The 71,611-nt window shown below is 44.3% G+C and overlaps 2 protein-coding genes across 10 annotated transcripts in view; one reads left to right on the top strand and one right to left on the bottom strand.

Moving 5' to 3' along the window:
- The window catches only part of DIO1 (iodothyronine deiodinase 1), a 16,369-nt gene extending 6,491 nt beyond the window's left edge, over window positions 1-9,878 (bottom strand). For both annotated transcript variants that reach the window (XM_058551989.1, XM_058551988.1), the window contains exons 1-2: window positions 9,557-9,878; window positions 1,750-1,893 (exon numbers count right to left, since the gene is read on the bottom strand). In XM_058551989.1, coding sequence (XP_058407972.1) covers window positions 1,750-1,893; window positions 9,557-9,878 — 466 coding nt within the window. The remainder of the gene's footprint in view (window positions 1-1,749; window positions 1,894-9,556) is intronic.
- Window positions 9,879-38,961: 29,083 nt separating this feature from the next.
- On the top strand, window positions 38,962-70,328 carry YIPF1 (Yip1 domain family member 1). Of its 8 annotated transcripts, none has more exons than XM_058552468.1 (11): window positions 38,970-39,058; window positions 39,367-39,424; window positions 39,811-39,890; window positions 44,092-44,255; window positions 47,625-47,705; window positions 47,950-48,037; window positions 51,156-51,272; window positions 54,495-54,661; window positions 55,020-55,229; window positions 59,889-59,977; window positions 69,792-70,328. In XM_058552468.1, the coding sequence occupies exons 3-10, from the start codon at window positions 39,860-39,862 to the stop codon at window positions 59,967-59,969; spliced, it is 939 nt and encodes a 312-aa protein (XP_058408451.1). In that variant the 5' UTR covers window positions 38,970-39,058; window positions 39,367-39,424; window positions 39,811-39,859; the 3' UTR covers window positions 59,970-59,977; window positions 69,792-70,328. The 8 variants fall into 8 exon arrangements, 7 of the variants coding, with proteins under 7 accessions (XP_058408450.1, XP_058408451.1, XP_058408449.1 ...); XM_058552466.1 differs by having other exon boundaries at window positions 39,367-39,438; XM_058552467.1 differs by lacking the exon at window positions 39,367-39,424 and having other exon boundaries at window positions 38,962-39,058.
- Window positions 70,329-71,611: the final 1,283 nt, after the last annotated feature.

The raw sequence follows: 71,611 nt of genomic DNA, 5'->3' as shown, positions 1-71,611 counted from the left end.
TCTCCTAGTGTGGTCCCTGGACCAGCAGCCTCAACACACCTGGGGAGCTGGTTGAAAACGCCAAATCTTAGGCCCGTTTGCAGCCCTGCTGAGCCAGACTCTGCAGCTTAATAGGATCCCCAGGTGATCGAAGTTCACAGTAAAGTTTGACAGGTGCTGCCCAAGACAGTTAAATCAGCTGTGACTGAGCTTCAGCTGTCAGCTGTGCTGACATCAAGGCATGGTTTCTTCTCAGCCGTGGAGACCACAGACACCTGTATGTACGCGAGTTCTCTTTCTTTAACTGATGGCTGCTGCTCTCCCAAAGTTGTATATAACAAAGTGATACATTGTGCTTGCATTTGCTCTCCTGTTACCTATGTTGCTTGTTTTAAATTTTATTATGGGAATTTTCAAATATACATAAAGGTAGGGAGAACAGTATAATGAACCTCTGTGTTCCTATTACCCTATGCTAATATTTTAAATTGTCCCAAAGTCTTAATGAGGACAGAAGTTTCCAGTTAAATGAACACAGTATTAAGTTGAAAGCAGTTCTCAGACCTCTGGGTGCATAAATCAAGATGCTCTGGGCCTGGGTGGGGCCCTGGAACACGCATGTCAACAAGCACTGACTTGAGGGATCGAGGGACCACACTGCGAAAAGCACTGCTGGACCAACTTTGCTGGTAATTCATTAATAGCACTCTCTACAATTACAACACGTGGATAAGCCAGCAAGGGTAACACTAGCCTGAACAATCCCTTATTCACCCAATTTTACTGCGTTCTGACTCTGTGACATGGACTCTGCCAGGTGCGGGGTGACAGAGATGAATCTTGTGGGGAGATGGATGAGTAAATGATACGCCTTCCACTCAGCCACACGAGCCTTCTTCAGTCTCTGGGTTGAAAGTTGGGCCAAACTCATGAGTTCAATCCCCATGAAAATCAGGGCGATAGGGTGTCTGACCATTTTGTAAAGTCTGAGGGGCTTCAACCCAGCTGGGAAAGTTTCAGGGAGGGATATGTCTGTCCATTGTAAGGAAGGCCTTTCTCCCAAACAACAAAGGAACAAGATTTCCCGTGAAGTAATGAAGATGGGTGACCACCTGTTGGGGCTGAAGAAAGGACCGTGGCCCCAGGTAAAAGCTGCCTAGAGCAGCGGTTCTCAAAGTGTTGTCCCAGACCAATCAGCGTCAGGATCACAATCACAGAGCTTGTTAGAAATGCAAATTCTCAGGCCCCGTCCTAGGTTGAACTCAAGAACTCTGGGACGGGGTCCAGCAGTCCGTTTTAACAAGCACTCCAGGCGCTTCCGATGCTCACTAAAGCTTGGGAACCACTGACTGAGATGAGCCGCAATGTTCCTTTGAGCTTGGCGAGTCTTAGGGTGGATTTCACCAATAGCTACATAGCAGTCATTTCACTTGTGACATTTCAGGCCTAAATTCCTTGTAGTTGTGCTCATATCAGCTCCTCTCCCTTAACTTCCCTATTTGTCTACTCACAATGTTAGATGCTCTCCCAGCCAGACCCGGTCACTCCAGGCTACCTGCTGTGGGTGCCTGGCTGACAAGCACAGCTGGTGGAGTTAGTGAGTGGTGGGGAAACCTCACAGGGACTGGGAGATGGTAGGTGCTCCGAGAATAGTGACTCTTTCCCTCTCTCCTCCCCTTCCTCCCCCACTCCCACCTTGAGATGGGCTTGGAGGAGAGGGGAGAGAAGGGAGAGGGCCGGAAGAGATAGAGGCAGGGCATCCTTCTTTACCTGACGCGTGTGCTTCTTCTATGTAGATGATGAGAAAATCTGCGATGGAAGTAAAGTCTTCAATGAGTCTCTTGAATTGGTCAAATTTGAAAAGAAATGAAGGTCAGGTACAACTTCCGAAATTCAGCACCAATGGCCTGTTGCCTAAAACAGAAATGGAACCACCATCAACCAATAATCTACACACAGCATTTTCAAGCACCATCTCCACTCCTGCATTCAATTCGATTACCTTTATTTCTCCTCTAAGATGGATCCAGGCACAGGGTGGGGCTGAAGCCTAGGGAGCATGGCTTAGCAGAGGCTGGAGCTGGTTTACTCGAAAATGAGGAGATTTAATCAGGTGGTTTCAGTGGACCACTTGCAGTGGCTGGATGGTAGTTAAAACAATAATAAGGAGAGTCCCTTTCACCCAGTTTATAAGGTAGGCAGGCCTCCATTCTCTCACGTGATGTGGTTAGTATGTTGCAAAGTAGGTCATTTTTCTCCTGGTTTATAGACTTGCTCCAGGTCACACAGCAGGTCAGTGGTGGGGTTCAAATTAACACTCTAGCTTCTCGACTCTCAATTCAGTGCTCTCAGGAGCCTGAAGTGCTTCCTCATCCACAAATGGACATAATAATAACACTTACTTTATAGGATTGTTACAAGGATTGAAGAAGATAGTACAGATAAGGGCTTCGAATGGTGCCTGGCCTGTGGTAGGTGCTCGATAAATGTCAGCTGTTGTTATCAGCTCTTCTCTCCTCCCTGAGCTACGAGGTGGGGGCAGTGGAGGGGACTCCACAAAGGGGACTGAAGTGGGGAGCAGGACTGGCTGCATAGTTTGCTGGGCCCAGTACAAAATGAAAATGCAGGGCCCCTTGTTCAAAAAGTGGGAAAAAAATTGCCATTAAATATCTGAAAATACAAAGATTTTTCTTCTGCAGTCTCTCTCTTGTCCTGGCATGGTGCTTTTTAGTTGCTGTTTAATGTCACCCACCCCTGGGCAAGGGGATATTCATCTGCTGAACACAGACCATTACAGTCACCCAGGAGCAGCAAAACTCAGTGCCCATGTGTATGCGTGCCTGTGGCCGCTGGCTACCCGCTGTCCTCTCCCTCCAGCCACCAGACCAGCACACCATGCCCCGGCCAGGAGCACCAAAACTGAGCCAGACACTTCCCCTTCCCGCCTGTCCACCACCCCAACCCACAGGATATTACAGCCTCCATGCACGGATGTGCTAGTCTCCTTGATGGGGTGGGGGGTGCGCAAGCGGCTTCTCCCACAAAGTCACCCCCAGTCGCTTGCCGAATTGCCCCGTGGTGCTGTCAGCCCAGGATGGGGACGGCCGCCTTCACGCCCTGTCATGAAACGCTGCAGGATGCCCACACCTGACCCCGACCTTTCCCGCGTCTGTGTCCAGGCCCTCTCCGGGGTCAGAAGGTGGCAGCGGTCACTGGCGGGAGCAGGAAGGAGGCTGGACGAGCCCAGCATGAAGGGTGGAAGAACCAGCCTTGGAGGACTTGTCCCAGGGGAGCAGGGAGGTTGTGGGAGGCAGGATCCTGTGTGAGCCAAGGCTCCAAGTCCCCGGGGCATGTTCCATTGTCTCATCAGGCTTTGCTTACAAAATGCAAATCCAAAGGTGAAATTATTAAAGATTCCAAGACAGCAGAGCATTAAACCCCAAGAAAGGGTCCTTCTGAATGTGGGGCTGCCAGCACCATGTGGTTACCTACGGCCAGAGCTGACACCGTTGAGCCCTTCCCTCACATCTGTTAGAGCACGGCAGGCCCTGCACCGTGACATGGCCTGTTAAGTGTCTGTATCTCCCAGGCTGCTCACTGCCCCTTGAGGGCAGGGCCTGTTCCTCCATCCTCATAGCCTCAACCTTGAGCACACTCTCATTCCATCTACAAACATTTACTCAGCACTTAGAATGTGCAAGGCTCTCTGCCCCACACTGCGGATTCAGCAGAGAGCAAGACCAGTAGGTCTCTGCCTGCATGCAGTTTGAGGTCTTTTTAATGGGGAGACAGGCAAAAAACAAGTAAACACCTGAATGAGGTAATTTCAAGTTGTGAGAAGTGTTATGAAAGAGACTATCAAGGAGTGCCCTCGTGTAAACTGGTGGGTCAAGGAAGGCCTCTGAGGGGGTGCCATTGAACCTGAGAAGTGAAGGGTAGGGATGAGCCAGCCATGGGCAAAGGGAGGAGAAGGCATTCCAGACAAAGGGAATGGATGTACAAAGGCCCTGAGAGGGACAGAACTTGGTGTGTTCAAGGACATGAAGGCCACCATGACTGGAGCCATTATATAGTAATGTAACGTACCGAGAGCTGTGGTTAGAGAGGTGGGCGTGGGCTACTTATGAGAGCGGGTAGGTTCTCCCACGCCTTGGAAAGGAATCTGAATTTTATTCTAGGAACAATGGGATGTCGTGGAGATATAAAGCAAGGATAGTGGATACTTGTTGCAATTTTGGCTCCTCGGCTCTTAATCCTCCTTCCTACTTGGAATTCCCTGTTCTGTGTACTATTCATGGGAGACTGTGCCCAGCCTTGCTCTATGAAAGACAGAGGGGTCACATCTGTTCTCTGCCCCCAGTAGCTAGGGCACAAGCAGTGACTCAGGCTGAGCTGATTGGACCCTCCCACATAGATCTTTGATTCTGCAGTCACTGAGATGGTAGAATTCACCCACAGCCCAGTGGTAGTGCCCCGGTCAGGGATGGTGGAGTCCTACAGTGGTGAGGGGTTTCCATGATAACCACCGTAACAGCAGCATCCAGGCCCAACTGTTGATGCTAAAAGACGGTTCATGCACAGTGATTTAGCTGCAATTGATTCTGGGGAGCCTACAACGTCTTTCCAATATGTTCCTTGCTATATGTATGTGTGTGTGTGACTAAGAAAACCAGAGTGAGTTTCTGTTGCTTGCAAGCCAGAACCCTGACTGCTACAGCAGCCTGTGAAATGAAAAATGATCAGATTTACACTTGAAGATGACTCTGGCTACTCTATGAAGAAAGGACTGAAGGTGAGGATGGAAGTGGGGGAGGAGCAGTTAGGGGGTGTTGGGGAAATCCACGTGAGAGAGAACGGGAGCCTGGGCTGGTGTGGAGCAGTGGAGAAGGGGAAACGGTGGAATTGGCAGGACTTGACGGATGGGGAGCAGAGGGCATCTTAACTTGCTTGTGGTTTATTTGGTTAGTTATTTCCTCATCTTGTTCTGCAAAGGATTTGAAGCAGCTTACACGTGTAGTCATGCATCGCTTTACAATGGGGATACGGTCTGAGAAATGCGTTGTTAGGTGATTTCGTCGTCGTGTGAACATCACAGAGTGTACTTACACAAACCTAGATGGTATAAGCCTACTACACACCCAGGCTACAGGGTACTAATTTTACGGGACCACTGTTGTATATGCGGTCCATTGTTGATTGAAACGTCCTTATGTGGCACATGACTGTAATAAAATATTAAACAGAAATTTTAAAAAAATCTTGCCCCTCTAGGAGGCATAGAACAGGAGGGAAAAATGGAACACAAATAAACAGCCCTTAAGCTTCCATGCATTTGGTATAACTGAGCTAATATTTGGCTCTGAGTTTCCAGGTGGCCAAGTAAAAGGAAAAACATAAATTGGATATAAATTCCTGAGTTTTCAGTAGGTGAGGAAAAGTAGGCCAGGTTCTCTGGAGACACAAAGCTCTCCTTGTCCTTGGCTCACAGATCTCCTCACAGGAGACCCTAGGAGGCATTGGCTGGGCCTCCGTCACTGCTGGTTCACTGCACAGTGAGTCCTTACCCATGCAACAGGGTTGCCCAGGCCTCAGCAGGGAAGGATCAGAGGCCAGCCATGGCGAACTGGCCAGCCATTGGCCTCCAATGACCCCAGGGAGTCTCCCTTCAGATAAGAACCCAAGAGACTTAAGGTCAGGACCAGCACTAAATATTAGCTGTTTGGAGTTTTGTTTTTAATTGGATAAAAAATGTCAATGCCCACTGATTAGGACCCTGGAAAAAACAGAGCCATTTGTTTACATAATTATTTGTAGTGTGGCTGGGCGCAGTGGTCAGTATTGAGGGCAAAGTTTAAACTTAGTTCCCTGCTTTGTTGGTAGCAGAGAGAGGAAGGATGGGTGCAAATGAGGTGACTGTGCTGAGGATTGGCACCCTGCCCGTGTCCACAGACCATGGTGCAGAGAACACCGTTTCCAGAATGTCAGGTGAGGACGGTGAAGTCCAACTTGTCTGTATAAATGGGAAAACGGCTCTGTCGTAGTGCTGGACTCGAACCCACCGTCGTGACCCCCAAGCCAGTAAATTGCCCCCCATTCCAGGCTCTCTCAGCAGAGAAAGCCCGTTTATAGTTACTAGATGACACCTCTTAAATACACTTGCAGCGATTTTAGAAGATTTAAATAGGTGCTGAAATAAAGTCAGTTTCAAATTAACTGCCAGGTACCCAGAAAATAAATCATCCAGACTTGCCTTCTGCTGCGATGTGCCAGTTAATCAATGTTTTGCTCTGCATGTTTGTCCAAGAGTGTGTGTATGTTGTGTGTATACATTTATATGCACATGCAGAGGGTAGGAGGTGGCTGAGAATTTCTCTGAGCCCCTATTGTCTAATCCAACAACAGAAGGTACACTATGTGAGAGTCAGAAGCCTCGAGGTCTAGTTCTGACTCTACAAAAACTCTGTGTGACTCTGAGCCAGTCATTTATCTGTCTGGGCCTTTGCATCTGAAAAATGAAAGAGTTGCTTTAGATTATCTGTAAAGAGTCTGTCAAACCTTCCAGTCTGTGGCTCTAAAGTGAGTCCAGATAGATACCTAAAGCATAAACAGAGCTTTTTAGTGGTCTGGTGGGTTTCCAAAACAGTTACAGGAAGTCTTTCTAATAAGCAGAACTGATCATGTTAACTCCCTGCCTAAATCCTTCTGGAACTCACCCATACCTTAAGGATAAAGTCTACCCTCTTCGGTAAAATACATGAGGTCCCCCAAGCTCTGGCCCCTGACGGTATCTCCAGCCTCATCCTCACCCCTTCATGCCTCCCACAGCCCACTTCTGCCAAACTAACTGATGCTCCTCTGTGTCTCGGACCTCTGCTACTCCTCCCCTCTGCCCTGCTCTGCTCCCCACTCCCCTCCTCCTCACCCACCCCAAGGCTTCAGTCCCTAGACAATCAGCTCACCATCCTCTTCTCCAGGAAGACGTCCGCTGACCACCTCCCTGCCCCAGCCCACTTCTTCCAGAACCCTCTAGTTCCCTCTCCCACTACTTCATCTCCCTCTCTGAGTTATGAGATCTTCCAGGGCAGAGGCCAGTTGTGTTGATTGCTGGATCACCTATACCTATTATTTCAGGGACTCTGGGTCCATGTGCTGAAAGCCAACTCTGTTTTATAAACAGAGTTTTCTTTTGTCTCAGTCTTTTTGTCTCTCTCAGTCTCCTTCCCTCGCCAATCTCTCTCAGGTACAACAGCAGGGAGCAGAGACAAATAGAACATCGTTAAAATGTAAACTGGCCCACTGAAAGTAAACAGTTAAAAGAAGCAAGTAAATTCTGTGAATTGCCCATGAAGCAAGTTGGCTTTCATGGAACTGATCGCCGGATGATTGATGGTCAGCAAAGTGGCCTGGTTCCATCACAGTGCTTGGCTCGTAGTAGAAGCACAATAAAACAGAGCTGTTATTCTCATTGATCTTCTATCAGTGGTCACTTAGTGAATGTTTTTTGAGCAAACAGAGGTCATTTGTGCACTGTGGTTTAAAATCATGAGCAAAAACCTCTTACCTTTCCCTCCATTTGAAGTACTTTTCCCTTTTCTCTTCTCAAGCTACAAAAAGTCTTAACTCATTCCTCAAGGCCTCGTTCCAAAGCCACCTCCTCCAGGAAACTTTCCAAGCCCTGTGGGTAGAGGCATCCCTTTCCAGCCTTCCCCACCTCACGGAACTATACGGATTGTTTATTACATCAGTCTGTTGTGTAGAAGCATAAGCTGCTTGAGTGAAGGAGCAAGCTCTTCCCTAACCCTGAGTCCTGGCATCTTGCTGAGGGCCTGGCACACAGCAGGTGCTCATGGCATTGTTGAGGTGCATTGGAAAAGCAAGAAGCCCTGATTCTGGGTCTGCCTTGGTCCCTCACCGGCTCTGTTACCTTGGCTCTCAGTGTTCTCCATTTCCCTTCTAAAATGAGAGGATTGGATTAGGTCAACGTTTCCCAAAGGGAACCAATAAGATGATGATAGGCATTTCCTTGAGTGGAGAGTGGGGAGTTGTGTGTGTGTGTGTTAGGAAAACTCATCAGTGCTGTGTTGAAGTCTTTTCAAGTTTTGTTTGTTTGTTTTTAAGCTTCAGGACTTCTGGGAGACTTCTATATGTTCACATGCACTATGAATTTCCAGGAGGGTGTAGTGTGCAGGGTTTTCCAAACTACTTTGAGCAGGGAACTCTATGTACTAAAGCATATCTATGGGATTTGGGTTCCAAAGAACACACTTTGAAAAATGCTCAATTAGCCGACTGCCTCAGGGACCTCCTCTACTCCAGCTGCTTGTCTAGACCCTGGGAATTCAGAGATGAATCAGGCAGCCCTGTCGTGAGGCTCCCCACCAGGCAGGAGGAAAACACTTGTGCTTAGCCAGCCAGATGCTAGATAGGAAGAATCAGGGTCCTGGGAGAGGTGCAGACAGAGAGGCACGAGTCCAGAAGGGAGAGAAAGCGTGCCTAGCTGTAGGGATCTGAGATGGCTTCATGGAGGGGGAGGCAGGAGAGCAGGAATCTGATGAGGAGGGCTATTTTCAGTGTCGGCAATGGAGGGGAAGGGCCAACAACACCAGCGAAGGCAGAGAAGGGAAAGTACGAGGGACAGACAAGGCCCAACCGTTCGTCTGGAGGCAATGAGCCTGAGGGGAAGCTTGCAGGTGAAATTGGGAAGAAAAGCTGGAATCTGCCCGGGGAGGATCTTGAGCTCCAGACCGAGCCCAGGCTTCATCCCGAATGCAGACAGAGGCTGCCAAAGGTTGGTGAGCTGGGGTGTCGATTGGCCAGGGATGTGCATGTGGGAGGGGAATCTGGCAGCCATTCACCAGGTGGGTGGGAAGAGAGGGCAACAGGGGGAGGAGGAAGTCCTGGCAGGAAGAACAGCTGTGAGGACAGAAAGAGAAAACTGATCTGACAGGTCTTTAGACCCTAAATCTCTAGAACTCATTTGCCTGGAATAGAGAGATGTCAACCCATATTTACTGAGCAACTACCCTGAGCCAGCAGCAGCCACGGGGGCCCAGCAGTGGGCTAGAGCGATGGTCTCCACCTGCGCAGAGCTGCAGGCCAGTGACAGCGACAGACGTTAATCAAACGCCCGGACATAACCACAAACCAGGACAGATTTAATAAAGAAAAGTTGAGGGTGTTAAGTGTACAAGAGGGAGTAACGCAGTCTGGGGGAGTTGGGGTTGGCTTGTCGCAGGAAGCATCACTGAGCAGAATTCTGAAGGAGGATCAGGGGTTGACCAGGCAGAGAGGGGATGGAGCGCGTCCCAGGCAGAGCGACTGCGCAGTAGGAGCCGTGCTGAAGGAGTCGAGGCCAATGTGGCTGGCTGGTGGTTTGAGTGCTGGGAAGGCAGTGATCCCTCTCAGAAAAACAGAATCCAGGAGAAGCCCTAATTTCAGGAAGTGGGAAGAGGACAAGAAGCCAAAAACGGAGCAGCTGGAGCAGCAGAAGAATAATTCAGGACTTCCAGCCCACCTCCCTATTCCCTTGGGGCACCCCCTTTCCAAGCACCCCTCAAGCTGGCCTCAGCCTCCTGACCTTGCATGAAGTCCCAGATGTTGCACCTCTGTCCTGAGAGGTGGACCACGGGGCTGTTTGGGGCCAGACCCCCTCGCTTAGTCGTGTCCTCTAGTCGCTGCCAGTGGACCTTCAGGATGAACCGGAAATACTGGGTGCTGTAGAGGGTCGGGGCCCAGTTGTCATAGGAGAAGTGGGGGTTCTTCTGGTTCATGGCCACGATGTGCTTCTTGACTCTCTCAGGAAAGAATATCAGTAGCACTTTGCCCACGGCCACTTGCAGAGCCACCTGCAGGAGCACCCAGAGCCTCCTCAGCCACAGCCCGGCCCGGGGCAGCCCCATGTTGCACAGCCAGAGCTGTTCTGAGGCGGACGGGCAGAGAGGTCACAGCCAGGTGACACTGGGCGGAGCTGAACAAAGGTGCAGGGTGGGAGTAGCCACTCCGGGTCAGGAGGAAGGGGCCAGGACAGAAGGTGTTTGCCTTCCTGTCAATGGGATGGAAAATTCCAAACCAGGTGCTCAAAGGTCTGTTCTAATTATTATTGTTTCTGATTCTTTGCCTTAACCTTTGAGAGATTCTTAGACTGGGAGAACTCAGATCTTAAATTCTCCCTCTGATAAATTTTTAAAAACAAATACTCAAAACGATTACACTTACAGGGATTCTGTGGCCCTTAAGAAAGTCTCTGTTGCAAGTGAGTAAGCTCTAATGTTAATCATTCTTTTAATAATGTAAATTGTTCTTTTACTAATGAAAGACGTGTCATCCCCCCCCCCCCCACACACACACAGCTTCTAGCTCATGGTTGAGTGTTTCTGGAGGCACAGCCCTCCCCAGAGGACTTGGCTCTGGAGGTTCCCCAGGCAGAGACAGAGCTGGGGCCATCCCCAAGGAAATCTGGGCCTGCGACTCCCCTTAGCACTAGACTATCACACTCTCTCTGCTCTCAGCGGGGTGGTGGTCTAGAGTGGGGTAGAACAAGTAGACAGAAAATTATCCTTCAATGTGTAAGGGCAGAGATGGAGGATGGGTGGGGCACCTGGAGAAGGGACAGCTCGATGGCTCATTGTGCTCAGAGAGGTCAAGAGGACTTCCTCACGGAAGTGATGTCTGTGCTGAAACCAGAAAGACAGAACAGCAAGCAATAAACCAGGCACGTGCTGGTGGAAGGAATCCCATGTCCAAAGGCCTACAAGCCCGACTGAAGGGCCTACAAGCCGAAACTGAAAAAAGAGTCACAGAAGCGCAGAGCTGGGAAGGGTTTCAGAAAACATCTGAAACCACTTTCTTTTTCAAGCAAGGAAACTGAGACCCAGAGAGGGGAAGTGGCCTGAGGCCAGTCCTGATGTTAACTAATCTCTAAGGAGTTCATTCACAAAGCTTTCAGTTTGCCCTCCCTGAGGCATTTACACACCCGTCTGTTAGGGCAGAGGGAAGGATGACTTGAAAGCTGGCTGTCACCTCCAAAAAGCTTTCAACGTTAACCTCTAGCTCACTAACTTTATATAGAGAAGACAAAAACAGCTCCAAAAGGGCTGGCCGGTGGTATAGTGGTTACATTTGTGCTCTGTGCTTCAGTGGCCCAGGGTTTGCAGGTTCGGATCCTAGCACAGACCTACACACTGCTTATCAAGCCATGCTGTGGTGGGCATCCCACGTATAAAGTACAGGAAGATGGGCACGGATGTTAGCCCAGGGCCAATCTTCCTCAGCCAAAAAAAAAAGAGGATTGGCAACAGATGTTAGCTCAGGGCTAATCTTCCTCACCAAAAAAAACCCAGAAAAACACAGCTCCAAGATATTCTGTTTCTGAACATCTTACTGTAAATGCCACGTGCTGTGCCCACCAAGTCCAGCACGTGCCTCTTCAAGCAGTGATAACCCCGTGTACAGAGCATTTTGCCGTGTACAAAGCAATCCTACATCCCTGGTATCACTTGTTTTTGTTGTTGTTGTTGTTGGTTTGTTTCAAATAGACTTTTTTTTTTTTTTTGAGCAGTTTTAGGTTCACAGCAAAATTACGGAGAAAGTACAGGGAGTTCCCATATACCCCCTGCCCCCACACATGCACAGCCTCCCCCAGTATTCACATCCCACAGAGTGGTACGTTTGTTACAAGTGATGAACCTATATTAACAAATCATTATCACTCGACATCCACAGCTTACATTAGAGTTCACTCTTGGTGTTGTACTGTCTATGGGTTTTGAAAAATCTATAATAATATATATCCACCATTATAGTATCATTAAGAAAAGTTTTGCTGCCTTAAGATCCTCTGTGATCCTCCAATTCATCCCTCCCTCTCCCCTAACCCCTGGCAGCCATTAATTTTTTTACTATCTCCATGATTTTGCCTTTCCCAGAATGTCATATAGATGGAATCATACAGTATGTAGCCTTTTCAGTTGGGCTTCTTTCACTTAGTAATATGCATCTAAGAAACCTCCATATCTTTTCATGACTTGATAGTTCATTTCTTTTTAGCACTGAATAATATGCTGTTGTCTGGATATACCACAGTTTATTAATCTGTTCATCTACTGAAGGACATCTTGGTTGCTTCCAAGTTTTGGCAATTATGAATAAAGCTGCTGCTACAGACTGAATGTGTCCCCCCAGAATTCGTATGTTCAAACTTAATTCCCAGTGTGATGGTATTTGGAGGTGGGGCCTTTGTGAGGTGATTAGGTAACTAGGGTGTAGCCCTCATGAATGGGATTAGTGCCCTTATGAGAGAGACACCAGAGAGCTCCCTTGCCCCTTCTACCATGTGAGGACACAACAAGAAGAAGATGGCTGTCTGGAACCAGAAAGTAGGCCCTCACTAGACACCGAATCTGCTGGCACCTTGATCTTGGACTTCCCAGCCTTCAAAACCGTGAGAGTGCCAGCCCTGATGGCCTAGTGGTTAAAGTTCAGTGTGCTCTGCTTCGGAAGCCTGGGTTCGGTTCCCGGTCATGGAAACACACCACCCATCTGTCAGTTGCCATCCTGTGGCAGCAGCTCACATAGAAGAACTAGAATAACTAACAACTAGGATATACAACCATGCACTGGGGCTTTGGGGAGGACAAACAAAAAGAGGAAGATTGGCAACAGATTTTAGCTCACGGCAAATCTTTCCCTGAAAAAAACAGACAGTGATCGGGGGTCACATTTCAAAGGTCATGATATGCAAGACTGGGCAAAAGAACATGATGTTGAATCGAGGATCCATCTCCCCCATAACCCATAAGCAACAGGTTTAATGGAAAACAGAAATGGAATATTAAGGCAGCAGATCAAATTTCTAACAGGTAAAACCATTTTGGCCGGGTGGACTAAAGTACTGTCCCAGGCTTTAATACATTTGAATGATCAACCAGTAGGACCTATTGCCCCATATGCCAGCTTGGGGACCCCTCCCGAGACACCCAACACCACAAAGGTATGGAAGTCTCGGGAAATAGCCACTGCCCCGACTCTGACCATGGATCAACATGCTATACTGCTGAGAACACCAAGCCTCAGCACGCCTGAAAAGGAATTATCTCCTGGAACTTGCGATGGGACTTCCCCCCAGGATGAGTGAGTTACTTTGCACCCCTGGGTGGTGGGGACTGCTCAGTCTCCACTGGGATCCCATTGTCCTGCTGCAAGGTGGACCTGTTGAAATGCACTATATCTGGAATGGAATACACCATTGAAAGAGGGTAGAAGGTGAGGGTCCTGGTCTGGCATTTCCCATCCCCAGTCCATCTCCTCATGGCCGACAGTGATGCCTTCCCTGGCCAACATGTCTAGTATGCACAACCAGGTCAAATACCTAAAGCAGCAGCCAAATTAACATCAAAGGACCAGGCCACAAGTGTAATTCTTATAGAAGGAGATGACCTTCCCATACAAGTTCCCATTAAATATTTGTCTTTTCGACCTTAGACATCTGCTTCTCCTGTGCTGTCTGGTCACGGGATGGGCACCTGATGGAATGCCTTTCTATATAGGCCCACTCGTATGCCCAACAACAAAATCAACCCAACTGTTGGGTACGTGGGCAGCTGCCCCTCTCTAGCTCGTCAGGATTGCACTGGTGGGTGCAATCCAGGGAGGGGATTGGAAGGCCATAAAGCGGTACATTAAGGAAGAGCAAGGTAGGACTAGTACTCTTAATTCATCTGATATTACCAATACTGATTCAGAAACCTGGCCTGTGGCACACTCTGTCAATAACACTGGGCATGGGATTCATTTTCTGTCAAACTACATAGACAGCCCATAAAACTGCTGACCAGAAGGGTCCTAAAAATACCACCATTGGAGCCACAGGTGGCTATGCTTAGATTTGGATTTATGTGGCTTATCCTGGGGTTATAGACATTTGAGTACCTGGGCACTCCCATGGTAGGAATAGAAAAATCATTCTCAACAAAACCAACCCAACTGCGCTGGGAATAGGGGATGGATATCACTGGAACTGTGCAGGCATTCTGTCACATTAAAGGATAGTGACTGGGGACGGCCCCATGGCATAGCGGTTAAGTGTGCGTGCTCTGCTGCTGGCAGCCCGGGTTCGGATCCCAGGCATGCACTGAGGCGCCACTTGTCAGGCCATGCTGTGGCGGTGTACCATATAAAGTGGAGGAAGATGGGCACAGATGTTAGCCCAGGGGCAGTCTTCCTCAGCAAAAAGAGGAGGATTGGCATGGATGTTAGCTCAGGGCTGATCTTCCTCACAAAAAATTAAAAAAAAAAAAAAAAAAGGATAGTGACTGGTTTGGTACTGACTGGTCATGCCACACAGATATTTATTGGGTGCCTCTGAATGGGACCCAGTGGTGTGTAGCACAAATCTTTGGCCATGGCTTCCACCTGGGTGGTTGGGCAACTGTACCCTGGGTTTTCCCTGGGCACAGAAGAGAATCTGCCCCATGGCAATAATTGCCAACCTTTCTTTCCTCAAGGCCAGGTGGGCATGTTCTGTTTTCCACTGTTTGATCATTTGGCTGCCATCTTTGTTCCCTCTGTTGGCCTGGAGAACATCATACCGCACATAGAAGCTCTTACTAAACTCACCCAGCAAGCCTTAAATGATAGCCAACAAAGCCTATCCTTACTGAACCCTGAAATGTCTCTAATGAGGAAAGCTGTCCTCCAAAGTAGGATGGCCTTGGACATTATTACTGCCTTGCAAGGAGGCACTGGTGCCATTATCCAAATAGAATCCTGCGTATTAGTACCTGATGAGTCTGTTAATGTATCATCTTATTAAGTCACATGAGGACACGAGTGAATTCCCTGAGTGATTTGACCTCCAGCCTAGGGGAGTTAATAAATCAGTGGTTCAGACCATGGGCCTCTTGGTGAAAAAAATTGTCACTGATTTTGGGAATCATTGTCTTAATCTGTATTTTTTCTTGCATGTGCCTATACTGTTGCTGTGGCATCTGCCTACAGTGCAGCCAGATAGCCACCAAAGAACCACCATTATGCTGGTGAAACCCCTTGCTGACTGCTTAGGGCATATTGTGGAAGAGGGGGCATATGAGATTGTAAGAGACAGTCACGAGGGGTGGAATGTTGGAGGAGGTCATTGGGAGGGCATGACTGCCAGTTGACCCACGAACTGGACCTGGGCAATCAGAGGCTCCTCGCCCTCTCCCCTGTCCTTGGAATGTGCATTCCACTTGTCTTTCCTGTGTTAGAAGCTGCCCAAAGATGCAGCCTTGAGATAGTAATATGTTATTGACGCTTATCTGGATGGTATACATGACTGAACCTAGCTAGGGCCTCTATATAAACTTTTAAGATTCTGTTGGGCGGGTGCAGAGATCTACTTGCCTTATAGCCACCCAAGACAAGCCTCGTAAGTTCTCTTGCTTATTAAAACTGTCACCTACCAATCTAGAATGGCTTGCCTCTTTCTTTGGTCTTTCCTTGCCCTCCATGTAAGGGGGCCAGTCTGCAAACCAACAGGGGGTATCTTTGCCTTGTTCTTGATCTTAGCAAGAGAGTTTCTAGTTTCTCACCATTGAGTATGATGTAGGCTGTAAGTCTTTTGTAGATGTTCTTTATCAAGTTGAGGAAGTTCCCCCTCTGTTCCTAGTTTGCTGAAAGTTTTTTTTTTTAATAATTTTATTTATTTATTTTTCCCCCAAAGCCCCAGTAGATAGTTGTATGTCATAGCTGCACATCCTAGTTGCCGTATGTGGGACATGGCCTCAGCATGGCCGGAGAAGCGGTGCGTCGGTGTGCGCCCGGGATCCGAACCCCGGCCGCCAGCAGCGGAGTGCACGCGCTTAACCGCTAAGCCAGGGGGCCGGCCCTGCTGAAAGTTTTTTATCATTAATGTGTGTTGGATTTTATCAAAGGCTTTTTCTGCACATATTGATATGATCATGTGATTTTTCTTCTTTAGCCTGTTGATGTAATAGATTACATTAATTGATTTTTGAGTGTTGAACTAGCCTTATATATCTGGAAAAAATTCCACTTGATTTATGGTGTATCATTCTTTTTATACATCATGGATTCAATCTGCTAATATTTTGTTGAGGATTTTTTCATTTATATTCATGGGAGATATTGGTTTGTAATTTTCTTTTCTTGTATTATCTTTGTCTGGTTTTGGTATTGAGGTAATGCTAGCTTCATAAAATAAGTTAGGAAGTATTCCCTCTGCTTCAAATTTCTGAACAAGATTGTAGAGAATTGGTATAATTTCTTCCTTAAATGTTTGGAAGAATTCACCAGTGAATCCATCTGGACCTGGTGCTTTTTCTATTTCAGAAGGTTATTAATTATTGATTCAATTTCTTTAATAAATATAGGCCTATTCAGATTATTTATTTCTTCTGGTATGAGTTTTCACAGATTGTGTTTTTCAAAGAATTGGTCTATTTCATCTAGGTTATCACATGTGTGGGTATATAGCTGTTTATAGTATACCTATATTATCCTTTTTATGTCCATGGGAACTGTAGTGATAGCCCCTATTTCATTTCTGACACTAGAAATTTGTGTCTTCTCTCTTTTTTTCTTAGCCTGGCTAGAGGTTTATCAATTTTATTGATCTTTTCAAAGAACCAGCTTTCAGTTTCATTGATTTTCTCTATTGATTTCCTGTTTTCGATTTCATTGATTTCTACTCTAATTTTTATTATTTATGTTCTTTTGCTTACTTTGGATTTATTTTTTCTTCTTTTTCTAGTTTCCTAAGGTGGATTCTTAGACTATTTATTTTATTTTATTTTATTATTATTTTTGTGTGTGAGGAAGATTAGCCCTGAGCTAACATCCATGCCAATCCTCCTCTTTTTTTGCTGAGGAAGAGTGGCCCTGAGCTAACATCAGTGCCCATCTTCCTCCACTTTATGTGGGATGCCGCCACAGCATGGCCTGACAAGCGGTGCGTTGGTGCGCGCCTGGGATCTGAATCGTGGCCGCCAGCAGCGGAGCTCGCACACTTAACCGCTATGCCATGGGGCCGGCCCCTTAGACTATTGATTTTAGATCTTTCTTCTTTGCTAATATAAACATTCAATGCTATTAATTTCCCTATAAGTACTACTTTTGCTGCATTTCACAAATTTTGTTAAGTTGTATTTTCATTTTCATTTAGTTCAAAATATTTCTTAATTTCTCTTCAGGATTCTTATTTGGCCCTGTGTTATTTAGAAGTATTTTGTTTAATCTATAAGTTTTGGGGGATTTTCCAGGTATTTTTCTGTTATTGATTTCTAGTTTGATTCCATTGTGGTCTGAGAGCATATATTGTATGATTTCTGTACTTTTAAATTTGTTAAGATATGTTTTATGGCCCAGAATGTGGTCTATCTTGGTGAATGTTCCATGTGAACTTGAGAAGAATGTGTATTCCACTGTTGTTGAATGAAGTAGTCTATAGATGCCAATTATATCCAGCTGACTGACGGTGCTGTTGAGTTCTACTATGTCCTTACTGATTTTCTGCCTGCTGGATCTGTCCATTTCTGATTGGGGGGGTGTTAAAGTCTCCAATTATCATAGTTGATTCATTTATTTCTCCTTTCAGTTCTATCAGGTTTTTTAATCTGATTTATTTCATCAAAATCCTCATGTATTTTGATGTTCTATTGTTAGACACATACACATTAAAGATTGTTATGTCTTCTTGGAGAATTGATCTCTTTATTGTTATGTAATGTCCCTCTTTATCCCTGGTAATTTTCCCTGCTCTGAAATTTACTCCGTATAAAATTAATATAGCCATTCCAGCTTTCTTTTGATTAGTGTTAGCATAGTGTATCTTTCTCCAACCCTTTACTTTTTTTTGAAGTAGAATTGTGATGTAAACTGTTACTAGAACCATATGATCTATATCAATAACCACCGCTCCCATTACCTTGTATATTTTTTATTTTTTTATTGTGATAAAATACACATAACATAAAATTTACCATCATAATCATTTTTAAGTGTATAATTCAGTGGTATTAAGAACATTCACATAGTTATGCAAACATCATCACCATCCATCCCCATAACTCTTTGTGTGTGTGTGAGGAAGATCAGCCCTGAGCTAACATCCAATGCCAATCCTCCTCTTTTTTTTTTTTTTTTGCTGAGGAAGATTGGCCCTGAGCTAACATCCATGCCCATCTTCCTCTACTTTATATGGGACGCCACCACAGCATGGCTTGACAAGTGGTACGTCAGTGTGCACCCGAGATCCGAACCTGTGAACCCCGGGCCACCGAAGCAGAGTGTGCACACTTAACCGCTTGCGCCACCAGGCTGGCCCATCCCTATAACTCTTCATCTTGTAAAACTGAAACTATACCCATTAAACAATAACTCTCTATTTCCTCCAGCTCCTGGCAACCACCATTATATTTTCTGTCTTTATGAATTTGACTACTCTAAGTACCTCGTATAAGTGGAATCGTACAATATTTGTCTTTTTGTGACTGGCTTGTTTCACTTAGCATAATGTCCTTAAGCTTCATCCATGTTGTAGCATGTTGCAGAATTTCCTTCCTTTTAAAGGCTGAATAATACTCCATTGTATGTATATAACACATTTTGTTTATCCATTCATCCATCTATGGACACTTGCGTTCCTTCCATATTTTAGCTATTGTGAATAGTGCTGCTATGAACACGAGCGTACAAACATCTGAGACCTTGCTTTCAATTCTTTTGGGTATATACCCAGAAGTGGAAGTGCTGGATCCCATGGTAATTCCATTTTTAATTTTTTTAGGAACTGCCATACTGTTTTCCACAGAGGCTGCAACATTTTACATTCCTCTCAACAGTGCACAAGAGTTTCAATTTCTCCACATCCTCACCAACACTTTGTTATTTTCTGGCTTTTTTTTGTGAAGAAGATCAGCCCTGAGCTAACATCCATGCCAATCCTCCTCTTTTTTTTTTGCGGAGGAAGACTGGTCCTGAGCTAACATCTGTGCCCATCTTCCTCCACTTTATGTGGGACGCCGCCACAGCATGGCCTGACAAGCGGTGCGTCAGTGCGCGCCTGGGATAGGAACCTGGGCCGCCAGCAGTGGAGCACACGCACTTAACCGGTACGCCACTGGGCGCCCCCTCGCCCTTTTTTTTTTCCTATAGTAGCCATCCCTATGAGTATAAGATGGTGCACATATTAACTTTTAAAATTTTAATAGTTATATATTTATTTCAATTTGTGTTGCATATAAAAAGCAAACCAGAACTACGATTTCATAGATATTATCACTTAGGATAAGACCAAAGCAGATAGTCTAGTGGTGAGCTGTCTGCAGAGCAGAGTTGACGCAGCAAGCCCGAGACCACTATCCTTAGACAGGCCTGCTAGTGAGGTTGGCCCTTGGCTAGTGCCTGGGAACTTGGATTTTGGAAGGGTTTCCACCATGAATAAGAGGGTGCACTGTGCCTGAATTGTTGGTGAAAATAATGTTGTTTATGCTGAACACCTGTTTTCCTTCTGGGACTCTGGAATTTAGGTGTGTGCTGGACAGAGGATGACTATGTGACCAGCCCCCAATAAAAACCTTGAGCAGGGGCCGGCCTGGTGGTGTAGTGGTTAAGTTCGTGCGCTCCACTTCTGGCAGCCTGGGGTTTGCAGGTTCAGATCCCAGGCACAGACCTACGCACTGCTCATCAAGCCACACTGTGCCAGGCGTCCCACATATAAAGTAGAGGAAGATGGGCGTGGATGTTAGCCTAGGACCAATCTCCCTTACCAAAAAAGAGGAAGACTGGCAACAGGTGTTAGGTCAGGGCTAATCTTCCTCACACACAAAAAAAACCTTGAGTAGTCTCTGAGGGGCTTCTCTGGTAAACAATATTTCACAAATGTTGTCACAACTCATCTCTAGAAGAGTTAAGTGTGTTCTGTGTGACTCCACTGGGAGACAACTCTTGGAAGCTTGTGCCTGGTTTTCTCTGGCCCCATGGGCCTTTTCCCTCTGCCGATTCTGTTTTTTATCCTTCCAGTGTTAAAGCACAGCCATAAGTATAACTAATTATACTGCTAAGTTATATGTGACATTCTCTGAGTCCTCCTACAAATCACTGAACCTTGGGGTGGATCTCTGATACACCATCTTACACGGGTCTGCCTATAAGTGTTTCAAACCTCCAGTAGTTCTGTTATTCTCAGCAATACATCAACCATCACTTCAGAAGCTGACAATTGTTTAGAATGCAAAGTAGGTACAAATATGTATAATTAAAACCCAGAAAGTGGTTAAATATGTTTTGCCCTTCCTTTCCAATTGCAAATATGTGTCGGGAGTTGGGATTCTTGGTGCTACAATATCAAAACCAAAATATAGAATCATTTTATTATTCTAGAAACCAAACCTTATCTTAAATGAAGAGACAATGAGTTTAACATGTCTTCATTACTGATTGATCATGAACTGTTCCATTGTTCTCATTGAAAAACTTTTGGGGTATATATTTGTATAAATCAATTAGTTATTACTTTTATATTTTATTGTTTATTTTCTTAATTTTTAACACTTTGATTTTCATTGTATTTATTATTATAACTACATTCCATCAATGGCAAGAGATCATGGTTTTCCGTTACATGGAGTTGATAATAAAGTTTCTCTTTAAAATAAATATATTTAAGTTTAAAAGTGAGCTCACAAAACCATAAAAAGAAAAAAGGAAAACGGGGATAGTTGGCAAAATTGCGATACGTGAATATGGGTGATGGTATACAGGATTTCATTATATTGTCATTTATTTTTTGTGCATGCTTGGAATTTTGAATAATAGAAAAGTTAGTTGAAAATTTCATTTCTGGCAATATGTCAGACTTTTGCTCACAAAACAATTCATTTTTCAATGAAATAAATCTTTTAATGTACTACTTTCATAAGAGATATGGAAAAATCTCCAAACATCCACACATAGGTGTACACACACATATAAATCATATCATTGGGTAAAACCAAAATAGGGAACTGGGCAAGCACAAGAGATAGAGCAGCCTTGAGGGAAAATGCCAATATCAGCTCTGTGATTGTGACAGTAAGCCCTGAACAAGCTGTAGAGTAGGGGCGCTGATTCTGAGGTTCCTGCATTAAGACAGAGATTCCAGGACGGACATGAAAGTGGTCCCATATCAGCAGTGACTCCTGGCTTCTGAAGAGGCAATAGTAACTCCTCTCTGAAAAGGTATTCCCTGTATCTTGGCATCAAAAATGACCATGTACATTTGAAAAAAGAGCCAAATAGAACTTTTAGAAAATAAATCCATAATTGTTGAATTAAAGACTCAGGGAATAAGTTAAATAGCAGATTAGGAACCACTGAAAAAAGAATTAATAGACTAGAAAGATATATGAAGAAATTACCTAGAATGCCACACAAATCAAAGATTCTGAAAAATATGAAAAAATGTTATTTGAAAACATGATAGAGGGCCGGCCCCGTGGCTTAGCGGTTAAGTTTGCACGCTCCGCTACTGGTGGCCCGGGTTCGGATCGTGGGCGCACACTGACGCACCGCTTCTCCGGCCATGCTGAGGCCGCGTCCCACATACAGCAACTAGAAGGATGTGCAACTATGACATACAACTATCTACTGGGGCTTTGGGGAGAAAAAGGGAGAAAAAAAAAAAGGAAGAGGATTGGCAATAGATGTTAGCTCAGAGCTGGTCTTCCTCAGCAAAAAGAGGAGGAGTAGCATGGATGTTAGCTCAGGGCTGATCTTCCTCACACACACACACAAAAAACATGATAGAGAAGTTAAGCAATTCAGAGCTAGATTTTGAAAAAAGAAATTAGTAGACGGTTTTAGTGAAGCTGTAGAACACAAAAAACAAGATTTTTAAATTTTTTTGCAAGCATTTTATTGGAAGGAGCAAGGGACATTGGATGGGAGACAGGAGAAGTAAACACAGGGACAAAGAAGATCTTAAAAGAAGCAGGCGTGAGGGGATGGAAAATGGGTGAAAGCAAGCAAGAAAGAAAAAAAGAAGTTAGAGGAAAGAAACAATTGCCTACAAAGAAATGACAAATATATTGACAGCAACCTTGAGTCAGGTTTCCTAGAAGCAGAGCCTGAGACATGATCCTTCTGCAAGTGATTTATTGAGGGAGTGCTCTCAGGAGGGACCAGTAAGGAAGGGAGGAAAGCAGGACAGAGCAAGGGAAGAAGCTAAGTAAAATGTGGTTTCAGGTGACATCTGGTCTTGCCCTGATCCTATGAGGAAGCTCTGGATCATGAATGGAACCACTGAGTTCTACCAATTTAAGGCAAAGTGGGGTCAACCATTTGTATACCTTTAACAGTCGGTTATTGGCTGCAGGTATAACCACCAGGCATTTCCAGGCAAAGCAGCATTCTTCTGCTGAGGGTAATTCTCCAGAGAAAGAGAGGGCTCTGAGCCATTAGTAGCCAACACTACCCACAACACCAGTGGTAACAAAAATCTGGGTGGGGAACCAACAACACCTACAACAGCAGAGTTCTTTTTTTTTTTTTTTTTTTGTGAGGAAGGTCAGCCCTGAGCTAACATCCATGCCAATCCTCCTCTTTTTTTTGCTGAGGAAGACCGGCTCTGGGCTAACATCCGTGCCCATCTTCCTCCACTTTATGTGGGATGCCGCCACAGCATGGCCTGGTAAGCGGCGCGTTGGTGCTCGCCCAGGATCCGAACCCGAGCCGCCAGCAGCGGAGCGCGCACTTAACCGCTAAGCCATGGGGCCGGCCCCAACGGCAGAGTTCTCAGCAGCAACAATGGAAATCAGAAGGCAGTAGAATAATATCTTCAAAATATCAAGGAAAAAAATAACTGGCAATCTAGAACTGTTTGCCAAGCCCAATTGCCTTTCAAGAATGGGGGTAAAATAAAGTATTTCTGAATAAACAAAAACTGAGTTTACTATCACGGACCTCATTAAAATTATTTCTGAAGTTTTCAGGAAGAAGGAAAATGCTCCCAGGAGAAATGTCTAAAATGCAAGCAGAAATGGTAGCAATGAAACTGGTAAATACATAGGTAAATCTAAATAAATATTGTCTGAATAGAATAATAATGAGGGTCGAAATAAGCTGTTGGACATCATCCCCCCAATAGTGAGTGATTTAGAGAAAAATATTATAGTTCCCAACAGGAGGGAGACGCCTGAAAACACCTCAGAAGCCAATGTGGTTGATCAGTCTGTCAAATTAGTGTAAATATTGTGATAACTTCCTGGGCAACAGAAGCTGAGCAGGTCTTGGAGTGGGGGTAGGATAGGGTGGACAAGAGGAGAGGACGGTTGGGCACTGGGGGCTGGAGAGAGTGGACTACCATGTTTTCTGTGTGTCCTTCTCTGTCCTCTACATTTCACTGGGAGACCATTTCACTCCCTCTTATCACTAAAAAAACCCCATTAGCCAGCCCATCACTACTTCTTGAACCCACTCAGAGTGGGGCATGGTTAACTCAGATTCAGGCAGAGGAGCCAGCCTTAAGTGGTCCCACTTCCCCCATCTCCCTCCATCCCTCCAAGGACTAGGTGGTTACAGCTAAAGAAAACAGGGTTTTGAAAATAAGCAGTGCCAGGATGGTGATCTAGAGCATAATACCAGCAGCTCCCTCCACTCCTGGGTAGCTCTCCACGCCTTTCTCTCCCAGTTCTTCACATAGAACAGGGTTTTAGGTTCTCCTCTCAGTTATTCACCATTTATTCATACTAGGACATGGAATAAAACCCCCAGAGGGTAAGAGTTCATTCAGAAAAATGAGACCTGGGGCCAGCCCCGGTGGCACAGTGGTTAAGTTCGGGCACTCTGCTTCCGCTGCCCGGGCTTCACAGGTTCGGATTGTGGGCGTGGACCTACTCACTGCTCATCAAGCCGTGCTGAGGCGGCATCCCACAGAGAAGAACTAGAAGGACCTATAACTAGGATATACAACTATGTACTGGGGGCTTTGGGGAGGAAAAAGGAAAAAAGATGAAGATTGGCAACAGATGTTAGCTCAGGGCCAATCTTCCTCAAAAAAAAAAAGAAGGAAAAATGAGACTGTCTTAAGAGTGCAGCTACAATAAGAGAAAAGCATTCAAGTGAACAACATATATCAAATGAAGCAGAATTCCAGATAGAACAAGAATTTTAAATTATCATATTAGATATTCCTCAAAGAAATGAAGAGAAAACCAAAATGAGATACTAGTATATGCCCAGTAGAATAGCTACAATAAAAAGACTGACAATACCAAGTGTTGGTGAAGATATGGACAAACTGGAACCCTGTACATTGCTGGTGGGAAAGTATAATGCTAAGACCACTTTGGAAAACAGTTTGGCAGTTTCTTAAAAAGTTAAATATATATTTACCATGTGACCCAGCAATCCACTGCCAAGTATCTTTCCAAAAGAAATGAAAATACATGTCTACACAAAGTCTTCACATGAATGTTCACAGAAGTGTTATTGATAATAGCCAAAAAAATGGAAACAATCCAAATGCCCATCAACTGGTGAATGGATAAACAAAATGTGGTCTATCCATATAACAAAATACTATTTGGCAATAAAAAAGAATGAAGTACTGATACATGCTATAACATGGACAAATCTCAAAATCATTGAGGTAATTGAACGATGCAAGACATAAAATGGTACGTATTCTATAGAGACAGAAAGCAGATCCATAGTTGCCTGGGTCAGGAGGATTCAGTGCAAACGGGCATGAGAGAACTTTTTAGGGTGGTGGGAATATTCTAAAACTGGATTGTTATGGTGGTTGCACAACTATATAAGTTTACTAAAAATCATTGAACCATATACTTACAATGGGTGAATTTTATAGTATGTAAATCATACCTGAATAAAGCTGTTGGAAAGAAAAGCAGAGAGGATGCTACAAAGGGAAGCAGAAACAAGAAGTCATGCAAAAGAATCAGCTGGAGGTATTTGGTATGAAAAATACAACTGTTGAAATAAAGAATTTAATAGATAAGGTGAGCAGAAAAAATACAGATAAGAATAAATAAGTGGGTGGAAAATCAGGTCATGGTATTATCCAGAAGGCACCAGGAAGTGATGAAGCTATAGGTATATCACATAAATATATATATGAAAGATGGTAGATAAAGAAGTATGAACAGCAGTCTATGGTAAATTGTATTTCTCTGCTAAATATCCCATTTCTCTTCCTGTGGTGCTCCTCCCTGCAGGAGGATTATACATCCCCACCATGTTGATCTCAGGAGTGCCCATGTGACCTATTTTGACCAAAAATAAGTAGACAAAAGTGATGTGCCTCACATCAGAGCAGAAGCTTTAAGAGCCAGCACAGGGGTCACCATGTCTCTTTTTCTCTCCCACATTTCCCTCTGCCATGTTCCCTCAGCCATATTTTAGATAGAGGCTGCTCCATTAGCCTGGGTCCTTATGGTGGCGTGAAAATGCACCACTCAGGTCTCCTGCTGCAGAGAGCATAATTAACTGATGGCTCCAGCTGCTACCCCTCTGGATCCACCAGTATGTTTGTGCTGAGGCCATGCTTTCCGTGGGCTGCTCTCAACCAATGACTGAGCTTGGCAGGGCACTAATTCAGGCCCATTCTGGTGCAACACAGGACTCCGCTAATGGGTGACTTTGGCTGAAGGACTCATCAACAGCCTGGCAGCTCTGGTAGGCAGAGACTCTTCCTCTCCAATCCTCCTTCCTTCCCTCTCTCCTTCCACGTGTCAGACCTGCATCATGGTTGAAGGTTCTTCCCACCTTCTCCAGCCCTCTCCTCTAATAAATCTCAAATATAGTCCTGTCTTGGTGGCTGTTTTTGGCCAATCCAAACTAATTCAGTCCTGGAGTGAAGACAATGTGGGGCAGAGCAGCAGCCAGCTAGGATGGAGTCATAGTATGAGTGAGATATAACCTTTGTTAATGTAAGTCACTGAGATTTGGGGTGGGGAGGAATATTCTGCTATTGCAGCATGACCCAGCCTATCCTGAGTGACTCACAGTCCCAGGAGGAAAACAAATATAAAGAAAAAATATTTTGATGAACTAATGACTAAAAACCTCTATAACTAGAGAAATATGTAAGACCTCAGATTGAAAGAAAGATTAAAAAAAAAAACACCTAATCACATTATAGTGAGATTTAAGAACATCGGTGACAAACAGAAATTTCTATAAATGTCCAGAGAGAAAAAGCAGATATCACATAATATTGAAGGAAAGGAACAAAGTTGGAGGACTGACACTACCCAACTTCAGGACTTACTATAAAGCTATAGTAACCAAGACATTGTGGTACCGGCAAAGGAATAGACAAATACATCAATGGAACCGAATAGAGAGCCCAGAAATAGACCCACACAAATATAGTCAACTGATCTTTGACAAAAGAGCAAAGGCAATACAAAGGAGACAAGACAGTGTCTTCAACAAATGGTGCTGGAACAACTGTACATCTACATGCAAAAAAATGAAGCTAGGCACAGACCTTACACCTTTCATAAAAGTTAAAGTGGATTACAGACCTAAACGTAAAACACAAAACTATAAAACTCCCAGAAGATAACAAAGGAGAAAACCTAGATGACTGTGTTTGGTGACGACTTTTTAGATACGACACCGAAGGTACGATCCATGAAAGAAAGAATTGATAAGCTACATTTCATTAAAATTAAAAACTTCTGCCCTGCAAAAGACACTGTCAAGAGAATGAGAAGACAAGCCACAAACTGGAAGAAGATATTTGCAAAAGACACATCTGAGGAAGGACCAAAATATACAAAAAACTCAAAACTCAAGAAGAAAACAAACTACCTGATTATAAAATAGGCTGAAAACCTTAACAGACACCTTAACAAAGAAGACATATGGGTGGCAGATAAGTATATAAAACGATGTTCCACATCGTATTTCATTAGAGAATTGCTAATTAAAACAACGAGATACCACTACACATCTATTAGAGTGGCCAAAATCCAGAACACTGACAATCCCAAAAGCTGGTGAGGATGTGGCCTAATAGGAACTCGCATTCTTTGCTGGCGGAAATGTAAAACGGTACAGCCACTTTGGAAGACAGTGTGGCAATTTCTTAAAAAAGCAAAATATACTCTTACCATACGATCCAGCAATCATGCTCCTTGGACGACCAAAGGAATTGAAAATTCATGTCCACACAAAAACCTGCAGATGGATGCTTATACAGTAGCTGCTTTATTCACAATTACTAAAACTTGGAAGCAACCAAGATGTCCTTCAGTAGGTGAATGAATAAATAAACTGTGGTACATCCAGGCAATGGAATATTATTCAGTGTTAAAAAGAAATGAGCTGGCAAGCCATGAAAAGACATGAAAGAACCTTAAGTGCATATTACTAAGTGAAAGAAGCCAATCTGAGAAGGCTACACATTGTATGATTCCAACTATCTGTATTCTGGAAAAGGCAAAACTATAGAGATAGTAAAAACATCAACAATTTCCCAGGGGTTGGCAGGGGGAGGGATGAATAGGAGGAATACAGATTTGTGTGTGTGTGTGTGTGTGTGAGAGGAAGATCAGCCCTGAGCTAACACCGTTGCCAATCCTCCTCTTTTTGCTGAGGAAGATTGGCTCTGGGCTAACCTCCGTGCCCATCTTCCTCTACTTTATATGGGACGCTGCCACAGCATGGCTTGATGAGCAGTGTGTAGGTCTGAACCTGGGATCCTAACCTGTGAACCCCAGGCCACCAAAGCAGAGCGTGCAAACTTAACTGCTATGCGACTGGGCCGGCCCCGGGAACACAGATTTTTGAGGCACTGAAAGTACTCTGTATGATACTATAATGGTAGATACATGTCTTTATACATTTCTCCAAACCCATAGAATATACAACACCAAGAGTGAACCCTAATGTAAACTAGGGACTTTAGGTGATTATGATGTGTCAATGTGGGTTTATTAATTGTAACAAATGAACCATTCTAGTGGATGTTGATAATGGAGGAGGCTATGCATGTGTGGGGCCAGAGGGCACATGGGAAATCTTTGTACCTTCCCCTCAATTTTGCTATGAACCTAAAACTTTTCTAAAAAATAAAGTCTTAAAAAATAAAATATAATAAAACAAACAGGTCCCACCTAGAAAAAGAAAAGCAGATGTCTACAAAAGAATTTTAAAAATGACAAGAAACATTGAAGCCAAGAAGAAAATGGAATAATATTTTTAAAGTGTCAAAGGAAAATATCTTCCTTCAAGGAAAATGAGTGAATTTCATGTTCAGTTAAATTAATATTTAAATATGAGGGTAAAATAAATTTGAGATATTATGAGGCACGTATAGCATCAGGAGGCTTACCACACAGAGACCCATTTTGAAAATATTATTGGAAGGAGTTCTTCAGCAAGAAGAGAAATGAAACCAGGAAAATGCCATGAGATATGGGAGGTAAGAGTGAATAAATATGTTTGTAAAGTTTACCATTGTCTAAATAAGCAAGTACCAGAACAAACAATGTATATAATAAAAATATAGAATTAAAATTCTAGGGGCCGGCCCTGTGGCTTAGCGGTTAAGTGCGCGCACTCCACTGCTGGCGGCCCGGGTTCGGATCCCGGGCGCGCACTGATGCGCTGCTTCTCCGGCCATGCTGAGGCCGCGTCCCACATACAGCAACTAGAAGGATGTGCAGCTATGACATACATCTATCTACTGGGGCTTTGGGGGAAAAAAAAATTATAAAAAAAAAAAAATTCTAGACAATTCTGACCTGGTACAGATAGGCAGTGGAGAGGAAGAACAGACTGAGGTGAGAATGCACTAAGGTATTTTCTTCTTCAATGGGGCAGTGTGTGTGTGTGTGTGTGTGTGTATATATATATATAATAAGCTTAAGAAGCTGATAGGAAAAAAGAAATAAGATTAGTTAAAAGCAACAACCAAAAAAAATAATAAAATGGATATATAACTTTGAACTAGCAGGTAAAAAGATTAATCTAGCTAATGAAAAATAGGTAAGGAGATATAAAGAAGTCATGGAATATAATTAAGGAGAAAGGATGACTGAAGTGTCTAAGTATGAAAGTAATTGCATTAAATATAAATGAGTTAGAACCACTTCTAGAATGGTAGAGAATCTCTGAAAATCCACTCCTTCATAAAAGCAGTGAAAACACTGGCAAAAATCATCAAATTGAACGTTTTCAGAATTTTGTAAATTAACCAAAGAAAGGTTTACAACAATCTGAGAAGTGTCTATTCAAGAGAAAGCTGAAATCTTGGTAAGAACAGTGAGCTTTGTGGTGTTTTAATTCACTCTACTCCCATTCCCCTCTCCCAGCTCTGCAGTAGCCTCAAAAAACAACAGCCCGGCCACCATGGTTACTGTGAAAATTAGCAATCTAGTAGACACTGGAGGAGGCAGAATGGGTTTGGAGCTCTTCAAAAAATCCCATTCCCCAGAGAACTGTCCTCATTTGACTTGTCTAACATCTCCCTCTGAAAGCTCCCTTCCCAGGTCTTGGTTTCATTTGACCTGACTCAGAGCTCACTCTACAGAAACAGGGCATTTGTTAAACAGTTAGTGGCAACTGTTTAACACTGCAGTTGCCTGAGATGGTGTTGCAAGTTTGGGGTAACAAGAGGCTGACCAAAAAATTGAAAAAGAAAAAACTGCGGAATGAGATGTCCATTGGAGGCTTTAAAAACTTCAACATATTCCTGGGACTCTAAAGGCTGTGTGCATGTGTGGAGCTGTAGGCATACACAGGAGAGACCCAGGAAGGCCCTGATCTCTAACCTCCGACTGACCTTGAGGCTCTGCACAAGCAAGAAGTGAAGGCTAAGATAGACTTGTCAGCTGCCTGGCTGAGTGTTGGAGGCATGAGCCAACATTCACACAGAGCCCCTCAGCAAAGTCTGAGGGACTTATTAGTTCCAGGCAGTTAAGGGACTCTGTCCAATTGTTAGCTGACCACTAAACAACAAAGCAGAGACTTAAGTAGCCACACACGACAAAGAATACAGATTTTACAGTATTAGTTCAGAAAAGTCACCATATGATCCAGCGGTTCTAGTCCTGTGTATACCCAAAAGACATTAAAACATACGTTCAAAAAAACTTGTACATAAATGTTCATAGCAGTATTATTCACAATAGCCAGTCGATAAGGGCAAACAACCTAAATTCCATCAACTGGTGTATGGATAAACAAATTGTAGTATATCCACACAATGGAAAACTATTAAGCAATAAAAAGGAATCAGTACTGATACATGCTATGATGTGGTTAAATCTTGAAAACATTATGCTAGGTGAAAAAAGCTAGTCTTAAAAAGCTACATATTGTATGATTCCATTTATATGAAATGTCCAGAGTAGACAAATGTATAAAAACAGAAAGTAGATTAGTGGTTGAGGGGGTGGGGGGAAATGGAGAATGACTGCTAATGGATACAAGGTTTCTTTTTGGGGTGATGAAAGTATTCAAAAATTAGATAATGAATGTACAACTCCATGAATGTACTAATAACTACTGAATTGTACATCATCACTAAATTAGAAATCAATAACAAAACAATAGCTAAAAAAATCCCTTATGCCTTGAAACTGTAAAATATACTATCAAATAAGACTTGAGTTGAAGTAGAAATCATATGAGAAATTACAGAATATTTAGAATTGAATAACAATGAAAGCACAATGTGGGTTATAGCTTAAACAATACTAAGAATAAAACATATAACTTTGAATGCTTTTTTTATAAAACAAGTAAGAATGAAAAAATGAACTAAACATTCAAATGAATAACTATAAAAGAACAATAGAGAAAGCCCAAGAAAAAAGGAAATAATAAAGATAAGGAAAGAAATTAGAGGAGAGGAGGGGACTGGAGAGCTAGAAGGAAAAAGAAAAAATGGACCCAAAAACTGTTCCTTGAAATGATTAGTAAGATAGACAAATTTTTAACAAGATCTGATCAAGAAAAAATCTCAAATGTTAGCAAGAACAGATGCAATATTTTAAAAATAAAATAATATTTGAATGACGATATGTCAGTAAATTTGAAAACTTAGATGACAAATTTCTGAAAAATATAAAGAATACTGAAATTGGTGCAAAAAGAAACAGATATGTGAAGAGGCCAGTGCCAATTTAAAAATTGAAACTCTAATCAGATATCTTCCCCACAAAAAAAGCCCTAGCCTCACATAATTTTACAAAAGAGTTGTACCAAACTTTCAAGGGACTGATAATGCCTGCCTTATACAAGATTTCCAGAAAATATAAAAAGAGGGAATCTTCTCAACACATTTTATAGAGCTATATGACCTTAATCTGAAAGCTAGATAAGGACTGTACAAGAAAAGAAAAGTATAGGTCCATTTCACCGAACATAAATCTAAAAATTCCCAGAATTCTCAGTAAAACTTTAGCTAATGAAATGCAACATGATTAAGGATGATTTAGCAATTTACCATTTGTATTCCAGGTCCCCAGACCACTCTCTGCTTCAATGATTTGTTAGAAGGACTCACAAAATTCAGAAAAGCTGTTATACTCATGGTTACAGTTTATTACAGTGAAAAGCTACAGAATAAATCAACAAATGAAAAAAGGGGCATAGGGCAGGATCCAGGAAAGACCGAGAGTAAGCTACCAGTTGTCCTCTCCCAGTGGAGTTTACAGACAGTGCTTCATTCTCCAGTAAGAATGTGTGACAAAATTCGTGGAGTATTACCAACCAGGGATGCTCATGCAGCATTGGTGTCCAGAGTTTTTATTGGTGGTTGATCACATGGGCATGGCTGACAGTTTCCTGTGGCTGACGTTCAGTCTCCAGAGGTTAAACTGATACCACATGGCCTAAAGTTCCCACCATAAATCACATTGTTAGCGTAAACTATCTGGTGTGGCCCAAGGCCTCAGTTCAACAAGGACTCTCTTAATAGGTAGGATATTCCAAGGGCTTGGAGGGTATCTTCCAGGAGCCAGGTGAGGGCCAAATTTTTATTTGAAATATGCAGGATTTGGACAACTCAGACCTGCTGAATTAATCTTTTACTGCACACCATTTTAATGGACTAAAGTAGAAAAGTCACATGATTTCCCATTAAATCTAGAAAAGGTATCTGAGGGCCGGCCCCGTGGCTTAGTGGTTAAGTGCGTGCGCTCAGATGCAGGCGGCCCAGGTTCGGATCCCAGGCGCGCACAGACGCACTGCTTCTCCGGCCATGCTGAGGCCGCGTCCCACATACAGCAACTAGAAGAATGTGCAACTATGACATACAACTATCTACTGGGGCTTTGGGGGAAAAATAAATAAATAAAATTATAAAAAAAAAAAGAAAAGGTATCTGATACAATTCAACAACTATATTTAAAAAAAGAAAATCTCTAAGAAATCTAGGAATAAAAAGGAGTTTCATTAACTGGAAAAATGATATATATGTATATCAAAACCCATAATAAACTCAGTGGAGAAATTAACCCTAGCCAATATAATAAGTCAAGAAAGAAAAAGTGTCATAAGATGGAAAGGGACTGTGCTAAATTCATTATATGCAGATATGATAAACTACAATGAAAATCCATCTGAATCACAGATAAACTGCTCTAATTAATATGAGTTCAGCAAAGTGACAGGTTATAAGATCACCTTATAAAAATCAGGAGTTTTTTTCCAATACCAGTCATAACCAACCAAAAATGTAATAGGCAAGTTACCATTCACAATTATAATGGAAACCACAAAGATCTAAGAATTAACCTAACATAGATTGCACAAGGTCTTTATTTCAAAAATATAAACACTCAGGGCTGGTCCTGAGGCCTAGTGGTTAAGTTTGGCGTGTTCTGCTTTGGTGGCCCAGGTTTGCAGGTTCGGATCCCGGGGGGTGGACGTACACCACTCGTCAGTCATGCTGTGGCAGCATCCCACATACAAAATAGAGGAAGATTGGCACGGATGTTTGCTCAGGGCGAATCTTCCTCAGCAAAAAGAAAAAATATATATATATATATATAAACACTCAATTGAAGGATATAAAGGAAAATTTGAATCATGGGAAAAACATATCAGGAGTGGGATGTCTATTTAAAGATGTCAAGTATCCCCAAGTTAATCTGTAAATCTATAAATTCAATATTCTTCCAAATAAAATTCCAACACAAAAATTTAACAAAAATATCTCAAAGTTATATGGAAGAATACAGACTCATAAAAAGCTAAGAAAATTTTACAAAATAAGAACACAAGAAAATAAAACAAAGCCAGAGTAATTTAAAAAATAGTATGGTAATGGTACAGAGACAGAAGGAAAAAAAAGATGATCTAACTACCTATCTATCCGAACTGATATATGTTATAGAGATGACACCACAGATTGGTGGTGAAAAGATTAATTAGTGGGAAAATCATGGAGACAATATATTCAAAAGTAAACTCCAGAGGGACTAAAGACCTAAAAATTGAAAAAGTAAAACCATAAAACTAATGGAAGAAAATACTAGAGAATAACTTTGTCAACATGGAGCTTTTAAAATAAGACCTGAAAAGCACAAATCAGAAAGGAAAAAATTGATGGATTTGACTAAATCAAAATTAAGAATTTTTGTGGGGAAAAAAAGGACACTATAGGGCTGGCCCAGTGGCGTAGTGGTTTAGTTCACGTGCTCCGCTCCAGTGACCCGGAGTTCACAGGTTCGGATCCGGGTAAGGGCCCACACACTGCTTATCAAGCCATGCTGTGGCAGCATCCTACGTATGAAATAGAGGAAGATTGGCACAGATGTTAGCTCAAGGCTAATCTTCCTCACCAAAAAAACCCACAAAAAAACAAAAAAAGGACATTATAGACAGAGTTAACCAACAAATGCAGATTGGGATATGATATTTGCAAAGCCAAGACATTAACCTTTTGTCAATTTTTGTTCAAAGGTACTACATAAATAATATGGTGTAGTTGCAGGTAGTTCTCAGGTATGGCAGAAATCACGGTGGTGGTCCTGGATGGCTGAGATCCGGAGAGCACTGGGCTCCCTCAAGCCTCTCTGTTTGTCCCCCTAGCCAGAGAAGGAGGAGTAATGTGGACTTTGATGAGAGACCTGGGCCTGAACATAAATGTTTAACCACTGGTTCTCTGGGGGTAAAAAAGCCTATATCCATACATAAGTTTATTATAAATTTTACTGATATAAAGGATGTGCTGTAAATAATTTACAAATAACAATAAAATATACAGTACTCCTTATTGTAAATTCCATATAGCCAATTGATTCTCACAGAATGCTTTCACTGATTTTTGCCAAACTCTTATTTCTGTAGCCCACCTATGTTTGGAATTGACGAACAGGATAGTTTGGACATGAATGTTGGCTAACATTTTCCATTAAGGGGAAAATGAAAAGGAAGAAGATTAAGACGTACGTCAGAATTTCACTCATTCGTTCATGATATGAGGAACTTGTTTTCAGATACTTGAATTCTGCCTCAATTTTTTGTGGTACTCACAATATTACTACTACAAATACAACACACGCTTTTATATTTAATCTTCACTTTAACATTTTCTCCATCACTTTTTTTTTATAATTTTATTTATTTATTTATGTTTTTCCCCAAAGCCCAGGTAGATAGTTGTATGTCATAGCTACACATCCTTCTAGTTGTTGTATGTGGGACGTGGCCTCAGCATGGCTGGAGAAGCGGTGTGTCGGTATGCGCCCGGGATCCGAACCTGGGCCGCCAGCAGCGGAGCGTGCGCACTTAACTGCTAAGCCACGGGGCTGGCCCTCCATCACTTTTTAAAATCTAGATCAGGGGTTGGCAAACTGTGCCTTATGGGCCGAATCTGGCCCTCTGACTATTTTTATAAATAAAGCCTTATTGGAACACAGCCTGTTTGTTCATTTATACTTTTGCCTACGTCTGCCTTTGTGCGACAACTGCAGAGTTGAGTAATTGCAACAGACTGTGTGCACAAAGCCGAAAATATTTACTATTCTGGCCTTTATAGAAAAAGATTGCCAGCACTGATCTAGACAATTAACATAACAATAAATCAACCCCAGACATGTAGCATTTGCCAATTTCTGTGATGTAAATAATTCCATCATTGCTGATTTTAAGCTACCAATTACTGTTACTATGTATGCAGAGTTGGGAAGAGATGCTCAGAAGCACACTGTATGTGTAAAATAGACATAACCTCAAGAGCCCAGATAATAGCAAAATGTAGAGAAATATTTAGTGATGTTTTGCATATTATCATCTCTATTGTTCATGTAATTTTTTATCGTTAATATAATTTAATTGTAAGTTTATATAATTTAATTTTTAATAATGGCTGGGTTTAATAACTGGCTCACAGAATTCCTGAAAATTTAGCAACCAGCTCTCATGAGTTAGTTCAGCACACTCCAGCATGCTCCAGCACACCACTGAACTCCACCTGCTGTACCACCAAGGCCCAACCACTTCACCTCTCCACCAGAGGGGGTGTCCAACAGGGTGCTGGCCAAGCTGAGGGAAAGGGCCCCAGCCCATGTCCTTCACCTTGTCTCCCAGGCACCTCTACCTATTGGGTATCTGAGACTGTCCACTCAGTTTTCAAAGTCTTTGACGTCTCTTGCTTTGTCTTTTAAAATATATGTAGTTTGCTTACAAATTTTTATAACCAAATTTTAGCAGGGGGTTGGGGAGAACATATATGACTTTTGTGTCCTGTTTGTTGCAAGATAGCTCTGGACTGCCCTGAGCAATGTGCAGGCAGCCCATTCCAGTTCTCCCTCACCCACACATTGGCTTCAAAGAATCTTAGTCCATCTTGTCCGCAAAAATAAAACAGCTAGTTATTTTACCAGCAAAATGGGTTTATTCAGAATAACAGAGGAATTGCAACTCACGCAAGCAAGCTGTAGCAAAAGCCATAGGCAAGTTCAGCAAAGGAGAGGAATGTTACTTTATAGAGAAAAGGAGGATGTTGGGAGGGGTTGTTATGAAGGAAAGTCCATTGGAGGAAAGTGCGAGTTCAGAGGGATAAGGGTTTCCCATTGGCTGGGCTTGTTGTTGGGCAAGGAGATTCTTCCTGTTGTAGTCTGTTATTGACACCTTCCTGTTGGGGTCTGTAATTGCCTGAGGGCTCCCCCTTCTGGCCTCCCCACTCCATTGTAAATGAGGTTTACTTTTTTCTTTTTCACACCCTTAATACCAGGCACATAAAAAAAGGAAAAGAGGACTATTTGTTAGAGATTCCAAAAGAAAAAGATTAAAGTGGTACCAACTGCTCATCCCTCATCTGTGACCCCTGGAGCCAGGGTGAGATGCCCCCACAGCGCCAGCAGCCTTCTCCTTGGGATGGGTGTCTCTCATGGGGTGCTGGAGACGCTTTCTGGAGCATGGCTCAGCTGTGTGGTTGCCAGCTCTCCTCTCCGAGGAAAGCCAGGGGACTCAGTCAGGATCACACGCAGCCTCTAACCAAGGCTCATACTTTTCAGTGTCCTCTCCAACCCCCATCCCTGTTCATCAGAGCAAGACTTGGTCCCTCAAGGGAAGGTTCCCTTCCCCCCTCATTCTTCCCCCATTCTAAGAGAGTGGTTCTCTCTCTCATTGGTTCATTTCCCCCTCAGAGCAGTAGACGTCTGATTAGCATCATTGGCTGGGCTCACGTCCCTTACCATACTTGGGCAGACAAGTTAAGGAAATCTGAGCAATTGAGCTCAGAGTTTTTCAGATTTGACACCATTGACATTTTGGACTAGATAATTCTCTGTTGTGGGGGGCTATCCTGTGCATTGTAGGATGTTTAGAAGCACCTTGGCCAGTAGCACCCCACATGTCTCAACAATCAAAAATGTCTTCAGACATTGCCAAATATTCCCTGAGTGCAAAATAGCTCCCGGCTGAGAATCACTGTTTTAGTTAAACCAGGACAGTTATCTTTGATTCTGTCTCATTCTGAGCCAAAATTTAAATATCATTATAACTAATATCAATATAACTTTTACTTCTGTTTCCAAGCGAAGAAATACATAGTCTAGGTGTCATCACCTCCCCCCGACACACACTTACCACTAGCAATGGAGTTCTTGTTGCCATCTGACTGGTGAGCAGCCTAGTTCCAGAATTCTACCTTGAGGGCTGCTTTCTGGGGCCACTCTTGGTACCAATATGCCTTAGTGTGGGTTCCTCATCTGAGTCCTTTGTTAGCAAGTGTGAGTCCAAAGACCAGGAGTGAAGGACAGGGATTGTAAAGCAGAGAAGGAAGGACAGCCATTGCAAGGATGCGTTATCAATTGGCCACTTCCAAAGGCACGCGGTTGCTTGACCCTGCAAGAGAGTTTGAAAGCTATATGAAATATGTGAGGAGAGTCTATCTGAGGGGAAAGAGAGAAGCATGTATTCATCAGTTGTTGACTCCGTTGGTCACAGATTTAACCACTGCCCGCCCCAGCACTTCTGGGTTGCACCTGTCCTGGTGCTGAGTGGCGCCAGCAGTCCCATGACCCCATGATATCCAGACGCAGCCCCGATGCAGAGGGTGAGAAGTCTGAAGCACGAGCTGTAAGTGAAGCTCACTTAGGTTATACCTGCTGAAGCTGGAATAAGATCAGTGGTGGGGAAAGAAGCAGCAGGCGAGGCCAAGAGAGTCTGAAATGGGGCATAAGAGGTGTTTGAAACACTTGCACACCTGAATTTGCGCACTGAGATTCAGTCCTGGTACATATTCATCCAAAGTACCATGCAGGTATTCTAAGCATCAGCTTTCTCTTTAGAATGAGGACAATCACCTCAAGCTGTCAGGATTGTTCTGAAAACTAGAGATCCTGCATGCATAAAACCTGATCATGATGGCAGTTCGATAAATACACTGTGTGCATGTATATTATTATTATTATTATTATTAGTCAGATTATTATTATTAGTCAGATGTAAAGTCTTTCCGATTGACCACAAGGGCCCAGTGTGGCGAGGCCAGTGACCAGTTCCACCTTGTGTGAGAGGTGAATTTGGCTTCTGCTGCTCAGACAGCCAGAACTTGTTCACTCTACAATTAGCTTTCAGTGAGCAACATCGCGTGCTTGGCCTTGGGCTGGGCACTGGGGACCCGGAGACCAGAATCATTGCTGATCCTTGCCCTGAAAGCACTCACAGGCTGGCAAAGATGGGCAAACAATAACAATTGACGCGGTCGTGGCAAGCCCAGGGGACTATGGGAGCAAAGAAGTCCTGGGAGGCGACGGCAGGCTTTCCTAGGAGAGGAAATGCCACCCAACTCTGAGGGCTGTGCAGGCGTCAACCAGGCAAAGGCTGGAGGCAGGGCAAAGTTCCTCACCAGGGCCACCCGGTGCAACTCCACCGTGTTTACTGGGCGGGCCCCTGCCGTTGAAGGTGGCGGTCCGACGCCCTGGGGGACACGGGGGTGAGTGAGGCCAACCCCTACCGCCCCCCACCCCCCAACAAGGGGCATAAGGCAGACGGTCGCGGGAGTGAAGGGACAAATCACCACTTGCCGGGGGTGTCCACATGAACAGACGTCATCCTGCCTCGATCACTCATTCACAAACTCAGGAAGTAATGGACTCATTCACTCCCTCACCGGTTAATTAAACTTTTATGGCCAAAAGGAACGCGGGGGATTGATGACTTTTTTCTTTTGACAATCATCCTTTGTTACACTATTTTATATTTCAATAAGAAAAGAGGTATAAACAAACAGAAAGAAAACCCCACACTCTTGAGAATTCTCTGCGCTCCCCACCCCCCGCCCCGCCCTCGGTGGAGGCGAGCGGAGAGGGACCCTCTCAGCCCCGGGCCTCTCCGCCGGGCTGCGCCTGTCCCTTTAAGAGCCCGAGCCCCGCCCTCGGGAGGGGTGGCGGAGGGAGCGGGCTCTGGAGGCCGCCGCCCGCTGAGGTCTCCGGAAGCTTCGTCTCCCGGCGCGGCTGTCTCTTTAAGGAGGCGGGGCTCTGCCCGGAGGAGGCGGGGGAGGGGGGTCCCGCCCCCGGATCTCCGGCTTCCGGCGCCTCGGCAGGACCGGAACCTGCGCGTAGCGCCTGAGGCCCGAGCCTTCCCGGGCCGGTTAGACGCCGAGCCCCCCGAGGTGAGGCGGCCGGGTCTGCGGGGCTGGCTCGGGACAAGAGGGCCTGGGACCTCCTGCCCGCCCGGGCCGCGGCGGCCCAGCTCCTCCCGCTGGAACACTGCCCAGCTCCTCCCCTACAGCACTGCCTCTGCTGCCTGGGCGGCTCTTCCCCAGACCTTTTTGGGCTCAGGGTGCCCCGGGTTGCGGGGTCGCCATCACCCCAGCGCCTACTAATTGCTTGGCTGTGCACTAAGCACCTTACACTCCCCGTCTCATTTAATGGCCCCCAACACCGTGTGCGTAGGTGCCATTATGAACCCATTTTACAGATGAGGAAACTGAGGCCCCGAGAAGCCCACAGTCTCACAACGAGAAGCAGCAGAATCGGTAATCAAACCCAGGTCTGTCTGACCCCAGAGCCTGTGCCCGTAACCACTGGCTGGGCTGGACTGCCTTTGCTCTTCATTGCCCTCACAGCCTCCTCTCTCAAACCCCAGCCCGCCTTCCTCATCCCTCCATATCCAGGCAGCACCTGGTCCCTAAACACATGATGGGTGAAATTGGATGGAACTTTTGGACCCTCCCCAATTAGTTTCTTTGTATACCAGTTTTAATAATATCTGATGCTAAATGGTTATCTTTACATAAACTTAGCAAATCCCACTGAAACAGGAGGCAAGGGACAGCAGTCCCATTTCTAAAGCTGAAATAAGATGTGTTAGCAGATATTTTATTCTGGTGTCCTATTAAGTTTTTTTATTTTTCCCTTTCAGATCTCTGCAAATTTCCTTCCTAGTAACTCGGAGAAGGCCCGCTGGCTGGATGGCAGCTGTGGACGACCTGCAGTTTGAAGGTACATCAGCTGGGTGCCCACCCTTGTCCCTATGATCAGTATTTGTACAGGCACAGCAACAGATTTCCATTGCTCTACTGGCACATCCATTAAAGAAGATTATTTCAAATATCTTGGTAAAGGAATGTTGACCACACCCAGGTTTTCTTGTTTGTCCACACCAGCTGTTCTTTTCTGCCCAATAGCTCTTCAGATTGGTAACGTCGTAAATTTAGTACAGTGATTACAGAAAAAATATATGGAATTTTTGCTTTAGTTCAACAGACATTTATTGAGCACCTACTTTGTACGTAGAACCGTACGAGATAGAGGAGAGAAAAAGATAAAGGAGAAGTTTCTATACTGCTGGAGTAGATGAAAGTGTAAAAAGATAACTGTGATGAAATGTGATCAGATCATCCCTTCGTTGAATCGATAAGCATCTCTTGAGTGTGCCCATGAAACAGGCAGTTATCTAGTTACCAGGGATGGAAGAGTGAAGAAACAGGCAGGTTCTTCCCTTATGAAGCTGTCAGTCTAGTGAGGGGGACATTCATTTGTTAAGTGATTATTTAAATATATGTCTACAAACTCTGAAAGTGCTGGAGGAAAAGTTTACAACTCGTGACCCAGAGCCTGACGAGTGCCTCCTTGTCTTGTAAACACTTGCGTAGCGCTTACTATGTGGCAGGCATTGTTCTAAGGGCTTTGCAAATGTTAACTCGTTTGATCCTTATGTCATCTTTATGAAACAGTTATTTTATTCTCCCTATTTTACCAGTGAGGAAACTCAGAAAAATTAAGTAATTTGCCTGAAGGTCACATAGTTAGTAAGTGGTAAAGCAGAGTTTGAAGCCAGGCAGCTCACATTCACAACCTTGCTCTCTCACTACGATCTGAGGAGGAGAAATGATGTTTCAAGAGAAATCTATTTCATCAGCAAATACCGTCAGCTGCATCTTCACAATCCGTCCAGCGTCTGACCACTTCTCACCACCTCTCCCACACCCCGCCGTGCTCAGTCACCGTCACCTCTTGTCTGGATTAATGCCCTCACCTTCCGTCTGGTCTTTTGCTTCCTCCTTTACCCCCTACAGTCGGTCTTCTGCAGCCAGAGGAGTCCTTTAAAACTAAGTCAGATCACGTCATTCTGTGCTGAGGAGGCCCTACGTGATCCAGCCTCCACTGCCTCTGATTTCGTCTCCCGCTACTCTTGCCCTTTTCCTGTCTGCCCTACCCACACGGTCATGTTCCTTCTAGACAGTAAGTACACTCACGGATTGGGGCTTTTGTGCCATCTTTCTCTTTGGGACAGTCTTACTCCAGATAGCCACATGGCTTGTTCCCTTGCTCAGTTCAGATCTCACTTCAGTAGAGAGGCCTTCCTTGGCCATCCTACCTGAGAACAGTGCGAGAAAGTTCAAGCATAGAGAACAGCACATGCAAAGTACCTGAGGAGGGAGGAAGTTTGATTTTTCTCCCAAGGAATTGAAAGAAGGCCAGTATACCAGAGTGCAGATGGTGAGGGAAGCAGGTGACATCAAACTGCAAGGTGACATTTGAGAGGAGGCAGGAGCCAGATCACACAGGACTTTTTTATAAACCATGTTAAGGACTTGGCTCTTTAGAAAAGAACACAGGACACTGTGGGGGTCATGGAAAGCTTCCCCAAGGAAGAGTGGTAGTGTTAGATGAGAAAGTGGAGATCAGGACCCTTCAGGTGAAGACACTGTGTCAGGAAAGGAACAGCGGCAAAACGTAGCATAGGATGTGCCAGGCTGTAGAAGCAGATGATGATGGTAGCAGGAACAAGAAACCCACCAGTCTTGCCCTCAAGGAGCTGAGATGGACAAGAATGACTAATACAGCACACACTGTGGGAATAGTCATCCTGTGAGAGGTACACACGTCCTAAATTCCTATCTGCGCTGTCTGCTGTTGCTCAAACACGGGACACGTTTTCCGTCTTCTGGGTCTTATTCATCCCATTCCCTTTGCATGAGATGCCATCCTTCTCATATGGCAGCTTCTCCAAGAAGCCTTTCCCAGTCCCATCAACTGGATGGTTATCATCCTCCCTTGAATCTCTTTGGCCTTTGTGCCTCTGAAGTGACACTCTGTGTTCCTCCTGGCATGCCCTCCCCCTGGTAAACTACTGCTTTTTAAATATGAGACTTAAGTATATCTTCCTTGGTCTGATTCCCTCAGGCAAAGTTGTGACCATCTTTTTAAGTGTCAGTGCCCTGTCAAGTCAAATGATAGCTATAACAATATTTATTGTTATCGCATATCATCCTCAAAATCTCTCTGTAAGGTAGGTATTATCTACCTTTTTGTAGCTGAAGAAGCAGAGACTCAGAGATACAGTGTAATTTGCCCAAGGTCGTGGAGCATTAGTCTCAACCTAAACAAAGGACCGTCTCACTCCAGAGGTCACGCTGCTTTAACAGCCAGGACATTGGAGACTGAAGCTTGAGTAATTGTTACCTGTCAGCCACCTAATTAATTGTAGTTACTTTAGTTTTCTCCACAAAACTGTTTGCAGAGCTGAAAGGCTGTAAGGTGGGCTCAGTTATCCAAGAGCCCATCCCACTGCCAGTCGTAGGATTTGTGCCACACTGGCAGTGTTATCATGGCGCCCTGCTGGTATCCTCCTCAGTCCTGCCAAATTCCCAAGCTGCCCTGAGTTTTATTCAAGAGCAGCTAAATAGAGTTTGTTAGGATGCCCAGAGACAGGAGGCCTCAGTCATTGCTGGCGGACCTGAACAGTGAGGTTCTTTTGGAAAGCAGTTACAGTATGGCTCAAGTGCCTTGAAAATGGTCTGCACCCTTTGACCTGGGGGTCGCACTGAAAGGTGTTCACCCTAGGGCTGTAACCCAGAAAGCTTTGTCTATATGGGCACTCTTCACTGTGTTATTTGTACTAATGAAAAGTTGGAAACATCCCAAACATCCACTAACAGTGGGATAATTGTGTTAACTCATGGTGTCTCTCTCCTGCTCTCCCCACCTCCCGGCTGATGGAATATTGTGTAGCCACATAAATGATCATTGTAAGGACTGATATAATATGAAAAAATCGTTTTTATATTTTATATAATTTTATATAATCCCCGGTAGACAAAGCAAGGTACAAAATTGTTTTCATAGTATTATCAGATCCTAAATCAGTACTTGGCCTGTTATTTTTGTTGTTGTTAGTGCCCTCGAGTTGATTTCAACTCCTAGCGCCCCTGTGCACAGCAGAGTGGAACCCTGCCTGGTCTTTTTGCGCCATCCTCTCACCTTCCAGCACTATATCAGACAATGCTCCACTGCTATGCATAGGGTTTTTGTGGCCAATTTTTTGGCAGTGGGTGGCCAGGTCCTTCTTCCTAGTCTGGCTTAGTCTGGAAGCTCTGCTGAAACCTCTTCACCATGGGTGACCCTGCTGGTATTTGAAATACTGGTGGCAGAGCTTTCAGCATCAGAGCAACGTGCAGCTGCCACAGTGTGACAGCTGACAGATGCGTGGTGTGGTTCCTGACTGGGAAATGAACCCCGGGCTGCAGCAGTGAGAGCGCCGAATCTCAATGGCATATTGTAGGCACGGAGTAAATATTTGTTGAATGACTGAATGATCCTCATTGGCATGAATCTTACTACATAGAGAAAAGGAAATATACCCAAAGTTAATGGTGTTTGCCTTTATGTGGTGGGACCAAGAGTGACTTTTTTTCTATGGTTTCTACTTTCGTTTAAGTCTGCATATTTTCTGTAGTGATTACATAGAACTTATTGGAAAAAATAACTTCCATTAAAATTTTTTGAACTTGAATCAAAGACGAGAAGTTTGGTTACTTACAACGGGCCAGGCACTCTGCTAAGGACTTTACTTAGGTGATAGTCTTACCTTTCCCCAAATTCTTTAAATATTGTTCTCCCCATTGTATAGATGAGAACACTGAGGCTTATAGAGATTAAGTTGCTTATTCAGACTCCTATTGTTAGTAAATAGCTGAGCTAGGACTAAAATCCAGGTCCAACTTCAAATCTTGCTGTCTTCATAAACATTTTTCTACGTCAGCTTGATTTCTGAATGAGATGTTTTTCAGAGCCTTCTGCCATTTGTATTACAGTCTATAGGAAAGCTGAGGTTAGAACAGCTTGTCTTTAAACTAAAGAGATGGAATTTCCAGGGTGGGTAAGGTCTCTGAGGCCCTTGTGCTCTAACTGGTTTCAGAATTTGGTGATGTAGCCGCTTCTCTAGCAGCAAACCCAGATGCCACCACGGTCAGCATCGAGGATCCTGGTGAAACCCCAAAACATCAGCCAGGACCCCCAAGAGGCTCAGGGAGAGAAGAGGATGATGAGTTACTGGGAAACGATGACTCTGACAAAACTGAGGTTTGAACTTGTCTTTGAAATTTTTTTTCTTTTAATTTTTAAAAAACTTGTTTATGCATTTATTCATTGTCTCCTGTGTGCCAGGTAGAGTGCCAAGCGGTGGCAACACAAAGGTAAATCACACGTGGCCTCTGCCTTGGGGGAGAAACAGGTGAACAGACCATTGTTGCCCATGGGAAGCACGCGGGTGGAGGGGAGCTCTGGCTGTGGGAGCAGAGAGAAGGGGCTTACAGAAGGCTTCCTGGAGGTCGTGACACTTCAGCTGAGTCTTGATGAAAGAATAGGAGATAACCACAGGAAGAAGGCGGGGAAGGATGATCGAGCAAAGGGAACAGTTTCAGCAGAGTCACAGAGGCGTGAAAGAACATGGCACCGACAGCACACCTCCCATCTTCATGTACACGGGGAGCAAAATCGAGGTGAAGACAGGACTGAGGCTACACAGATAGGCCAGGACTCAACCCAGTGAATGTGAATTGTATTCCAAAATCTATTGGGAGCTATTGAAAGATTTTAAACAGTATGGCCAGATATGTTTAAAGATATTTAAAATACGGTGGCCGTGTGGAGTATAAGTTGGAGGGAGCTGGACTGGACGCCAGAAGACCAGGTAGGGGACTGTTGAAGTGGCCCAGGCTAGAAGTGATGAAGCCTGGCATAGATGGTGGAGGATAGGCTCAGTAGGACTTGATGGAAAAGGGGTGAGGGAGAGAGGGAGGAATCTGGGGAGACTTCTAGGTTTCTGCATCTGATTGGATGGTGAATATCAGAGCTATTTTTGATCACAGAGATTTATTTCCATGTACACCATTGGTGTTTTCCAGAAAAATGATATTTCTAGTAATATTTTATAAGTGGAATCATGACTGTAACGCACTAGATGAGTACCTGGTTTGTAGCAGTGTGATCACAGCCTTATTAAGAGTGGAGTTCTTGGGGCCGGCCCAGTGGCGCAAGTGGTTAAGTGCACGTGCTCTGCTGCTGCGGCCCGGGGTTCGCCGGTTCAGATCCCTGGCGCGCATCCTGCGTGCGCACCGATGCACAGCTTATCAAGCCATGCTGTGGCGGCGTCCCATATAAAGTGGAGGAAGGTGGGCATGGATGTTAGCCCAGGGCCAGTCTTCCTCAGCAAAAAAAAAAAACAGGAGGATTGGCAGATGTTAGCTCAGGGCCGATCTTCCTCACAAAAAAAAAAAAAGGAGTGGAGTTCTTGGGTGCCAGGGGCTCTTTTTTGAACTCCATGAAATATCAAAATAGGTACCAGAGTTTATGCTAAATTAAATACCATTGTACTAGATATTGTGGCAAGAGCTCAGACTTAGGAGCCTGAGTTTGAGTCCTGCTCTGGCCAGTAGTAATAGCTATGTAGTCTTGGGTAGGGTGCTGTAACTTCCCTAAGCCTGCATTTCCTCATCTGAAATATAAGAAACTAGTATGTTGACTGTTGTCATCATTATCATCACAATAGGTGATATTTGTTCAGTGTTTAATACCTGCCAGACACTATTTAAAGTTCCTTACTTGGATCATCTCATTCCATCCTCAGAATGACCCTACACGTGAGGAACTATTGTTATCCTGACTTTACAAATGGGAAACCTGAGGCATAGAGTTCAACTAACCTGCCCCAGGACGCACAGCTGGTGGGGAGCAGATGGAGCTTTGAACGGAGGCCGTCTGAGTCTAGAGCCTGTGCTCCCCTCTCTGCTAGAGTTAGTTTAAGTGCTTATTAAACGTGTTGGGACCCTCAGGACACAGGAGTGATTTTTAGTAAAGCTGAGTGTATTAGTTAGAGTTCTCCAGAGAAATAGAACAATAGGATGTCTACATAGAGAGGAAGAGGTTTGTTTTAAAAAATTGGTTCATGGAATTGTGGATGCTTGGCGAGTCCAAAATCTGATGGAGGAGGCTGGCAGGCTGGAGACTCAGAAAAGAGTTGGAGTTTGAGTCCAACTCTGTTGTAGAACCAGGAAGAGCTGATGTGGCAGATGAAGCTGAAGGCAGTCTGCTGGAGAAGTCCATCTTACTCAGGGAGGTTGGCCTTTTGTTCTCTTCAGGCCTTCACCTGATTGGCTATGGCCCACCCACATTATGGAGGGCAATCTGCTCTACTCAAAAAGTCCACCAATTTAAATGTAAACCTCATCCAAACAAAAACACCCTCCCAGAAACCTCCAGAATAACGCTTGACCAAATATCTGGGCACTGTGGCCCCAACAAGTTGACACATAAAATTAAGCATCACGCTGAGCAACAGCAGACATCAAAAGTTTAAGAAGAAATACATGGAGAGAAAAATATCAAAATTGAAAACATTGTATACCTTATCTTAATTGCATCTGGGAGTTGGGAAGAGGTTACCGATATTCTGTGATAGTGACAGAATTCCTTGGCCTAGCTTATGGAACATGGGTCTCTGGGGTTCAGTGCCTTGTAATATTGGAGTTGGAAAGAGTCTTCAGTTTCCTCTATTTCAGCTTCCCTCTCAAGATGTTAATGCTGTCCCTGGAATGCCAGAGAGATGACACTTGAATGCCTCCGGGAGCTGGCTGTTCATTACCATGTAGGACAGCCACCGCCACTGTTGGACAGCTTTGATTGTGAAACATGTCTCCTTTGTGGTGAACAAAATTATCTGCCCACAGCACCTTCCTTTGTCCTGCAGAGCTCCTCGCAGTCCGTCTGTACCTTTGCTGTGTGACTCTTCTTCAGATATCTGAAGACGGCAGTCACGGTTCCTGGCACAGGGCCTGCGCTCTGCTGTCAAGTAGCTCTGCCGTTGGGAGAGCTGTGGCCCTCCTCATGTGCCTCTTCTAAATTGGAATTTTGGTTTTTTGTCAGAGCAGTGTATTTTAAATTTTTAGTACTTTAGAGTGAATCAGTATATCAGATTTTGAGCATTCAGGTGGTGATAGTAGTAAGGATCTTGCAGGGGTGGGGAAGGAAAAGATAATTACATTGACTGCCTTCTGTATGTATGTTTCTGTGTGTGTATTTATATGCATATATATGTTATTATACATAATACATATGATATATAATTAATCTAATACTGTAATCCTATGAGGTAAATCTTGTTAGCTGTACTTTTTAGATAAGAGAAGGCAGACTCAGAAGAATCTAGTGATTTGATGAAGCAGCGCTCTAGTGGAGGGACCGGGATTTGAAACCTTTCGATGTGACTTCAAAACTGAGGCTTGTTTAATATCAGGCTGAGAGTTGGGCGTGGCTATTGCAAAGTGGATGATGCAAAAGAGCTTGGTCTTTCCTACATCTTGATTTTCCATTAGATCAGCTCCTCCTCTGTCTGTGTAGCTGGAATAAGGATGTTACTTCTGTGTTCATTATGTTTTATTTTACCTCTGACAGTTACTTGCTGGACAGAAGAAAAGCTCCCCCTTCTGGACATTTGAATACTATCAGACATTCTTTGATGTAGACACTTACCAGGTTTGTAAACCAATTTCACTTTCCATTTTATATGTAACGGACACTTGTTTCTTTTGTGGTTAAACAATCAAATAATGTGAAAGACTTTGTGTACTGGATATGGTCTTCAAAAGTAAAGAGTTTTAGCATTGGAAAATACCATTATCATAAAAGCTCTAATAACTGAGTTTCAATTTCCAGTAGTTGAATTTATTAAACTTTAAGAAGAAGTCGTCAGTAGACTGACTACTCTGCTGTTTTCCAGGTCTTTGACAGAATCAAAGGGTCCCTTTTGCCAATACCAGGGAAGAACTTCGTGAGGTTGTACGTCCGCAGCAATCCGGACCTCTATGGTAGGTGTGGTGCCGTTTTGATTCTTTGCTTTGGAACAGCTGAACTCAGTGAGTGTGCGGGTTGCCTGCAGGGTTGGAGAAGTGCACAGTTGGCAGGGCATGCCATGTTCTGTTTCACTCTTCTGAGCTTTGGTAGCAAGCTTTGCAAAGAATTTTGGAGAAAATGCAATTATACATTATATTAATGCCATGATTACAAGTAATAGTATGTCCTTTGAAAGTCTTCAAATGACATTATGGACTTGAAACAAATTAAGTCACTTTGTCTAAGAGGAAATTGTTGACTTTAATTTTAGAGGATTTGGCGGTGTGGGTGAGCGTGGAAAAGGTACTCTCATGCTCATTCATTGATGTGCTGAGCTCCAGCTCTGCCCACAGATGGGCTGGCATTCCTCGGGATTTAGTCAGCATCGCTGGAAGTCTGTAAGAGGAGTGGGCCAGGGCGTGACATGACTATCATCCCCGACCTCCCTGCTATCTGAGAGAAGGTCAGAGGTCCTGAAGGAAAGGGCTCCAACAACAGTGGCTTTTGCTTGAGTGAGACACTATTAGAGGGTTTGAGCAAAGCAGTGACATACTCCAAGTCAGCTTTTCATAAACAGTGATAAAGTATTGTCAGGAATGTGGAGCAGTGGGAACTTTTATGTATCTGGTGGGTGTGTAACTGGTACACGATTGGAGCAGTTGGAAGATGCTTATACCCTGCAACTTAGTGGGTCCACTCCTAGACATACATTCTTAGAGAAACTGACATACATAAAAGAGACTTAGAGAAGAATGTTGTTTACTGCAGCAGCATTGCTTGTCATAGCAAATATTTAGAAACGACCAAAGTGTTCGTCACAGGAAAATGCATAAGTAAATTGTCGTGTATTCATCCATGGAATTCTGTAGTTTTTAAAAATGAATGAGATCTATAAGCATCAACATGGATAAATCTCAGAACAATGGTAAATGAAAAAATGCATGTTGTAAAAGGATACGAATAGTATGACACCATTAGAAAGATTTGAAAAAGTGGCATGATGAGTACACCAGTGTTTGTTTTATCATTCTTTGTGCTTTTCTGTATGTGAGAAATATTTCATAATATAAAAATGTGTAATACAAACTAAATTAAGGCTCCCTCCCACCCCACCCCGTAATAAGAGTGGGAATTTGGCAGGAAGAGGAAGAGAGAAGGCACCGTGAAGCAACGTGGCAGGCCCTGGGATGAGTAGGTGGTTGTGTGTCTCTGGCACCCCAGCTTCCCATGTGCCTGAGTGCGCCAGAGGCAGCGACTGTGTCATGCGCATCATCGTGTCCCCAGCACCTAGCCCGGGGCCTAGAGGACAGTGGGTTCTTAGTAAACAACGGCCAATAGGATATGGTAGTCTCTGCTTTCTAGTTATAGCTACTATAATATTTTAGCCACTTGTGGTCGTATGCTTGGATGGTCTCAGCCCGTTGGCGACACATGGGCAGTTTTGTTCATTTGTTCAACAAAGCTTAGGGGGAAGTTTTATGGTTTTTGGTTGTAGGATTTTTTTTTTTTGTCTTTTTTGTTTGTTTGTTATATCTTTTGTAGGCTAGGCACTCAGAATAATACAGTGAACAAGGCATAGTCCTTGGCTGTAGGAGGGAGCTTGCAGGCTGGTGAGTCAACAGCCGTGTGTGGAAAGCCGATGTTGGTGACTCTCTGGAGCATCCCGGTCGAGTGTTTGTGCTCCCTTTCCCACCTTCAGGAACCAGCTTGGCTTTGAAAAGTGCTAACCCATTTCTGCGAGCCATCTCCCCCAACACAATAATTTTCTTAATTTTGTGGTATGTCAAGGTGCCTGCAGTTATCCCAAAAGGTATTGCAAAATGTTAGTGAAATTCAAAAAGAAATTCATAAAATTTATTAAAATCTGTCAATTTAAAAATTATATTTGTTGAATAGTACTTTTTCTAGATGGGGAAAAACAAAGATGGTGTTCATGAAATCAAGTGAAATGATGAAAGGGATTTGCAAAGCATGGTGTACTCATCCACTCAGTGGAGAATTTTATAATCACTAAAAAAGAATAAGCTGATTTTTATGAATAGCTATGGTAGAATCTCCAGGATATATTAAGGTGAAAATATATATGTGTGTTATCATTTGTATAAAACATGCACACACACTCACAAATACGCATCTGCTCATGTGTATAGAACTCTCTGGCAAGATTCACCAGGAACTGGTTACAGTGGTGAGCCCTGAGGAGGGAAATGCACAGCTAGGGAATGGAGAGAGAAGGAAGTTTACTTTTCTTTATATTTCCTTTTGTACCTTCTGAACACTGAACTATGTACATGTATTACTTTCTCATTAAAAAAAATAAAGAAAGGGCCGGCCTGGTGGCCTAGTGGTTAGGTTTGCATGCTCTGATTTGGCGGCCCAAGGTTCGCAGGTTAGGATCATGGGCACGGACCTACTCACTGCTTATCAAGCCATGCTGTGGTGGCGTCCCACATGTAAAGTAGAGGAAGATGGGCACAGATGTTGGCCCAGGGCCAATCTTCCTCAGCAAAAAGAGGAGGATTGGCAACAGATGTTAGCTCAGGGCTAATCTTCCTTGCCGAAAAAAAAGGGAGAGAAAAGAAAACCTTAAATATACACACACCCCCTTCCCACCCGCCATGGTGAATTATAGATTAAATTAACTCTTTCCTAAAATGTTCTGCTTGCCCTGCTGTTCCATTTAGACTGCAGAAGGACCTGTCTGACTTAAGTTATTTTTCTCTGGCATTAACATTTCACACTTAGATAAAGGAAGTAACCTTTGCTTCCTGTATCCTGATAGAGAAGGTTTAACAAAATATCCATGAATTTTTTTGGATGATCCTTCAATATAAGAAACTATAAACAAATCAGTGTCTTTATTCACCTAATCATGGAATATGTTTTGGCCTTTGTATTCCAATCCCCCATCTTTAAGGCAGCTAATTACTGAGTTGTATGTTTGACCTTTTAAAAAAGAAAATTTCCACTAAACGAGTATTGATTGCCTCTGAAATTCATTTTCCCTTGCTTACATGAATAGGGCAAGGGAGATAAGGAATTATGCTATAAGAGTCTAAGGGATGGTGCTTCATTTTCTGGTTTCCTTTGCAGGCCCGTTTTGGATCTGTGCCACTTTGGTCTTTGCCATAGCGATTAGTGGGAACCTTTCCAACTTCTTAATCCATCTGGGACAGAAGACATACCATTATGTGCCCGAATTCCGAAAAGGTTGGTGAGTAGCTTGTACATTGGAATGCTGTCAGTTTGTAACCATGAGTTCCTTTTACCCATTGAGCTCTCAGCACCCTGTCTCTAGGTGCTGCAGCCCCTGCTTTCTGTATTCAAGGGTTCGAACGTACCTACTGTCTTGAAATTTACCACCCATCTATATAAATCCACATATTCTTTTTTTTTATTGTGGTAATTTTTTAACCTTTTTTTTGTGTGTGTGTAAGGAAGATCAGCCCTGAGCTAACACCTGATGCCAATCCTCCTCTTCTTTTTTTTTTTTTTGGCTGAGGAAGATTGGCCCTGAGCTAACATCCATGCCCATCTTCCTCTGTTTTATATGGGACGCCACCACAGCATGGCTTGACAAGTGGTGCGTCGGTGCGTGCCTGGGATCCGCACCTGTGAACCTGGGGCTGCTGCGGCGGAGTGCACACACTTAACTACTTGCGCCACCAGGCTGGCCCCCTTAACCATTTTTAAGTGTACGATTCAGTGGCGTTAAGTACATGCACAATATTGGGAATCCATATAATCTTTTGGAAAACTGTAAGGCGAGGCCAAATAGCAATTGGAATTTATCCAAAGAAAAATGTACAAAATAAGCAAAAAGCCCTGTGCATGCAAGTCTCCATTGTAACATTATTCATGTTATCCAAATGTTGGAGACAATAGGGGCATTGTTATTCGAGTCATAATAACTCAACTAGCTGGGTCTGTAGCCACTAATTATGAAGCACTTACAGCAATGTGGAAAACCGATCATCCAAACTTATGCCAGTGCTGTTAGCAACTTTGTTAAGGAGAGGTCTGCAAATGGTCAGGGCCTAGAAGGGAAAATGGAGAAATGAATGTGTCCTAGTGATGGGCTTGTGGATGACATTCTTGTTTTAAAACTTCATTTCTAAAAAAGAAAAGGGACTTGCAGATGACAGCCACCCCAAAATGAGAAAGTTTGGCTTTGTAGGAGATTGACCTATGCCACTTTCTGAGTTCTCTCCTTCCCTCCCTCCCCGGCTGCCTGCTCTCCTGTCGAGAGGCTGTGCGTAGACTGTACAGGAGCGTGGGTCCTGGAACAGGCCGCTGGCTGCAGGTTCCAGCCCCACCACTCACGGGCTCCTACCTTGTTGGGCAAGTTATGTCATCTCTCTTGGCTGCAGATTCCTTATCAGTGAAATGGGAATAATAATACCTACATTATAGGGCTGTCATAAGAATAAAGAGTTGATATATGTAAAGAGGTTAGAGTAGTGCCTTGTATAAAAAAGTGTTGAGTAAAGATCAACTATTGCTATTTATAGATATATGTAAATGTGTGTCTATAGAGATAAGGATTTTCCTCTGTGTGTGGGTCCATGTATCCTTCCTTCTTTTCCTCCCCTCTACCTGCCATGCCCATTTTCCCTTCTTTTCTTTCCTTGTCCATCATGGAGTCAGACCTAGATTCACTGCCAACTCCATTTATCAAATGACCTTGGTTTGAGTGTAACTCAATAAATGTTACCCATGAGATATTGACCCTGCCTTCAAGTAGCTCAATGGTTAAGTAAAGAAAGACAGATAAATGAATATTGCTGTAGATGGTGGGTGTTAATTTCTGTATGAGAGGTATGTATAAGTATACTGACAGAGAAGAAGGAGTGAATCACCCTGCCTGAAGGTCTGTAAGCTCAGGAGGGTCTTTATCTGTTCTTATCCTCTTTGGCTGAGCATCCCAGTATCAGGCAGTACATACATGGGATGTATGTACCAGTAAAATAGCCATTGGCCATATCAATAGACATTTTTCCATTTTTATGTAAAGAGTGTAAGTCTCACTTCCAGGGTCAGATCCTGCTTCTGCCTCTTAGCTTCTCTGATCCTGTTTACTCATCTCTAAAATGAAGATATAGATTATATGAAATAATGTATTTGCATATCAGTTAGCAATATAAAAAGCTAATTCCTAATTGAGCATTTATTAATCGGTGTTCTAAGTATACCAGATTTTACTCCTTTAATTCTCCTAATAATCTTATAAGGTAGTATAGTATTATTATTCCTGCTTTACGGAGGAGGAGACTGAGACAGGAAGGTTAATAACTCACCAGCCAGGGTTGCTTAGCTCTAAGTGGCAGAGCTAGGAGCAGAGACTGTGCAGTCTGCATGCAGAGTCTGTGCCCTCGACTGTTACACAATGTTACCTCTCAATAAAGCACTCAATGTAATGGACACCTAGTGGGTAGCTGTAGCCATAGTGGTAATTCCCTTCCCTTTCCTTTGGTTATCCAAGAAAAAGGCAATATGTCAGCAGAATTACATTTGGCTTGATGAAGGAGTTCCCAACATGGAAAAACTGCTCTGGGAGCTAAAAATGTTTTGGACAATCACATGTCTTAACCAGAGTCTGACTGTAATTGCTAGGGGTACCTTTGTTCTTGCCAAGAGTGTTAAGTGAATTACCTGCTGGTTTTCGTGTAGAAAGGGCTGGTGCCATGGGCTTAGCCACGCTTTATGATCCCCCACTCCAGAAGAGGGAAAATGAATCCCCTAGGGCGTGCTGCTGCTGGAGGAGGAGGAGCAGGGAGCTGCAGTAATATACTGAGCACTGCTGTTCTGAGGAGCCACTACATAGCGTTTCCACCGCAGAGACAGAATTATTTAAAGAAGAAAGTGAAACTAGACAATTTTTCAAGCAGCTCGTCAATGAGCTTGAACTCCCTATTTCAGAGACAGAAGGAACTCTAAATCGCATGCAGAGCAAGTTAATCTGTACCCAGGGCATTGTAATAAATTTGCTAAAGAAATCACTGTCAGCTCTCATTATACTAGGAAAGAGGACGTATTCTTGAAGGGGATAGTTGGCTTTTGTTTGATTGAAATGCTCAGTGTATTTAAACACTGGTGGTGTGGCCCTCTGAAGTATTTCAGTTGCATAATTCAGTTGTTTAATAATACTAGTTGGTAGTTATTAAACAAATTGTAAAAACCATGTGAGAGACTACTAGTCATCGCCACAAACACAGATGCTGGTGGTTCATCCCTTCAGTACATTTATAGAGTGCCTACTGTGTGTCGGGTACCGTCCCAGGCTCAGGGGTCATGAAGGTCAGCAAGACACGACCCCGTGGTCCAGACAAGTAGACAGGCATGTTATGAGATAAGTCCAGTAAGGTACTGAAGTGCTCTGATAGTACTTTAAAGGCATGGTGGGGATGAAAACTTGTGTCCTGTCCCCCTCAGTGTCCATAGCAGCCACAGTCATCTACGCCTATGCCTGGCTGGTTCCTCTCGCACTCTGGGGTTTCCTCATGTGGAGAAACAGCAAAGTTATGAACATCGTTTCCTACTCATTTTTGGAGATTGTGTGTGTCTACGGATATTCACTCTTCATTTATATCCCCACAGCAGTAAGTACCATACTTATTCTCAGCGACGCCTTGTTCTTGGTTGACAGTTCAACCAGCATCATTATTTCTAGCCTAATAGTGATGTGTGCCTGAAAAATACCTTTTGGATTTAGAAGTTCCGTAGGAGTGGGGGCTGAGGAGCCACGTGCCTTCCCTGGCTCTCGAGCCCTTCATTGTGAGAGCATTCCCCTCAGTCTGCATGCTGTTCATGTTTCTCCAGGCTGTACTCAGAAACCAGGGTGGGGGAGGCCCAGCTGCTGCTTTGCTCAGGGCTTTTATAAACGTATGTGCCTGGAATGAACAAAGGCCTCCCTGAAAGGCCTCCAGAGAAACCCTGCCCTCCCTCCTTTTCTTTCAGATACTGTGGATTATCCCCCAGAAAGCTGTTCGTTGGATTCTAGTCATGATTGCCCTGGGTGTCTCAGGCTCTGTCTTGGCAATGACGTTTTGGCCAGCTGTTCGTGAGGATAACCGGCGCGTCGCGTTGGCCACAATTGTGACAATTGTGTTGCTGCACATACTGCTTTCTGTGGGCTGCCTGGTATGGTCTCATTCCTGTGTTCCTCTGGTATGCTTTAGATGCAAATGCTAAGAGAGCTCAAACTGTTAGACATAATGGTTCTTTTAAAACTGGCCTCATGAAATAAACATTTTTAATAGACTCTCCTAGATGCGAAGTGGTAAAGTTACAAGAATTTGATTGTAATCTCTGGCTTTACCTAATTTCTGAAATTTGGTTAATTTGAATTTTGGTGTCTAACCAGAGGCAGTGGGGGCGGATGAGTGTCTGTGAATAGGTTGGTGAGCGGGATGCGGGGAGTTCTGCCTTTGGATGCCTTTGCTGGTTTTCTGCGCATCCCTAGAAAGAGTTTTGAAATTTAAAATTTCATAGGTGGAAAGCTTGAGGATGAAGTCAAATATAGGAAAGGGGAGTTATTTTTGAGTTCATGTGTTGAGGTGTCTTTTTAGGGAGAGCATGTGCTTTTGAGTCAGACAGGCCCAGATTGAAGACAAGCTCTGTCACTCCCTGGCTCTGTGAGCTTGGGCATGGTACCTAACTTCTCTGAATCTGAATGTCTTAATCGGTAACATGGGTATAATATTTCCTGCCATATATGATTGTTCTGAGGGTAAAATAAAGTAATACATATAAAGCACTTAACATAGAACTTGTCCCATAAATGCCCGTAAATTTGGTGCCTTTCCTTTGATCCTAAGGAGACATGGTTTTATGTCTTCTGTACACATTATGCACAAAAATTGCTGTCCGTGGCCTTAACAAGGCCTGCACAGGTTTTAGAAAAAATCCTGAGTCTAAGAATGTTAAGGTCACTGATGAAGAAAGGGACACACCCATGAGAAGATGCCCACATAGCACATGTCCAGACCTGTGGTCAAGTTTTGCAATTGTGGGAGTAAATATTTCCTTGACCCTATTTGATCTTTAATATTTTTGTGTAGACAGCCATGCTCTCGTTAAGCACATTAATAAGATCCCGATCCTTTATCACTGAACAAGTCTCATAAAAAGTGCCAGGTTCTGAAACACAGACCTGGTTTACATGCACTTTACTTGTGCCTAAACTTTAAACTCTTGAGACAGAGGACTGTTGCTTTGACTCATGGCAGAGCAACACTATTAATTTCTGGCACTTGGAACCTCTGGGCTGATCCCTTGAAATGCTGCTCTGACCCTTCTGTGACCCTTCCATCTGCTGGAGAAGAATGTCGTTTTCGTTGTAAGTGACTCACTGTAACGCTCTCACTGGCATCTTCCCGTCTCTCCCCTGAGTCTCGTTCCCATTGTATACCTAGTTGAGGAGTTGGTGAAGAGGAGGCAGGAGAAAAGGCGGTGCCTTGTTCAGTTCTCTAAAGAATAGAGGGGGCCAGGGCACATGGGACAATGGAGCAGGGGAGTGTTGTTGTTGTTGTTACTATTATTATTTAGAACCTGTTTCCTTGGGTACCTTTGGCAGGATCTTTTACCTCCTTTCCCTGTTACTCCCTTTTGGGGTAAATGACGCTGAAGTTAGGATTTACCTGCCCACCTTGTTACTCAGGAACTTTCTGAAAGAGAGCATTATAATGGAGTAGAAAGAGCACTGGCCTGGGGGCCGCCCAGCACTGTGAGCCCAGGCAGGTCCTTAACTCTCAGAGCCTTGGTTTCCTCATCAGTCAGGGAGATTCATGTTTTCGTGGGCTTTTATGAAACTCAATGAGATGGCTGTGAAAGCCCTTCTTATACTGTGAAGGGTGTTTCAGATGTAAAGAAGTGACTAAAAGAGGCTTGTGTCCTCAGAAGCTGCCAGGGCCACTCTGCCGCTTATTCTCCCCGAGTGCCCCAGGAAGAGGGGTCCGCGGTCACAGGACTCTAAGGACAGCGCCCTTTCAGTGCTGCCCCTCGCTGGCGTTCTCACATCTCTCTCCTGAACTTCTTGCCCGCTATATGCCTGGTTGAGAAGTTGGAGGAGAGAAGGAGGCAGGAGAAAAGGTACTACCCCGTTCAGTTCTCAGGGCCTCAGAGGAGCAGGGCAGAGTGGACGGTGGAGCAGGGGGGTCATTGCCGGTGTAGGACCTCTTCTTGGAGGGGAGGCGCAGTTTTCTCCTCCTCGAGGAAGGGGACCATTCCATGCTCGGGGTTGAGCCAGGGGCCCGCTGGGCCTGGGGTTTTGTTCTCCACGCTGCAGGTCGCCTCCTCCTTTCCCTTCTGGAGGAGACGTGCCCTGCAGGAGGGCGGAAGCAGAGGTTAGGAGGCAGGGTCTAGTCCCAGCTCCGTCACTCCCTGCTTTAGTTATTTCCCCTCTCTCGATCCCCACCTTCTCACTTAGAAAAAGGAGCTGTAGTGACATCTTTACTGTTGTAAGGATTGACTGATATGTGCAACATGAAAAATATGACATGCTGTACAAACAGAAGACATTACTATTATTGGAAGGGCAGGGAGAGGAATTAGCAGGGGAGTTAGTTGAGCTGAGGGGCACTGGCTGAACCAGACAGCCTGGCCGCCTCCCTCTCCGCTGGGGAACACAGATGAGTGTTTTTGCCTTAGTGCAGCGAAGCATATGACAGCCCTACACCTGCTGAGGGCCCTCAGCACTCACCCCTGTATCTGATCTCTAAGTTGGCACGGGAACACACACACCAGAGGTTGCGTCCTCGGCTGGTGTGTTTGAAGATGTACAAGCCTGTGTTTGAGGTGGTCACTGCTGACAGCAGAGGGACCTATGCCCTAACTTTCTGCCAGGTGACACTCCTGCCTCTACTCCTAGACAGCCTGCTGATTGATCCTGAGGCCCCACAGTGCTAGATCTGGGCTGGGCATAGAGTAGTGCCGAGTTGCAGGCTGCCTTGGAGAACAGAAGAACATAGACTTTGGAGCCAGACACATAGTTGTGTGGCCTTGGGAAAATTTATATCTCTTTGAGCCTCAGCTTGCTCACCTTTAAAATGGGGATAAAATAGCCTCTTACAGGGTTATCAAGTAGGTTAACCATCAGATACGTGCCTAGCACACAGTGGGCACTCCCCAGTGATAACTGTATTATTATTAAGTATTCGTGGAATTAATGAATCATAGAATTATAACTCAGCCTTAGAGTTTTTCCAATCTTTTTGTTTTACAGATAATACTGAGGCCCACACAGGGGTAGATGACTTGTCCAAGTCACAGTGCAGTTACTAGGAGAGCCAGGTGTAGACCCTGGGCCTCTGGCTCATTCCATCTGATGAGGGTTCCTCCAGTAGCCTGGCAGAAAGGCGTTGTTCCTGCATCCTAGGGGCTTCATGCCTCAGTGCACCTGCGAGATAACTGGAGGGGACCCTGTCCCCACTGTAAGTTAGGGACTGTTCTTTCCCTGCCTCAGAAAACAGCTGCTGGAAGGGGCCCTGGAGAGGAAGGCTTTTAAAACTAATCGAGTTGCTCTGAGAACGTGACCAGCTAGAGGAAGTCTGCAGCTAGAAACTCTCTGAGAGGGCCTGTTGACAAGTTACCATGGACTGGGAGGATGTTGGGGTAGCTCTAGCGTGTCATGTTGGTGCCCCACTCCTGGCTGATAGAGAGCAGAGCTGGTGAAATGGTTCTTGACTTTGTGGCTTTTTATCTTCTTCTTCTTCTTCTTTTTTTTTTTTTTTTTGAGGAGGATTAGCCCTGAGCTAACATCTGTTGCCAATCCTCCTCTTTTTGCTGAGGAAGATTGGTCGGGGTCTAACATCTGTGCCCATCTTCCTCTACTTTATGTGTAGGACACCTGCCACAGCATGGCTTGATAAGCGGTGCATAGGTCCGCGCCCGGGATCCGAACCTGCGAACCCCAGGCTGCCAAAGCAGAGCACGTGAACTTAACCGCTGCGCCACAAGGCCAGCGGTTCTTTTTACCTTCCTGATGCCGTGACTCCAGGGGGAGTCATGAGTGAGCAGTCATCTTGACTTATTAATGGACTCACCTTTCCTTTGAGCAACCAGCGTTCAAGGCTAGTGAGACTGGTATTTTCCTGGGTTGAAGTTAGGATTCTCAGACCTCGAAACAAGCGGGAAGATCCTCCTTGGTGTTTTCCCTCTTCCACCTCCTTCTGATTTTTGACAGTTAAATTGTAGATGGTGAGAGGAAGCACTTATCAAACCTTTCATTTCCAAGGTGAAGAATTATGAGATAAGGCCTGCCCAGCACTTTCTCTTACAGGTCTTTACAGGGGGCCAGCTGGTTCAGCAGCACTCTGTCTTGATTGTGTTCAGTAAGTCCTGATTGTTTACGTGGTGTGCCAGGCCCTGTGCAAGCGCTGTGACATGGAGACGAGGAGGATGCGCTCTTTGGGGAGAGTCCGTCGAGTGTGATGATCAGGAGCTTGAGCTGTGGAGTCAGCAAGACCTGGCTCTGCGTCCTGCTCCACCACCCGTTAGCCATGTGACCTGGTCTAACGACAGCCTCTCTGAGCCTCAGTGTCTTCATCTGTCAAATGAGGATAATAGTAATGACCTCACAGGGTTGTTATGAAGAGTAAGTCATATGTAGTAAGTACTCAATAAATAGCAGCGAAACTTAACAAGGCATTCACAGCCGAGTAAGTGAGACGGACAGAAACAGAGATAGTCGTAGTTCAGAGTGATGACCAGTGTGGTAGGGGACACGTAGGGGCCACGAGGGCCCAGAAGGACTATTAGCGTGGAGTCTAGGACACTCACTGGACCACTGTTTTTTTAACTCCCCTCATGGGTCTCGTTTTCCTGCAGGCCTACTTTTTTGATGCACCAGAGATGGACCATCTCCCAACAACCACAGTTGCTCCAAACCAAACAGCCAAGTCCAGCTAAAAAGGAAAGTAAGAAATGATACTTTTATCTTCTTGATGTGTGGTACAGTGAAGTGGGCAGGTGCATCAAGAGCAGAGAGGGCCAGACCCTTTGTTCTGTCTGCACAGTTTAGTGGAGTGTGTGCGCACGTGTGTCTGTGTTTGTGTTTCCCTCTTGTTGAAGGCTTCAGTTGTGAAATCCACCTGATCTGGCTTTAGAGATCTGGGCAACATGAGCTCTTAGACTCTTCTGTAAGAGGAGGTCCTGCCTTGTGGTCCCAACATCCCCTCTCCTCTACTCCCTGTCCCCTTCCCAGCAACACAATATGGGTTTGTTCCATTTGATTACAGTCCTGGTGGTTTTCTCCAGTGTCTCTGTGACTTCTCAGGCTGGCCTCAGACCCCTGAGTGTGACCTCTCTTGAATTATTCATGGGGTTCTCCAAAGTTTACAAATTCTCATGCCTGGTTTGTTCCCAGGGCCTCTTGGATGAGTCCACTGTCAGTGGTTAGTTCACTGGGTCAGAGTACAGGAAAAAGACCTGGTTCCTCCGTGGCTTGTTCCATTCCTCCCTGTTACACCTCCACAGTATGTCAAGGCTGCAGCCGTGCTGAACGTCTTGCTGTTGCTGAAACACGTCACGCCTTTGCACTTGCTATTCCAGTTGTCTGAATGTTCCTTCCTTTCCAACAGTCATCACTTACCTTGTCATCCCATTACACCTTGTATTATACATCACTCTAATGGTGCTTGAAACACTAATCGTTCACTGTTTGTGTGTCCATCTGCCTGTCCATTCGTTCACTTGTTTATTCATTCATTAGTCCTCTGTGTACTGGTGTGTCCCCCCATTAGACTCAGCTCCATTTGAACAAGGAATGGGTGTTACTCTGCATCTTCATTGCCCACCACATGACCTGGTATACAGTGGGTGCTCAGTAAATATTTGTGGAATGAATGAATGAAGCCACACTCTGCACATGATCTCCCTGTGGGCCAAGAACTTTGACTCGGACCTTTCTGCCCATGCTGCTGTCTCCCAGAGCAACAGGGTGTGGTGCAAAGACCAGGGCCTTTAGAGTCAAATAGAATTAAAATTAAATCCTGGCCCTGCCGTGTACTAGCAATGTGCCTAGAGCAAGGGCTTACTCTCTCTGAGCCTCAGCTAACTTAACTATGAACTAAGGATGATACAGCCTATACTGTAAGATTGTAGTGAAGATTAGAGATCCTCTTATAAAAGTTCCTGGCCCGTGGTTAAGATGCTCAGTAATAGAACCAAAGCTCCTCCCCTCTGAGAGTGGGTCAGTAATTTGTGTTGAAATTTGGTGGTTCTCACTGACTTTACCTTGACCCTTTATTTCCTTTTTGTAAAACAAATGGAGATTTTCCCTCTTAGTTGAGGAATTTAGGTTGCAGGCCCTGAGAGTTGACAAAATGTGATTGGCCAAACAATGGCCCCTCCGGTGGCCTTGTTGGTAAGATAGTCACCCTGCCCAGTGGAATGAGTAGGGAAGTATTGTAAATGTCACAGCCCACCTTCCCCCCTTCACCCCTTTACGTGGGTATGCAATGTTAGAATCAAGAAGTCAGAGCCCTTGGAGAGAGCATGGGCTTCGCTCCTCTTTTTACGATAAAGAAGCTGGCTGACGTGTATATCACATCCCATTTTACAAAACGTTTTCTGGATCACTCTCATTGGCCACTCTTACCAGCCTTGTTGACCCCACTGTATAGATGAGGAAGCTGGGCTTATAAGTCTGAGTTGACTAAGATCACCTACCTCTTAGAGGCAGAGCTGAGACTCAAACCCAGGTGTTGGGGAGCCAATTCCTGAGGTTTTTCCACTTTCCCACTTTTGAGACTGATGTTCTTTTTTTTCTTGTGAGGAAGATTAGCCCTAAGCTAACATCTGTTGCCAATCCTCCTCTTTTTGCTGAGGAAGATTGGCTCTGGGCTAACATCCCATGCCCACCTTCCTCTGCTTTATGTGAGATGCTGCCACAGCATGGCTTGACAAGTGGTGCATAGGTCCCCACCCGGGATCTGAACCTGCGAACCCCGGGCCACCGAAGCAGAGTGCGCAAACTTAATCACTTCGCCACCAGGCCAGTCCCCAGGCTGATGTTCTTTTTACCACCAAAATTTGCAGGTTCCCCCTGCTGGCCTTTGGCCTTCTTTTGGAGCCCACATTTGCTGGTCTAGACATGCTTTTGTTCAGAGGTCTCCACACTTGTTTGATTGCACACCTGTCAATTAAGAATTTGAGGACTATATTAATTATCTATTGCTGCCTGACAATGTTACCACAAACTTAGCAGCTTAAACAACACGCAGTTATTACCTCACAGTTTCTGTGGGTCAGGAGTCTGGTATCGCTTAGCTTGGTTCTCTCCTTCGGGTTCTCTCACAAGGCTGCACTCAGTGTTGGCCTGGGCTGGGGTCCCCTCTGAAAGCTGGACTGGGGAAAGATCTTCTTCCAAGCTCACATGGTTGTTGGCAGGATTCACTTCCCTGGGGCCTGTTAGACTGAGGACCTCCTTGATGACTGTCAGCTGGAGGCTGCCCTCAGTTCCTTGCCACATAGGCCTCTCCATATGATGGCTTACTTCATTGAGGCCATACATGGAGATAATCAACAGAAAGTCTGTTAGGAAGATGGAAGTTATAGTCTATGTAACGTGATCATGGAAATGACACCTATCACCTTTTGATTAGAAGCAAGTCACAAGTCTTGCCCACATTCAAGGGAAGGGGATTACGCACGGGCATGAATGCCTGGAGACGGGGATCATTGGAGGCCATTTTTTGTTTTATTTTATTTTAAGGCTCTATTAAGGTGTAATTGACAAATAAAGTTGTAAGATATTTAAAATATATATCGTGATGGTTTGATACATATATACATTGTGTGGAGGCCATTTTAGAGTCTGTCTGCCACAAGCACACACCTGTAGTGATATGTATATATTGGAAGTGTTTACATACACCATTGTCAATCCATATAGTAACTATTAAAACTTAATTCCTTATATTTTGATGAAAAATAAATATTAATAGAAGTTCTAATATTTTCCTTCCGCTATCTTAGTGGATTGGTTTTGGAGCTTACTGCCTTGGGATGAGCATGTGGTAGCTTGTTTGTATTATGGTGTAATTGTCTACATGCTTGTTCAGCTCGTCCAGCAGATGGATTCCATTGACTGCTAGCAGAGAAGGCCGTAGGGCATGGTGGGTCTCTTCCTTGATTGAGGTCCGTGGGGGAGGGACTGAGTCTTATTTGACTCGGACTCCCTGGTGCTTGGTCTGATGCCTGCCTGGCACAGACAGAGCGAGTGCTCAGTTAATGTTGGGTGGGGTGGAGGTGACCCTTTATAGGATGAAGGCAAAAGTCAGGAGGTGGGCTTTTACCAGAGGTGCCTTGGCTCACTGAGTCCTGGATCATCATTTAGTCTCTCACTCAATGTTTATTTGAGGCTACTCTCTGGTCTCTGTGGGCCAGGCACTGGGACCTAGACAATCAGGTACAGTCTGCATCAAGGAGCCTTGGTCCATGGGTAAAACGGCTAAACAGATAATGACCATGCTGTGTGAGAAGCGCCACAGCCAAGCTGTGGATTGATGAGCACTGTGGGAGAACAGAAGCAGTGACTCCTGTGGCCTGGGGGAAGGCTTCACACAGAGGGGCTCATTTGATCCAGGTCCTGAAGGTTGAGCAGAAGCGATCAGTTACCTGTTTTTCTGAAAAGAGGAGTCAGCTTCCCTTGGCTTTTGGGAAGGCAAAGACATAGGCTGTTGATTGGGACACAGTGATGCCATGTGGGCTCACATCACTGAGAACAAGAAAATCTGAGCCCAGCAGGAGGCGACAGAGGTAGAGAACACAATGGCAACAGTTACCTGAGTCTCTGCCTTGGCCCAGAATACCCCACATCAACCTGGTGAGGGGCTCTCAGCCTGTTTCCTGAGCTGGGACTTCAGTTCTTTCGTTATATTGTGGTTATGAAGGCTCCAAACCAAGTGTCCCAGGGGCTGTAAACCCTCAGAGAGTCAGAAGCTGGGGTCTGAGGAGAGTCTGACCCTTGCGGCCCTTGCTGAATTCCCATCCTGATTTACACAGATGTGACACTGCCGTGCTTTGCTCACATCTATAAACTTGGGTGTCAGCGCTTCCATTTGGGTGTCAAGTCTCCAAATGAGATAGTGGTGAACAGTTTCTTTGGAGCCTCCCTGGCAGAAGCATCAATTACTTTGCCAATGAGAGGGGCCATCCAGAGCCCCAGACACTGCAGATTTATAAGCTGGCTGTGCCTTCTCCTGTAATCTCCAGACTCCCAGCTTTCACTGAAAAAAAAATGGCTTCTGATGTCACAGATAACCTTCCTCATGTAAATCTGCACATTGGTGGGCTTAACCTGGAATGGATTGCTGGGAGGGCATTAACCCCCTCTCTCCCTGGAACCTCAGGATCATAAGGGAGCCTTCAGTTACTTGTAATCAGGGAAGCTACCCCTACATAAGTCTTTGAGATATTATAAAAAATACCTGGGTTTCTTTTTTTTTTTTTTTGTGAGGAAGATCAGCCCTGAGCTAACATCCATGCCAATCCTCCTCTTTTTGCTGAGGAAGACCGGCCCTGAGCTAACATCTATTGCCAATCCTCCTCCTTTTTTTTTTTTTACCCCCAAAGCCCTAGTAGATAGTTGTATGTCATAGTTGCACATGATTCTAGTTGCTGTATGTGGGACGTGGCCTCGGCATGGCCAGAGAAGCGGTGCGTCGGTGCGTGCCCGGGGTCCGAACCCAGGCCGCCAGTAGCGGAGCGCACGCACTTAACTGCTAAGCCATGGGGCCAGCCCCCTGGGTTTCTTGTTTCCTTTCTTCCTGCCTTCCTTTGCTCCTTCCTTCCTTTATTTATTAACTTATCATCTAAGGGCCGGTGCCGTTTCTTCTCTGAGCCAAGACCCTGGTGAAGCCTGGAAACTGTATCTAGAGAGTCTTACTTTGGCTTAAAGGATGGAGTATCTGAGGACCGCACCCAGATTCGGGCTGCCCTCCCAGGGGCCGTGACAAGTGGGTCTGTCCAGAGGAAGACAGCCAGCAGATAATTGCACTGCAGTGTGATAAGGGCTTTAGTAAGAGATGAGCAGGGGGCTTCAGGAGACTTGTTTGTAATTAAAACCCTCCTGATTTGATACACAGGGTTTATATGCAATTATCCTTTCACCCACTCGTGTCAAGAATGTTCTCTTTATAAGCCAAAGCTACAAAGCTTTTTACTAGGTTTGTACATATCAATTATTTTGTTCTGAAATCATTTTTAGCTCAATGCTAGAATCCCCCTTAGCACAGGATCCACGTTGCGTGATTTCACACCATGGCTAACACTGCTTTCTACTAGCCTCTTATTCTTTCCTACACCGTGTCTGAAATTCCCTGCCCAAAGAATCCATTATCAGTTCCGGAGCTATTTCTTTCTCAATTTTTTTCTTTGTTCTCTTTCTTTAAGGTAAATTGGGGGAACCTGGGATAGCAAGTGGGTCAACACAATAACTGTGTATTCTTTTTTTTTAAACTTATTTAGTGGAAAATTTTAAACATAGATGAAAGTGGAGTGCGTGGTGTAATGAATCACCCTGTTCCCATTACCCACTTTCAACAGTTGTCGACTCGTGGCCAGTCTTGTTTCATCCGTACACCCATCTGTTCCCCACCTCTTCCTCCCGTGTTATTTTGAAGCAAATCTAAGATAGCTTTTTATTTCATCCATAAATATTTAAATTCTGTATCTATAAAAGATACTCTTTTTAAAACATAACCATAATACCATAATCACATTTAAAAAATAATAACTCTTTAATATCAAATATACTTCCTTGTTTGAATTTCATATTGCAATTCGTTGATGTATCTCTTAAATATCTTTTAAATGATAGATTCCTATTCTGTCTCCCTCTCCCTCTTTCCCTTTGCCGTTTCTTTGTTGAAGAATCATTTATCCTGTACTAGTGTGTCACTGTCTGGATTTTGCTGATTGCATTTCCACGGTGTCATTTAACATGTTGCTCTGTCCTCTGTTTTCTGTGAATTGGTGGTTGTATCTAAAGGTTTGATCCAGATTCAGGTTTGATTTCTTTTTTTGGCAAGACTTCTTGATATGTGCTGTTAAATTCTTCCATGCATAAACTCATAATGTCTAATTCTCTCTCTCTCTTTGGTATTAGTGGTCATTGATAAGCAATGCCTAGATCTGTTAAATCATTTGGGGCTTCAAAATGGCAATATATCAGTTCTATCTTTCCTTCTTTGTTTATTAACTAAAATACTTCTTTAATAAAAACTTCCTTCATCTACTATTTGGTTATCCAGTGGTATCGTTTATACGAGAAAAGCAGGATAAGTGATTCTTTCTCTTTATTTACTTGTTTTCAAAATAGTACTTGGTTCACTAGCATTCTGCAACAACAACCAATTAGCTTCAGTCCATTGTGAGTATTATGCTTGTTGATGCTCAAATTGTCCTATCTTTGGCCAATGGGAACCTCTTCAAGTTGGCCCCTGAGGCCCATTGGCACGACCCTAGATGTCTCTGATAACTGCCTTGCTATCTGTTATGACTAGATGTTTCAGGCTCGAGGCCAGCCCCATGGTGTAGTGGTTAAGTTTGGCGTGCTCCATTTTGGTGGACCGGGTTCCAGGGTTCAGTTCCTGGGTGCGGACCTACACCACTTGTCAGCCATGCTGTGGTGGCGACCCACGTACAAAATAGAGGAAGATTGGCACAGATATTAGCTCAGGGCTAATCTTCCTCAAGCAAGAAAAAGAGGAATATTGGCAACAGGTGTTAGCTCAGGGCTGATCTTCCTCACCAAAAAAAAAAAGTGTCAGGCCCATTTTGAACATTTCCTGTCCCAGACACAGCTTGAGCCGTTTCTTAAGGCGTCCTGGTTCCACTCAGTGGGGAAATAGTATTTCCAGATCACGTCTGGATGCTAGAGCTGCTCATGGTAACTGGCTTGGTCATTGTTTTCAGGCCTTTTCAGTGTTCAGAGCCAGGAAATATATTTGTTGTTTGCTTTTTTTTTTTTTTAAAGAAGATACATTGTAAGTTCATACTCAGGCTTCCAATTTCTATTTAGTACTACAGCGTTTTTACTAAATTGCTTTTATCTTATATCTGTATCTCCTTTCTCCCAAACTGTGGACCTCACTTCTCAGTAACACCAGAAATGATAGAATTAGACTGTCATATGAGTACTTTTTTGTTTTATCCCACCATGTACTCACAACAATCTAATAATAACAGTAACAACACTACTACTAATTACTGGAAATAGTAATTAGTAGTAGTAATTAAATAGTTCTTTAAAATCTTTTAAGGTTTTTTTTTTTTTTTTTAAATTCTGGAATGCCTTTCCCTGCCTTGTGTACTTGGAAACTTACTATTTATTCTTCAGGACCCACTTCAGATACCCTCCCCTTGGTGAAGTTTATATTACTTACTTCTCTGTGCTCTCCTACAGCTCTTTGTTCCTCTATTACAGCAATTTTCTTATTTAATGTAACTTCATAGACTGGGAGTTCCTTGAGGGCAGAGATATATTTACCATTATAACCCACACCCAGCAGGCACTCGCAGAAAGCCTGATTTTGAACCAGTGTCAGTTGAAATACATGTCATGTGGCACTCAAAATTTCCCTGGGTTCATCTGCCATGTCACTTGGGAACTCGTTCATTCATTGAGGGCCTACTCTGTGCTAGGTGCTGGGCCACTGGGGTGAACAATGGAGATAGGTCCTTGCCCTCCCAGATTTTACCCCAATTTTATATCTCATGAGTCATACAGACTAAAAGGCCCTGCTAAATTACAGAGAGAATCATGACTTTGGGATCTTCTAATTAGAACCTTCCAGATCAGGTAATGGTGATGTCCGGGCTTGAGTGCAGGCTCGGGCCGGGAAGGGAGCAGGCATGTCAGGGCCACAGTGAGGTCACCCAAGATGGGGAGCCAGAAGTGGCCAGCAGTCAGGTCTTATGCCGGGAAGCAGTAAGGGAACCCTGGCTGATGGTGACATTGTGGACGAAGTGTGGCACAAAGGGCAATATCATCTTACTTGCCACCCTCTGGCCTAAGTGCCAGGAATTCCCAAACTCTGCTCTATAGGCCACCCACTAAAAGTTGGCAGCAGGAGAAGGGAATTTTCTGTCTTCAGATCCTCCTCTAGTCTTGACATTAATTTGGAACAGACAGCTAGAGAGACGAGAGAAAAGCAGAGTATATATTTATGAAAATAAAATCTCCAGTGCCTGCCCTGTGGGCTGGTTTGTCCTTGCATTCATTTAGTGTTTCAGAAACCCAAGCTGATGTTTACAAAAGCCCATCAGGACTTGAGGTTCTTTCACGCCAGCAAATTACAGCGTCCACCCTTCTCCAGCCACTTTTCACAGATATTTTGTTGGCAACTTTTCCATTTTCTAGAGCCAGTAGATTTAGGCAGATGGCCCCTGCCTCAGCCTCACCTTCATGGAGTGGGCCAGTGCTGACGTCCACTGCTGTCATCTGGTCGTGATTCTGCCCGATGAGGTGTCCAGGGAGGCCTGGCTCATTCTCGTAGGTGGAATGCCATGCATTAGGAACGCCTCTGCCACACTCCTTAATCTCCCCGGGATTTCACTGTATCGCTAGCCCCTCTGTCCAAGTTCCCTTCCTTCCAGATCCCCAATTAGGTGAACCAACAGATGCCTCAAATTCATAATGTTCAAAACTAAACTCCTCCCTTACAACCAGATCCTCCTTAAATGTTCCTGTCTCACCCCGCCCTGGCTTCAGCCTAGGTTAGAGTCTTTATCATACCCTCTCACAGTACCTACAATTGTAATTATATAAATAATGTTTTATATATTTGTTTACCCTGTAGTTTCCCTTTTTAGACTATAAGTTTCTTGAGAGTTGGGACCATGTCTTCGTTATTCCTCATTGTACCAGTGGTTGGCACGTGAGTCCTCAGTCAATGTTTGTTGGATTAATTAAGAAATCCACCAAGTCACTGAAGCTAGAAACCTCAGCATCAATGTAGATTCCTCCCTCTTGCCTTCCACGTCTGATCTGTCAGCAAGACTTGTCTGTTCGGAATTCCTCTGAAATATTTCTCAAGTCTGTCCTCTCAGTACCATACCCAGCTTTCAGGAGCCAGTCGTCTCACAGTTGGGTGTGGTAATAACTTGATGGGTTTCTTGGTCTCTTTTCTTTTCCTCCTTCCAAGTCCTCCTATATGTAGGCACAGGGGTCTTCAAAAATTTATAAATCTGACTGTGCCTTTGACTGTGTCACTCTTCTACTTAAAAACTTTTTTTTGGCCTCCTATTGTCTAGAGAACAAAATCCAAACTCCCTGGATTACCATCATCTGTCCCTAATCTATTCATCCTGCCGTTGTCCCCTGTATAGCCTCATATTTCAGCAACCACAAACAGCTCTCCAGTTACCAAATCTTTTTATGTCCCTCCATATTTACGTTATATGTGATATAAACACAGAGCTGTCACAAAGAAGAGAGAGAAAGAAGGATGGGTGGAGGTGGCTTTGAGATCTGGGGCAGAGAAAGTACTGGGTTTCCAAAGAAAGAGAGGAAATCTTTAAAAAGTGTCATCTCCCCTCCAACAGTAAGTCTTCCTTGGAGCTCATAGATCAGGGCTCAAGGCTCTAGATTTTGGGAGCTGGTGGTGGGAGCTGCTCTGGTGTTGAAGTTCTACCTCTAAACATAAATGAATACCCTTTTCTATAATATAGCTCCTTTCTGTATGGGGGTATCTTTATCTTGAAATTTTTTCTTTTGTTTTTCAGTTCTCTTTTGTTTTTTGGAGTGTGGTTCTTTGGACTAGCATCCACTGCAGGAACAGAATAACCACAGCCAGCAGGAGAACTGATAGAATGGCACCAACCCCCAACATCTGGATGGTGCTGCACTGAAGCCTAATCATTTATTTAACAAACAAAAATTAAATGTTCAGCACGTGTGTCTTTCAGCTCTTCTTTCTCCCCTGTCGATTATTGTCATGACTATGCGCCGATTTGGAATGAAGTACAAGGGGAGGGTTAGGCGTGCCCAGGTGCCCTGCCGTTTCTCACAGTCAAGTGATGTGCTTCACGTTAGGTGTGCTCTTAATTCCTGAAATGGATCCATCCTAACTTGTGGTGTCTTTTCTCTGGATTTTGTACAGATTACCTAGGTGGTCCTCTTTTCTCCAAATCCTTGCCATCCTAAAGTGGCCAAACAGTGTGAACTTTGGTTGGGATTCATTAGGAGCCTGGAAATTTGTCTTTGATGACCTGACACTGGACAGCTGAACCTAATGGTTGCAAAATAAATACCTCACATAATGTCTGTGTCTGCACTTCATGACTTTGACCTTAAGTTCTTCCTTGATGTTTTCTCTCTAGCATGCTGGAGGCTGCCGGGATTTAATGTGCTAGCTAATTGGGGTGTGAGGGTTAAAATGGACATTGGAATTTTTCCACCTATAAGTGTGGAACAGTGGGTTTCAAGAACATGCTCATTTACAACCTATTTGACACACAGATTTTAGAAAACTCTTTTAGGCACTGTGAGTGCCTCTTAAGGGTTGCATGACTTCCTGGCTAGAGTGCGTTGAGGGGAGAAACCAGTGACACCTTAAAGATACTTTTTTATACTTTTGTGTGTGTGTGTGTGTTTTTTTGTGTGTTTGTGAGGAAGATCAGCCCTGAGCTAACATCCAATGCCGATCCTCCTCTTTTTTTTTTGCTGAGGAAGATTGGCCCTGAGCTAACATCTGTGCCCATCTTCCTCCACTTTATATGGGATGCTGCCACAGCATGGCTTGACAAGTGGTGCATCAGTGCGCGCCCGGGATCCGAACCTGCGAACCTCGGGCCGCTGAAGCGGAGTGCGCACGCTTAATCACTTGCACCACTGGTCCAGCCTCTTTTTTATACTTTTTATTCAAAATGCACATCATCCAGAAGGCTGAGCTTCTGCCAGGTCAGGATTGCTGGTTCCCTGCTGTTTCTGTTGTCCTCTTCAGGACAGGAGTTCCCCATGTAGTTCTGAGACAGCTGAAAGGAGACGTTTGGACTTAAAAGGCTGACCATGGGGGCTGGCACCATGGCATAGTGGTTGAGTTCTGTGCACTCTATTTCGGGGGCCTGTGTTCGCTGGTTCGGACCTAAATCACTCGTCAGCCATGCTGTGGCGGCAACCCACATACAACATAGAGGAAGATTGGCACAGATGTTGGCTTGGGGCTAGTCTTCCTCAGGCAAAAAGAGAGGAAGATTGGCAACAGATGTTAGCTCAGGGCGACTCTTCCTCAGCAAAAAAAAAAAAGTGAAAAAAAAAAAAAGCTGACCATGTAGATAAAGGAAGATGCACACAAATTCAGCTACCTTGGCAAACTTCCCATCAAATGCTGGGTTTCCTCCCATTTTACTCAACAAATACATCCTGTGCACCTGCTATGTGCTGACCACCATTCTCAGTACTGGGGCTGGAGCAGCAAACAGAACAGACAAGGTCCCTGTTCTGGTGGATCTTCAGTCCGTGACCACTGCTAAGCCTCTGCCTCTCTGAGGCAGCCATTTCCTCCTTTGAACGACTGGTTCTGCTGGAGGCGCCTCTACAGCTT

The sequence above is a fragment of the Diceros bicornis genome, chromosome 13 (genome assembly GCF_020826845.1).
Source record: "Diceros bicornis minor isolate mBicDic1 chromosome 13, mDicBic1.mat.cur, whole genome shotgun sequence".
NCBI classification, from domain to species: Eukaryota; Metazoa; Chordata; class Mammalia; order Perissodactyla; family Rhinocerotidae; genus Diceros; species Diceros bicornis.
The sequence above is the reverse complement of the archived record's forward strand: the minus strand, read 5'-3'. Positions and strand labels throughout refer to the sequence as shown.

Bases quoted from the DNA above. Each gene is read 5' to 3' on its own strand.
- YIPF1 (XM_058552467.1), top strand. From the start codon at position 39,860: ATGGCAGCTGTGGACGACCTGCAGTTTGAAG. The intron at 39,891-44,091 runs GTACATCAGCTG...AACTGGTTTCAG, and splicing joins GGACGACCTGCAGTTTGAAG to AATTTGGTGATGTAGCCGCT. The intron at 47,706-47,949 runs GTTTGTAAACCA...GCTGTTTTCCAG, and splicing joins TTGATGTAGACACTTACCAG to GTCTTTGACAGAATCAAAGG.